A 72,089-nucleotide genomic window follows, 5' to 3' on the forward strand; every position below is an offset into this window, starting at 1 on the left:
CTACGTAGGAAAATATGTTCATCCTTGCTTAGCATTTTGAGATTGTACCATTTAAGCACCAGATCATCGTACTCTCTGACACTAGCATCATACTCATTTCTGGTGGTGATGGAATAGTACTTAGGGTCAGAGAGTTGTCTCAATGCTTCCTGACAGTAGTAGTCTCTTGTCATCAGCACGACATTTCCCCCTTTATCAGAGGGTTTTATGACGATTTTCTGGTTATTCATAAGATCTTTTAGTGCTCTTTCCTGTGCTTCCGTAATATTGTAAGATTTCATTTTGGTGTCCTTTCTCTGCTTAACCAACTCCATGGTTATGGCTTCCGAGAAGGCATCAATAGCGTCCCCAGGTGATTGAGGAACGAACATGGAAGGAGATTTAAAATGGCTCTCATCTCGTTCTTGCTGTATTCCTAGTAGCTCTGCCCTTTGTGCCATATTCATTCCCAAAAGTGCTGCATTATCGGTCTCAGTCCTTAATGATTCCATAGCTTCCATACAGGGCATATCATTCCCTGTCAGGGCATCTGTGGCTGTAAGTCTTACACCAGGTCTAGATGTGGTTTTAGTATGTGGTCTCAGTTTAAAGTGTTTATGCAGTTTCAGTCTCCTGGTGAATCGGAAGAGATCAATCTTAGTTTGTGTAAACTCCAGGTTGGTATTGGGACAAAAGGTGAGCCCTAAGCTCAGTAGCTCGTGTTGTTCTGTGGTGAGTGGTTGGTCCGTAAGGTTGACCACAGTTAAGTTGGTCCCCTCAGGCTGCGCATTCCCACTTACTTCTTTTTGGTGTTGCGATAGGCTTGTTTTGGGGGTTTCGCTCGTCCCCTTCCTCTTCCTTTTGCCGCCGCCCCCTGCTCTCCGAGTTCTCCTCCTTCTACTTGAGGTTCTGGGGGTTTGTTCTTCCCTCCCCTTAGCCAGTTCTGTCTTATCAGCTGGAACTCTACGTGAAAAGGAGCTGCGACTCTTCTTCGCTCGCTCCCACGATCTCGTTGTTCATCACCCGATTCCTCGGCTGTAGCATCTGATTCGGAGGTTGCCACACTTGAGGTGGGGGTAGTCAGGGTCCCCTGATTCATAGCTTTTCTGGGTGCGTTTATATATATTTATATATATATATATATATTTATATTCAGAAGAGGATTACAATATAAATATAATCCTTTGGTCCAATCAAAAAATTCCAACAAGATTTTATCTTTCATATTAACAATATTAACAATGTTTGAAAAGTATTATTTTGATCATTGTTTAAATTGGAAAGAATTGTTTTGGACGTTCTTTTGCACATACCGCATTAAGCACTTTATATGTTTGACTTAGTCTGTTTTCCCTCTCTATGTATAAGATGGGAGGGTCTCAATTGCTTCATGGTATTTATGGGTGTAACTTTTCCTAAACACCTCATGTGAACAAGACTGAGGAAACTCGGTTGAAACGCGTCATGTTGTGCGAAGGCTGAAATAAAAAGCACTCAGAAAACTTCAAACCTTGTGGTGGTCCGTTCCTGGTACAGCAATTGCCGAGAGGGAGTTTGCTTTCTTTCCAGGATTCTGGTTTCATTCGATTTCAACACGCAGGTGGCTGTCAGCGTGTTTTACGGACCCTCTTCGCGTTTGTGGCTTGTTTTTGGCGGCTACTATCGGTATCCCGATATTCGTATTTGACCCGGAAGTGGTATAGCAACAAGCCCCCCACCAGGCGGAAACGAGGAAGCTCGAAGCGCATTGAGGGTGAAGTGGAAGCCTGTTGTGTGCGAGCGGCTGGACTACGGTGTCGGAGGACTCCCCGGTCCGGTTTTGTTTGCTAAACAGGTGAGATGCTTGCCCTTATGCGCTGAAGGAGCCCGTATGCCGGATTGAAGTGGGTGTGAAGATTAAAAAGGATATTGCGAATTGTTTGTTTCCCTGCAACATCCATCGAACAACTCTTGTGATATTAGGTGTTAGTGAGATTGGGATTCACGATTCAGTTACAATTCGCATAAATTTGAACTGTGCATATCTTTATTGCCAAATAGAACGCTATGGCATCCACAACTGACGTGCTTAGGACCCGAGATGAACGGGCGGATGCAATGTTTGCCGGCATGCCGGTAACTACCGGAGCCAAGCAACAGACGAATGTGCAAGCAACGGAAGCAAAAGATGCAAAAAGTTTATTGAAGAAATTAGAGAAACTTCAAAAGAACGAGTTAACAAAGTGGTGGGAGCGAAAATCCCTAGAAAAATACAAGGAGGCTGACAGGGTGCCTAGAGGACTGCGTGTTTTGATTGCCCCCTCGTTTGACAAGCCTAATCCACTAATGCTAAAAGAGTGGGCTACAAATAATCTGGAATGCTCAATGAATATGGTCATAATGCTGGTTAAATACGCCGAGATCGACAGATTGGAAATAGCGGCGGAAATTGAAAAATTATTTGTTGAACTTGATGCCCTTGATCAGAAAGATGTTGTTAAAAAAGGAAGGGAAGAAATACAAAAACGCCTTGATAAACACGAAAATGTGATTATGAATCGTAAAATCACTAAATTTGCGCGTGATAAACGTGATTACGAGACTGGACGCATTTTTACATTTGCCAAACGTTTTGACAATGTGAAAAAATTGGCAACTAACAAAGTTCAACCTCCACTGTTATCTATAAATCAAGGTACTATTTCTGATATTGCATCAAGCTCAGGAACCAGTATACCATCCAGCAGCAATGATGAGTCAATCCCAAGTGAAAATGAGGCACATTTAAACATGTCGGAACCCCAAAGCTTCACTCCCTCGGAAGAGTTGGGGTTCATGATCGAGGATCGCCGTCAAACGCTCAGATCATGGGCGCCCCAAAACCAGCAACCAAATGCAGTGAACGTAACAGGAAACGCAAAGAGAGGAGGAAAGCGCGGAGGTTACAGAAAGAGAAATTGAATGTTCAGGAGAGCCAACCCATAGATGTACTTCAATCATCTGTCAATACTGTGATTAATATGACGGAGCTTGAATTAAACACTGCTGAATTGCAGCTCTTGTCGTTGGGACTTTCTTTTTGTCCTAAAAGCAATTTTAAATATGTACAATCACGCATTGATATCTTTAAGTTTATTAGAAAGTTGAAGCTTATTAAGTTCCATAAACTTAAAAAGGTGAATGCTAAAGCAACATCAATTATTGCTAGTAATCAGCCTAGTGCTCGCTTTCAAGTAGCTGATGTAGTAGCGCTGCGTACAATCAGTGGATTGGCTGATGATAATGATGAAAATGTATTAAATACACAAGATGATCTTTTGGGTATGGGTATCTCCACCTCTACTGCTGCCCTCCCTCCTTTTCGTCCTTCCTCGACATTTATGCCAGTTATGGCAAGAGATGCCATTGATATTTTTGGAGATTGTGTGATCAATGACCTTAAGGCTTTACACAAGAAATGCATTTCTATAACTAAAAAAGGTCATTATAGAGAGCAACAATATTCCCGCCTGATTGATAAATTAAGTAAAGAAAAAAACATAGTAATTAACAAAGCAGATAAAGGAGGAAATATTGTTCTCTGGCCTCGAGATGCCTATTTGGAAGAAGCCAATAAACAATTAGGTGATGTTAATTGTTACAAAAAAGTAGCTTTTCCAATTTTGTTAAAAGTCAAAGACCAGATCTTTAAAGAGCTATTTAAGTGGAAGAGGGAGAGTTTAATTGACAAAGACGAGTACAATTTTCTAAAAACAGAACATCCCATTACTCCTGTTTTATATTTACTTCCCAAAGTTCACAAATTGATTACTCCAGTGCCAGGCCGTCCTATTATTTCGGCTCACGGTAGCCTACTAGAATCCATGTCTAAGTATGTGGATTTTTTCCTTCATTACTATGTAGCTGACTTACCTTCTTTCATTCGTGACACGGGTGATTTTTTGGAAAAACTAAGAGATGTGAGTTGGAAAGATGGGTATAATTTTTTAGTGATGGACATCTGTTCCCTTTACACAAGTATCGACCATCTAGATGGTTTAAATGCGATCAAATTCTTTCTGTCAAAAAGGAATATTTGTTATAACGAACATAACAAAATGCTACTCCATATGACGGAATTGTGTCTGACCAACAATTTCTTTATTTTCAATAAGGAATTGTTTCAACAACTTAGAGGTGTGGCAATGGGGGCGTGCTTCTCTCCCAGCTACGCGTGCTTGCACGTGGGTTGGTGGGAGGAGCACGTCCTCAGACGATCCCATACAAATGAATTTTCTAAACATGTCATCAAATGGTGGCGATTTATTGATGACGTGTTTGTCATTTGGAATGGCACGAAAGAATCGGCTCTGGAGTTTGTCAGTAAGATCAATGACAACTCTCTAAACTTGGAGTTTACCGCACAAGTCAGTGATCAGATGGTAGAGTTTTTAGATGTGGAGGTTTATGTTGATTGTATGAATATTTGCACCAAGCTACACCGCAAAGTAACTGCTGGAAATTCCATTCTTCATGCCAGTAGTGCTCACCCTAGGCACCTCATAAAAAGTATTCCCTATGGTGAGTTTTTACGCATTCAGAGGATTTGCAATAGGAAAGAGGATTTAGACACCTGTTTGAATGAATCTAGGGAAAGATTTTTAAACCGAGGTTATAAGGCTAAAGATTTGCAATGGGCACTTGATAAACTGAATATAGGTGCTCCATTAGAGACTAATGAAGTAACTGAGGTGAATCCTGTTGAACTAACCGCTCCATCTCCGGTAAGGTTGATTACTACCTTTTGTAGTCAAGAACAGGCTATCAGAAAAATTGTTAGTAAACATTGGTCTATCTTACATACTGACATTACTTTATCTCCTGAACTTCTTGATCATCCTACTATCACTTTCAGACGAGCACCATCGATGCGTGATGTATTAGTGAAGACTAATCCTGAAGTGACTGATAAAAGTAATTGGTTGACAGATAAGAGAGGTTTTGTTAAATGCTACTCTTGTCGTGCATGTAAGTTCGGCTTAAACAAAAAGTCTTTTTTGGATCCTTTTTCAGGGTCTATAAATAGGATTAATGGACATTTTACTTGCAAAACTGATTGCGCGGTATATGTTCTAGAATGTACATGTCATCTTTTATATATTGGTAGTACCAAACTCCCTGTATTCAACAGGATCCTCCAGCACTTGCGGGCAATCGTGAATTCTGATCCATCCTATCTGGTTGCTCGCCATTTTAAATTGGTGCATCAGAATAAATTGGATGACCTTAAGTATTATGTAATTGACTTTGTACCGAAATCAATAAGGGGTGGTGATAGAGAGAAGAAACTCCGCCAACTAGAGAGTCATTACATAGTCAGATTAAATACGAAGATGCCAAATGGGCTGAATACAGGGGAGGATTTGGTCCATTTTCTATAAATATGCCTGCAATATGTGATTTTTGATTGTCCATATATCTGATATTGGGCTCAATATCAGACCTTTATCCTTTGTGTCTTAAACCAACCTTCAGTTGTTGATTATCCATAATGAAATCATGGTCTTCTATTGCAATTCGAATGTATATGTATATGTATATATATGAATTTAGGTTTTATATTTGGGTATTATATTTATTGATAAGAATGAATTTTAACATGAGTTTCATTTTTATGAAATTTAGGTCATTAATTTTGGCCAAATGACGATCTGGCAGAGGAATTTTAGTTTCTAATTTTCTATTTTTCCTTGTGAATAACAGTTAAATTCATTTATCCAAAAATATCCCCACACAGATAGCCGTATTCTATAATGTATTCATGTGTTTATGCATTTGGATTAATATTATGAATTGATCCTTCATAGGATTTATGATATGAATTTTTGTATCTTTTGTTCTTCGCGTTTATGAGTCTTGCTTAAATAATGGCATCATCATCTGTTTTTAATTAATTACAATGTATGGCTGAACATAGTCACATTTTATGATTTGCACATTGGGTATTACCATGATCAATTGTTTGTTGTCATTTTTGTGCAATAGTGGTTTGAAGATTGGGCACTTGCCCCGGATTTTTTTCAGAAGAGGATTACAATATAAATGGACGTTCTTTTGCACATACCGCATTAAGCACTTTATATGTTTGACTTAGTCTGTTTTCCCTCTCTATGTATAAGATGGGAGGGTCTCAATTGCTTCATGGTATTTATGGGTGTAACTTTTCCTAAACACGTCATGTGAACAAGACTGAGGAAACTCGGTTGAAACGCGTCATGTTGTGCGAAGGCTGAAATAAAAAGCACTAAGAAAACTTCAAACCTTGTGGTGGTCCGTTCCTGGTACAGCAATTGCCGAGAGGGAGTTTGCTTTCTTTCCAGGATTCTGGATATATATATATATATATATATATATATATATATATATATATATATTCACTGCAAAAACCATAGGTTATAGACCATATATAGTTAGGAATTTGCATTTACAAAACCAATGAAATTCCATATATAGTTAGTTGCACTAACTATATATCGCGCACCCGCAATCCACTGCTGATGATGTCACATATTACATCATTCATGACATGGTCAGTGACATCACTGATGACATCACTGATGACATCTCAAATGACATCACTGATGACATCACTGATGACCTCTCAAATGACATCACTGATGACATCATCTAGTGTCTGTGTGTTTTTGTAAAGTTTAAATATGTTTTACATATTGAAGAATGAGTGTATGTATGGAAGACTGAGTGTGTGTGTGGCTGGCTGGGAGGTGTGTGACTCTGTGCATATCAATGTGTACTTGTATCAGTGATTGTATAAGAGAGTAAGTATGTGTTAGTATATGTGTGAAAAGTATGGTGTTCTGTGTTTAACTGTATAGATGAGGAAATCGAAGTGTGATTCTTCACAGGACTGACTAGGTGTATGAGTGCATATGATAGTGTTGTAATAATGAGTGACTGTATGTATGAGTGATTGTATGGGTGAATGAGTGAATGTGTGTGTAGACGTAGGAATCAGTGAGTGCGTATGTAGTAACTGGTATTGGTGTGTCATGATGTCATCAGTGATGTCATTTGAGATGTCATCAGTGATGTCATTTGAGATGTCATCAGTGATGTCACTGAAGTATGGTGTTCTGTGTTTAACTGTATAGATGAGGAAATGGAAGTGTGATTGATTCTTTACAGGACTGACTAGGTGTGTGAGTAACTCCATGGATGAGTGGCAGTGTGTGAGTGTCTGCATAGGTGTATGAGTGCATATGATAGTGTTGTAATAATGAGTGACTGTATGTATGAGTGATTGTATGGGTGAATGAGTGAATGTGTGTGTAGACGTAGGAATCAGTGAGTGTGTGTGTAGTAACTGGTATTGGTGTGTCATGATGTCATCAGTGATGTCATTTGAGATGTCATTTGAGATGTCATCAGTGATGTCATCAGTGATGTCACTGACCATGTCATGAATGATGTAATATGTGACATCATCAGCAGTGGATTGCGGGTGCGCGATATATAGTTAGTGCAACTAACTATATATGGAATTTCATTGGTTTTGTAAATGCAAATTCCTAACTATATATGGTCTATAACCTATGGTTTTTGCAGTGAATTTCATTGGTTTTTTAAAAGTTAATATCTATAGCTGTAAAATATATTCTTTATTACGTGACGTATCACGTAGCCACGTGAGACGCCTCATGACGCGTCGCATAACCGTGACGTATCGGCTCTGCAGCGCAAACAAAACCCGTAACGTAAGCGTGCCGGAGCACGCTTACAGATATATATATTTTTTTAACCTTAATGAGACAAAATCCACACGTGCACATATCTTGAGGCCTTGGAAAGGCACATCAAACAAACAGTCCCTACAATTTTGCCAAGTTTGCTGGAAATCTATTCCCTTAATTTTTTTTTTACTGTTTCTCTTGGTTTTCCCCTTGTTACGCTTACCGGGACGCTACCCGGTACGCGAACCGGACGCTCCAAAAACACAAGATGGCGGACTCCCGCTACGCTGCCGGTTAGCTGCCCGGTTCGCGTACCGGGAAGCGCCTCTACCGCGAAAAATCGCGGGGGACTTTAATATCCCCCTCATCAATCCTAGGGGGTCAGGGGGTCAGGAGGGGTTTACCTTGCCCCCTTTCCTTCATTTCCCCCTTCTTTTTTCACCACATCTTGTCTCTCGAACCTACCGAGAGACAAGATGGCGGCTGCTCCGGACTGTTTACAATGTTGACAGCTACGTGCCGGTTAGCTGCCCGGTTAGCTGCCCGGTGAGCTGCCCGGTTCGCGTACCGGGACGCACCTCTACGGCGTAAAATCGCAAAAAAAAAAAAATATATATTTTTTGCCCCGCGGGGCACTTTAATATCCCCCTCATCAATCCTAGGGGGTCAGGAGTGGTCTACCTTGCCCCCTTTCCTTCATTTCCCCCTTCGTTTTTCACCACATCTTGTCTCTCGATCGTACCGAGAGACAAGATGGCGGCCGCTCCGGACTGTTTAGAATGTTGACAGACACCGGAGAGCCAATCAGCTTCGCTTCGCGAAGTTCCGTTACGCGTCAGGTACGCGAACCGGGGCGCTAACCGGAGCGCTGTCACCGATATAAATATTTTTTTAAACGTTAATTTATCAAAATCCACTGGAGCACATATATTGAGACATAGCAAAGGCACGTCGGGGAAACCATATCTACAATTTTGCCAAGTTTCATGTAAATATTTTCAGCCGTTCGAGCTAAAAGTGAGTCCAACCGCCCTATGGAAAAATGAATGGGAAAAACGCGTTTTGGGATCCCCCTTTTTTCTCGGCCCCCCCTTAACGAAACCCCCCCACATTTTCAGGGGCTGCTCAGAAACAAAATGTGCCATTTTCCTGAAAATTTCAGCCAATTCCGTCCACAAACGCCAAAGTTATTAGACATAGAATTTTCAGAAATCCCATAGAGAAAAAATCCTAACTATATATACCCACTGGCTATCGCCAGTAGGTAATATACATATATAAACATATATAATCTGCATATCTATATAAATATAAATGCATGCATACATATACATATATTCATACATATGCATGTTATTTACATGAAAGTTTTAAAAACACTAATAAAAGCAAAGCTAAAAAGCCACCTCATTACAAACAGAATGGCTTTAACTTAAACGAGGGCGAGATCTATTGCATTTTCAATGCTGGTTTACTTTGGTTCTATCAAGAAGGCATTCAGATGTGTCACACATTTGCCATAAATTCTGAATGTTAGCACTCTAGTTGCTCATTAGATCACTGTAGTAAAGCTAGTGCTCACCAGGGAAGTCTGCTGCTAATCATGGTTTGCAGCCATTTTCCCGCATTTTTTATCCCGCAGACTTTCAGTCCGCATACCATTATCCCGCAAGGTCATTGACCTCGCATACCATTATCCCGCATTTTTTCAAAACGCATGTGCATTTATCGCGCATGCCTTTACAAAGAATTACGTTTTAAAGGCATGTATGGTAAATGCATTTGCGTTGTGAAAACCACGATGACGAGAGAGGTAAGTGGGTTTGTGTTAATTTTTTCGTGGGTTAGTGATTGTGTAGTGTAGTGTAGTGTTGTGTAGTGTAGTGTTGTGTTAGTGTAGTGTAGAGTTGTGGTGGTTGTTTAGTGTAGGGTCATGCTGGGGGTAGTGTTTTAGGTTTAGGGTTGTGTTGTAGTGTTTGCGTAGTGTAGGGTCATGCTGGGGGTAGTGTTTTAGGGTTTAGGGTAGTGTTGTAGTGTTTGCGTAGTGTAGGGTCATGCTGGGGGTAGTGTTTTAGGGTTTAGGGTTGTGTTGTAGTGTTTGCGTAGTGTAGGGTCATGCTGGGGCTAGTGTTTTAGGGTTTAGGGTAGTGTTGTAGTGTTTGCGTAGTGTAGGGTCATGCTGGGCGTAGTGTTTTAGGGTTTAGGATAGTGTTGTAGTGTTTGCGTAGTGTAGGGTCATGCTGGGGGTAGTGTTTTAGGGTTTTGGGTAGTGTTGTAGTGTTTGCGTAGTGTAGGGTCATGCTGGGGTATAGTGTTTTAGGGTTTAGGGTAGTGTTGTAGTGTTTGCGTAGTGTAGGGTCATGCTGGGGGTAGTGTTTTAGGGTTTTGGGTAGTGTTGTAGTGTTTGCGTAGTGTAGGGTCATGCTGGGGGTAGTGTTTTAGGGTTTTGGGTAGTGTTGTAGTGTTTGCGTAGTGTAGGGTCATGCTGGGGTGTAGTGTTTTAGGGTTTTGGGTAGTGTTGTAGTGTTTGCGTAGTGTAGGGTCATGCTGGGGTGTAGTGTTTTAGGGTTTTGGGTAGTGTTGTAGTGTTTGCGTAGTGTAGGGTCATGCTGGGGGTAGTGTTTTAGGGTTTTGGGTAGTGTTGTAGTGTTTGCGTAGTGTAGGGTCATGCTGGGGGTAGTGTTTTAGGGTTTTGGGTAGTGTTGTAGTGTTGTAGTGTTTGCGTAGTGTAGGGTCATGCTGGGGGGTAGTGTTTTAGGGTTTTGGGTAGTGTTGTAGTGTTTGCGTAGTGTAGGGTCATGCTGGGGGTAGTGTTTTAGGGTTTTGGGTAGTGTTGTAGTGTTTGCGTAGTGTAGGGTCATGCTGGGGGTAGTGTTTTAGGGTTTAGGGTAGTGTTGTAGTGTTTGCGTAGTGTAGGGTCATGCTGGGGGTAGTGTTTTAGGGTTTAGGGTAGTGTTGTAGTGTTTGCGTAGTGTAGGGTCATGCTGGGGGTAGTGGTTTAGGGTAGTGTTGTAGTGTTTGCGTAGTGTAGGGTCATGCTGGGGGTAGTGTTTTAGGGTTTAGGGTAGTGTTGTAGTGTTTGCGTAGTGTAGGGTCATGCTGGGGTGTAGTGTTTTAGGGTTTTGGGTAGTGTTGTAGTGTTTGCGTAGTGTAGGGTCATGCTGGGGGTAGTGTTTTAGGGTTTAGGGTAGTGTTGTAGTGTTTGCGTAGTGTAGGGTCATGCTGGGGGTAGTGTTTTAGGGTTTAGGGTAGTGTTGTAGTGTTTGTGTAGTGTAGGGTCATGCTGGGGGTAGAGTTTTAGGGTTTAGGGTAGTGTTGTACTGTTTGTGTAGTGTAGGGTCATGCTGGGGGTAGTGTTTTAGGGTTTAGGGTAGTTTAGTTGTTTAGTGTATGCTAAAGGCATATTCGTTCTAAAAGTTTTCGTTATTTTAATTTGCGGCCTAATAGTACATGCGGGATTTTTTTTGCGGACTGATGGTATGCGGGATTTCGTCATATATTCGCTAATCATACTTTCTATGGCAAAATGAACCCCCTCATTTTGTTCATTTTTAAATTAAATGTTTTAAGAGTTACCACTTTATTCCAATCAAGATGGCTTCAGGTGTGCCATACCTTTGTAATAAGTAGGACTGTTAGCACTCTAGTTGTTCTTTAGAACACTCTGGGACATTCTGTCATTGGGCTATAGCTGGGCTACATCTGGCTGATATTTGGGCTACATTTGTTTTTTTTGTCTCTGGTGGCCATCTTTGGGCTACATTGGGCTACATTGGGCTACATTGGGCTACATTGGGCTACATTTGGGCTCCAACATATATATAGCCCAATGTAGCCCAATATATATTTTTCAAAGTTAATTTTCGTAAAAACCACTGGAGCCTATATCTTGAGACATAGCAAAGGCACATCGGGCTACCAGTCCCTACAATTTTGCCAAGTTTGGTGTAAATCCATTCAGCCGTTCAGGCTAAAAGTGAGGCCAACCGCCCTATGGAAAATTGCATGGGAAAAACACATTTTGGGACCCCCCTTTTTTCTCGGCCCCCCCTTGACGAAACCCCCCCAAATTTTCAGGGGCTGCTCAGAAACAAAATGTTCCATTTTCCTGAACATTTCAGCCAATTCTGTCCTCAAACGCCAAAGTTATTCGACATAGAATTTTCAAAAATCCCATAGGAAAAAAATCCTAACTATATATACCTACTGGCTATCGCCAGTAGGTTATATATATATATATATATATATATATATATATATATATATATATATATATATATATATATATATATATATATATATATATATATATATATATATATATATATATATATATTCACTGAAAAAACCATAGGTTATAGACCATATATAGTTAGGAATTAGCATTTAAAAAACCTTATTTTACTCACACAAAACCATTGAAATTCCATATATAGTTAGTTGCACTAACTATATATCGCGCACCCGCAATCCACTGCTGATGATGTCACATATTACATCATTCATGACATGGTCAGTGACATCGCAAATGACATCACTGATGACATCACTGATGACAACATCCAGTGAGTGTATGTTTCTGTAAAGTTAAAATGTGTCTTACATATTGAAGAATGAGTGGAAGTATAAGTGTCTGGACAAAGGATTTAGTAGGTGCATGACTGAATGTATGAGTGAGTGATTAAATGTGTCTCACTGAGTGCATGGGTTAGTGACTAAAGTGTCTTAATTTGTGCATCATTATGTCTGTTGTTCTGTAAACTGCTGCATGTGTTGATCAGTAGCTATATGATTAACTATATGGGTTACTGATTGATTGTCCAAGTATTTGTATGGGAAACTGAGTGTGTGTGTGGCTGGCTGGGAGGTGTGTGACTCTGTGCAGATCAATGTGTACTTATATCAATGATTGTATAACAAGGTAAGTATGTGTTAGTATATGTTTGAAAATGTAAGGTGCTCTATGTTTAACTGTATATAGACAAGAAAATGGAAGTGTGATTGATTCTTTACAGGACTGACTAGGTGTGTGAGTAACTCCATGGATGAGTGGCAGAGTGTGAGTGTCTGTATAGGTGTATGAGTGCATATGATAGTGTTGTAAAGATGAGTGATTGTATGTATGAATGATTGTATGGGTGAATGAGTGAATGTGTGTGTAGACATAGGAATCAGTGAGTACATATGTAGTAACTAGTATTGGTGTGTCAATGGTTTCAAAAATTATACTCTGTATTTAACACTGGGTGAAACAGAGGTTATATTAAAATGTGAGGAGATGCATTGTATGGTCACATGAATGATATCATCAGTGATGTGGTCATTGATGTCAAATGAGATGTCATCAGTGATGTCATCAGTGATGTCATTTGAGATGTCATCAGTGATGTCATCAGTGATGTCACTGACCATGTCATGAATGATGTAATATGTGACATCATCAGCAGTGGATTGTGGGTGCGCGATATATAGTTAGTGCAACTAACTATATATGGAATTTCAATGGTTTTGTGTGAGTAAAATAAGGTTTTTTAAATGCTAATTCCTAACTATATATGGTCTATAACCTATGGTTTTTTCAGTGAATTTTCAAGGTTTTGTAAATGCTAATTCCTAACTATATATGGTCTATAACCTATGGTTTTTTCAGTGAATTTCAATGGTTTTTTAATAGCAAATATCATAAGCTGTCGAATGTCAAGTACGTGGTAAGTGAAAACATTTTCGTGTTTATGCACACTGATCTGCTTTGAATGGTGCCCCCCCCCCCTCATTTCTATTAGGAGTACTCTCTCTTTGCACATAGTGAAGGGTAGTTAACGCAGGCCTTTGCCCCCGTTGTAATACGTCGTGCCTGCTTCTCTCTCCATTTGATTGATTGTTATCCAAGTATTTACCGTTTTAGAATTGGTTCTCTTTGGTTCATTCTCTATTTACAAACAAACACAGAGTCGCAATACTCTGTTTAGTCTTTGCAGATAACGAAAAATCGTTTAAAAAAAAAAAAGAAAAGGAATCGAGCAAAATCAGTAGGCCACTAATGGGATCTCTTTTTGACCTCGCTAAAATAGAAACATTAGGAACAACCCCTCATGACAAATACAAAACTAGTGAAATGAACTGAACTCCACACAATGATGGCTGCAAAACAGCTCGGCTCCGCCACCCACCCCACCCAAAATAACGATAAAGAGCGGCTGCCATGATTGGTTGCGGAATGGCCACGACGGAGCTACGAAATGGTGCTGCTCTCATGCTAACCCCAGCTTCAGTCTGAAACATCCAGAAACACTGTAGACTACCAATTCGATCAGTTCCGGTAGCGCCCCAATGTAACCCGGTAGAGAAGAACTAGCCCTCCCCTCTTTGACTAATGGTTCTTGTTGCCTGTCCCTTCTGTTGTCATTTAACAGAACTATTTAGCCTGCTGAAAGGGGTTGTGTTCCGACCGCTGGTTGGTGGAGACATTTTGACTATATTCTGGACCTGCGTTGTCGCGTAATGCGTCATATGACGCGCCGCGTTACCGCATCCGGAAGTCATCCGGGGCGCGCAGCGCGTAACGTAAGCATAACAAGTCATGTGACTTGTTAATAAAACTTTTCATTGGTTCATTTTACTTTTCTTATTCTAATGATGAAAGGCTTGGTCATATGACCTAAAAATTACGCTTTTTATTACTTCCGAACATTATTTTTTCTTAAATATATGTTATAATATTCCATGCTAATGTACTTTCCCGGAAAATTTACAACTGTCCTGCAAGTAAAATATATTCTTTTTTCGAGAAAAAGAGCGTTTCTTCGTCCCATGACGGAGCCGTTGAGCAAAAGAGGGTCGACCTGCTGTCTTAGTCGCCGATACGCCTGAATATGAGATTCTTATCGATCACTTTATGTTGCAGGATTAGAAAACACAACAGCCCTTGACCATTTATCTTTACTGCGTTCCTTCGTATTATACCTTTTACCCTTCATGTAATTGGTCTGCTTTATTTCACTTGCCTTTTAATGATTCTAAAACAGTGACTATTATTAAAAACTTTACCAATGTATATACTACTAACATGTTTTCTTTTAAAAACCTTTATTGTGAAAATTTCATTATACAAATACGAGCCTATAACCACGTGGGCCGGCCACGGAGCAAACTGTAATCGTATATGATGAGTAGACATTTACACTGTAGAGGAACGTAACGGGCGGGCCATTAGGTTGCAAGAACTAAGGTGTCTAACAGTTACGGAATCGGTGGACGTACATTTTATAATTAAAATACGACAGGGCCAGTTACAATAAAATTATCTAGATATACATTTGCGGGCAAGTACCATGGGTGACGTTAATTCGAACTTTCAATAGTACAGTAATCAATAACACATCAGAACTTAATATCAATAGGGATGTCGAAATATTCAATCAATTCTCGTCCCCGCCCGCCATGTGCTTCAAAACTGCATACGTATCTCGTGATTTCAAGGTTCTGCAACCAGTACACAACAAGGAGTTACGAGTACCATTTATTCCGGCGCCATTTTGGGCGAGGACGGGCAGGTCCAGGATATAGTCAAAATGTCTCTACCAACCATCGACTATGATGATGTTCATATGCTGTATTTATTAGAGTAACACTCATCTGTCCACATGAAATTAATTTGCCACAATCTAAACATGTCATTTTAATCTTTCCAAAGTTCTTCTAAATATTTAGGACCGTTTCCCTTGCCTCTGATGCTATCAGTGCCACTTCTTTGATGAATGTACTAGCAGGTCAGGGGTTCTCCTCCAAATCTCTTTTATGCAGCACTATAATTAATTGGTGCCACCTCTCCATATGACGATGCATGGTATAGTTACCATAACTATATTTTTTTTCGGTTCCTCTGGAGAGTTCATCGTGGCAGATGAAGCGTGTAACGTACCGGGCATTTACCTTTTTTTGCATGTACAGGAAAGGAAAAAAAAATCGAGCGTCCGAGTTCTAAGGTGTCCCAGGGCAATTTTAGTGGACCAGGCCCAAATCCAAAGAACAGGCCGCCATTTTGAGAGTCCTGTTGCAGCCGCCTGTCGCTGTAGCATCAAGAGCAGCCGAAACTCAGCTGAATGGCAACTGAAACGGTAAAGGGGCGCCCCACTACAGCAGACGAGCCTCCACCTAGGAAGGCCCGTTCACGCCGCCTCCCCCCCCGCCCCCCCTTCGGGCACCCCACGCCGTTATTCGGAGCAGTATTGTAGGATGGCCACACCAGTGCGGCAACTTGCTAGACATCCCCTCGGTGGTAACCGAATCTCAGCGCCTTGTGGTGTCTCCTCTTCAGAAAATATTCTTGCGCTACCTTTGCCCCATTCACACATCGGTCCGCTACTGACGCCATCTCACAGGCTAATGGGGCGCCCCACGCCGAGTTTCAGCATTGTAGGATGACCACACCAGTACAGCAACTTGCTAGACATCACCTCGGTGCCATCCGGATCTCGGCGCCCCACTGCAGATGAAGTGCCTCTCAACTATGAAACCACCACGGTGACATCCGGATCTTGGCGCCTTGTGCTGGTTCCGGCCTATTCACACATCGGTCCGCTACTGACGCCATCTCACAGGCTAATGGGGCGCCCCACGCCGAGTTTCAGCATTGTAGGATGACCACACCAGTACAGCAACTTGCTAGACATCACCTCGTTGCCATCCGGATCTTGGCATCTCAGCGCCTTGTGGTGTCAGTCAGAAACTATTGTTGCGCTGCCTTTGGCCCCATTCGCACATCGGTCCGCTACTGACGCCATCTCACAGGCCAACGGGGCGCCCCACGCCGACTTTCAACATTGTAGGATGGCCACACCAGTACAGCAACTTGCTAGACACCACCTCGGTGCCATCCGGATCTTGGCATCTCAGCGCCTAGTGGTGTCTTCTATTCAGGAAATATTGTTGCGCTGCCTTTGGCCCCATTCGCACATCGGTCCGCAACTGACACCATCTCACAGGCCAACAGGGCGCCCCACGCCGACTTTTACCATTGTAGGATGGCCACACCAGTGCCACAACTTGCTAGACACCACCTCGGTGCCATCCGGATCTTGGCATCTCAGTGCCTTGTGGTGTCTTCTAGTCAGAAAATATTGTTGCGCTGCCTTTGGCCCCATTCGCACATCGGTCCGCTACTGACACCATCTCACAGGCCAACAGGGCGCCCCACGCCGACTTTTACCATTGTAGGATGGCCACACCAGTGCCACAACTTGCTAGACACCACCTCGGTGCCATCCGGATCTTGGCATCTCAGCGCCTTGTGGTGTCTTCTAGTCAGAAAACATTGTTGCGCTGCCTTTGGCCCCATTCGCACATCGGTCCGCTACTGACGCCATCTCACAGGCCAACGTGGCGCCCCACGCCGACTTTCAGCATTGTAGGATGGCCACACCAGTGCGGCAACTTACTAGACACCACCTCGGTGCCATCCGGATCTTGGCGCGTTGTGCTGCCTTCGGCCTATTCGCACATCGGTCCGCTACTGACGCAAACTCACAGGCCAACGGGGCGCCCCACGCAGACTTTCAGCATTGCAGGATGGCCACACCAGTGCTGCAACTTGCTGGACACCACCTCGGTGCCATCCGGATCTTGGCGCGTTGTGTTGCCTTCGGCCTATTCGCACATCGGTCCGCTACTGACGCCGCCTCACGTGCCAACGTATTTTCTCCGCATTTTATACCCTATGCCGCATAACAGGTCATGTGACTTGTTTATAAAACTTTTCATTGGTTCATTTTACTTTTGGTTTCTTAATGATGGAAGGCTTGATCATAAGACCTAAAAACAACACTTTTCATTGGATGAAAACTTTTTTTTTTCCCCCAACGATGAAAGCCCCACCTTGTTTCTGGATGTTTCAGACTGAAGCTGGCGTCACCATGAGAGCACCACCATCTCGTAGCTCGGTCGTGGTCATTCCGCGAGCAATCATGGCAGCCGCTCCCCACCAGAAGCCTACAGGAGTCGGGGGCCCCCAAAACTTTTGATGAATCCTCAAGGCGGAGGGGACGCTTTCGAGAATGGGGTCCAAGACCTAGCAGACAAGCGTCCGATTTCCAAGGTGTCCCAGGGCCATTTCAGTGGACCAGGCCCAAAAAGGAAACAGCCTGCCGCCATTTTGAGAGTCCTGTGACAGCCGCCTATCGCTGCACCGCAAGAGTGGGCGCAGCCGCCTATCGCTGCACCGCAAGAGTGGGCGCAGCCGCCTATCGCTGCACCGCAAGAGTGGGCGCAACTCAGCTGAATTGCGGCTTTTGACACAGTGGACCAAAAACGGACGGAATGGCAACTGAAACGGTAAAGGGGCGCCCCACTACAACAGATGAGACTCCACCTGGAGAGGCCCGTTCACGCCGCCTCCCCCGGGGCGCCCCACGCCGTTATTCGGAGCAGCATTGTAGGATACCAAAACCAGTGCGGACACTTACTGGACATCACCTTGGTGCCATCGTTCTGCTGCCTTGGAACTATTCGCACAACAGTTTGCTACTGATGACCCACCCCCCGCGACGCCCCACGCCAGAAATCTGGACGTTGTGCTGCGTTGGGACTATTCGCACAGCCGACCGCTACTTCGTTGTTTTTCCCTAAAAATGTTTATATGTTATTACTGTTTTTGTTTTCTTGTATATATTTATAAGTTATTAAAGTTTTATAATCTTACTACTTTGTCGGAGTGCTATATATTTTTAATGTGACACATAATTGTAAAAACTTTGATGTACAAAGAGTCATCCCTGGAATCTTCCGCTTCAGGCTCGGTCCCCTCCCCAATCACAATACAGGAAGGTTTTCAGATAATAGGAACGCGTCTGCTGTGACGGATCTCATCGAGTGTGGGCCTTGATCTACTATAACTCCTTTGAAGAGGGGTGATTCTTTACAGCTGGGGCCATAAACTACATCTGCAGGGCTAGCTGATACCCTAGGACCGGCCTGGACAATCGGACACAGAGGAAAAGGAGTGTCAGAGGGTGCGGTAGTGAATAGGGCGAAAGGGAGGTGTCGGGCGGGCACAGGGTGTGATTCTCAGGGAAGAGCAGCGCAGATGGGGGGAGGTTTATTACCCATGCATAAGACAGAGAGCGGGGGTGACCACTGCCTGGGGGAGATGCTTGCGAGGGTGGGGAGCCATGCTAAGGATCGACAGCGTGCACAGAGTGGGTCTGGTCAAGGCATCTAAAATGACTGCCGTGCACGACAAAAGTGTGGCATTTGAAAAAAGACAAGATGGCGCAGACAATGTTTTTCAACACTTCCTGATTTCCTTCGAATCGAACGTTAACAGACGTTGGGGCATATTACCAAAGTTAAGCGATATTTATCCCTAACGATGCTTAGCAACGATTTTTTTACCGCTAAGCATCGTCAGAAATTATCGCAGATAAACCTTGCTATTATCAAGGTTTATCGCAAATACGATAAAAAACGACCGCAATGCATTAATATCGCTGAAAACTCAGCGATATTCATGCATTACCGAGCTAATGCTCTTAGCCAGGTTATCCACCTCCCATTGGATAACATGGCTAAGAACTGCTCAGGGCAGGTGCTAGCTTTTGGAGATATTCGCGCTTATCGCGAATATTTCCAAAAGTTGATAATAGGAGATAGCGATGTTAGCGACTGTTTCCAGTCGCTAACATCTTGGCATGCCCACTTTGCATGTCATTAGTGATAAATATCACTCACATGCAAAGTGGGGCCCAAGATGGTCGCTATCTCCTACTAGCCGTCGCTAACTAGTGTTAGCAACAGCTAGGTAATACAGATATAATTTTATCTCCGCGAAGCGGAGCGCTGTTACAGATATATATCTTGTTTTTGAACGTTAATTTCTCAAAATCCACTGAAGCACATATATTGAGACCTAGCAAAGGCACATCGAGCTACCAGTCCCTACAATTTTGCCAAGTTTCGTGCAAATCCATTCAGCCGTTCGATTATTATTATTTTTTTTTTTGCACCGCGGGGCCCTTTTAAAACCTCCACATCAAACCTAAGAGGTCAAGGAGGATCTACTATGCCCCCTTATGGTCATTTGCCCCTTCGCTTTGGCCTCCTCTTGTCTCTCGATCCTACCGAGAGACAAGATGGCGGCCGCTACGGACTGTTTGCAATGTTTACAGACGCCGGAGAACCAATCAGCTTCGCAAACCTCCGTTACGCGAAGCGGAGCGCTGTTACAGATATATATCTTTTTTTGAACGTTAATTTCTCAAAATCCACTGGAGCACATATATTGAGACCTAGCAAAGGCACATCGGGCTACCAGTCCCTAATATTTTACCAAGTTTCGTGCAAATCCATTCAGCCGTTCGATTATTATTATTATTTTTTTTTGTTGCCCCGCGGGGCCCTTTTAAAACCTCCACATCAAACCTAGGGGGTCAGCGAGGATCTACTATGCCCCCTTATGGTCATTTGCCCCTTCGCTTTGGCCTCCTCTTCTCTCTCGATCCTACCGAGAGACAAGATGGCGGCCGCTACGGACTGTTTGGAATGTTTACAGACGCCGGAGAACCAATCAGCTTCGCTTCACAAAGCTCCGTTGCGCGAAAGGTACGCGAACTGGAGCGCTGCCCGGTCCGCTGTTACAGATATATATCTTTTTTTAAACGTTAATTTCTCAAAATCCACTGTAGCACATATATTGAGACCTACAAAAGGCACATCGGGCTACCAGTCCCTACAATTTTGCCAAGTTTCGTGCAAATCCATTCAGCCGTTCGGGCTAAAAGTGAGGCCAACCGCCCTATGGAAAACTCAATGTTAAAAACACGTTTTGGGACCCCCCTTTTTTCTCGACCCCCCCTGGACGAACCCCCCCCCTCAATTTTCAGGGGCTGCTCAGAAACAAAATGTGCCATTTTTCTGAAAATTTCAGCCAATTCCGTCCACAAACGCCAAAGTTATTAGACATAGAATTTTCATAAAACCCATAGAGAAAAAATCCTAACTATATATACCTACTGGCGACCGCCAGTAGGTAATATATATATATATACGTTGGGTGAGCTGAATTGCCAGTCCCACCCCTGCCTAAGAAACTGCCGGGACTTTGTGGTTTGTGCAGTACGGGGAGCAGAGGAGATGACAGCCACGAATTTCACAGGTGAAAACGGCCCGCTTAATTTCATCCACCCCATTGTATTGTGAGACCAGCCCACAGCATTCTGGATATTGTAGTATTGACGCACTGAGGCGTCCTACAGGGAGAACTAACCAGCAATTAACAGCACATGCTGCTTGGGGGGCGGAGCTACCTTTTCACCTGACAGGAGGGGGAGAGGTATTTAAACCGATCAGATTGCCTGCCTCCTGAAAAACCATCTGGCGCTGACGAAGGCAAATCCATGCCGAAATGCATTCGCCCTGAGAATTGGTTTTAATTTTGGCATTAAAAGAACTCCCTCCCTAGACTCCCCTGTGTGGTCTCTCCCTTTTTGGCTCAGAAAGGACTTTGTTCACATATTTGGCGCAAGCTCCAGTAACGCGCTTTGAGGGACCCCTGCACTACAAGTGGACCGGACCCAGCTAGCTTTCCGCTTCCGTGGAAACATTTCGTTCCCAGGGTACTGGGATGGTCTGGCCCCACCCATGGATCCGGCAACAGAAACGGCAGTGCTGAGAGCCACTGTGCCCCACGTTGGGTGAGCTGAATTGCCAGTCCCACCCCTGCCTAAGAAACTGCCGGGACTTTGTGGTTGGTGCAGTACGGGGAGCAGAGGAGATGACAGCCACGAATTTCACAGGTGAAAACGGCCCGCTTAATTTCATCCACCCCATTGTATTGTGACACCAGCCCACAGCATTCTGGATATTGTAGTATTGACGCACTGAGGCGTCCTACAGGGAGAACTAACCAGCAATTAACAGCACATGCTGCTTGGGGGGCGGAGCTACCTTTTCACCTGACAGGAGGGGGAGAGGTATTTAAACCGATCAGAATGCCTGCCTCCTGAAAAACCATCTGGCGCTGACGAAGGCAAATCCATGCCGAAATGCATTCGCCCTGAGAATTGGTTTTAATTTTGGCATTAAAAGAACTCCCTCCACAGACTCCCCTGTGTGGTCTCTCCCTTTTTGGCTCAGAAAGGACTTTGTTCACATATTTGGCGCGAGCTCCAGTAACGCGCTTTGAGGGACCCCTGCACTACAAGTGGACCGGACCCAGCTGGCTTTCCGCTTCCGTGGAAACATTTCGTTCCCAGGGTACTGGGATGGTCTGGCCCCACCCATGGATCCGGCAACAGAAACGGCAGTGCTGAGAGCCACTGTGCCCCACGTTGGGTGAGCTGAATTGCCAGTCCCACCTCTGCCTAAGAAACTGCTGGGACTTTGTGGTTTGTGCAGTACGGGGAGCAGAGGAGATGACAGCCACGAATTTCACAGGTGAAAACGGCCCGCTTAATTTCATCCACCCCATTGTATTATGAGACCAGCCCACAGCATTCTGGATATTGTAGTATTGACGCACTGAGGCGTCCTACAGGGAGAACTAACCAGCAATTAACAGCACATGCTGCTTGGGGGGCGGAGCTACCTTTTCACCTGACAGGAGGGGGAGAGGTATTTAAACCGATCAGATTGCCTGCCTCCTGAAAAACCATCTGGCGCTGACGAAGGCAAATCCATGCCGAAATGCATTCGCCCTGAGAATTGGTTTTAATTTTGGCATTAAAAGAACTCCCTCCACAGACTCCCCTGTGTGGTCTCTCCCTTTTTGGCTCAGAAAGGACTTTGTTCATATATATATATATATATATATATATATATATATATATATATATATATATATATATATATATATATATGTATATATATATATATATATATCCAGTAGGTAGTTATAGTTAGGACCTAGTTTCCATAGGAAAAGCGTTTTTTCTCAATATCTTTGGCGCCAGTTGACGAATCGTCGCAATATTTTCAAAACTAGTGGCCCATTAATAAAAACACATTTGAAATTAAAAGTAGTGGCTCGCTCCGGTCAGCTCCTGTTTTTATTTCCGGGTGATTCGACAGGCTGGGGCTGAGAAAAAAGGGGGTGTATAGGTTTCCACAAATATTTCCGCAGGAATGTCAGGAACATGAAGCAAAGTCCACAACTTCCCTAACCCACTTATTGCACCAAACGAAGTCAAAGTGACAATGGTAACCCTGGGGAAGAAGGAGAAACAAAACAAGGAAAAGCAGAAGGTATTCCACGTCGAACACAAATGGCAACAGGACCCGTCAGGACAAGGTAAAGGCTGTTGGCAAGAAAGAAGTACAGAGAACAAGTTAACAGAAAATAAAGTTCCTCTCTATTCCTTAATTCTCTCTAATATACTGTTCCCTACATTAAAGATTCCCTTCTTCCATATACTGTAGGTAGGTGGAGTGTAGAGCTTGCGGCTGGTGTGTATTTTGGTGCAGGGAAAAGAACGGGGTACAGCTAAGCTAAGGGCCCACTTAAACAAGGGGGTTAATTAAAATTATCTGACCTCTGTAAATACCAGAACACACCTTTAAACCACTCTTTAGCGTAAGGTAATATCCCAAAACCGTCTTCAAACAAAATAAGACCCTTTTTGTCCGGTAAATATCGGTTCTATTCCTTTCTCCAATGATAGGTGCATAAACAAGGACGGAGCCCCACAGTGCTGAGAACACAGGATCAGGTCAGTGTTAATAAACAAAGAATATAAAAATAAATGTCAGCGCAAGAGCGTTGTCACCGTCAAAACCGGTAATGCAGCTTGCTTTGTGCTTTTCTCTTTCTTCTTTTCTGTAGGTAGCAGGATATATCAGACCGGACGAGGAACGCCGAGACAACGACCCGGACCGGAGAAACGCTGTGACGCGGACGAGGACGAGTAACACTGCGCCCCGGAAGTGGAGGGTTAGTAAGACGGAGGTGCAATACTTTCTCGAAAAGCAGGATGCAAAGCGTCACTGCTCGAGGGAAGCTGGAATTTCACTCGGCTGTCTGGCCTCCGCGCATGTGCGCTCCCTAGTGGCAGCCATAATTGTATTTCCCAGGTCCCAGGGGAACCTGCAATCCTGACAGGGGGTCCCAAAACGTGTTTTCCCCATGTATTTTCCATAGGAAACTTTAGACACAGCTACCGCCCGAACGGCTAAACAGAATTACACCAAATTTGGCAAAAAGGTAGGTCCTTCAAACAGAAACATGTTATTTAATGGTATAACGTTTCCATGTTACTTAATGGTCTAACCTGAAATAAATGTCTATTTAATGGTAGCCGTGCGCTCACTGTCTCTTGTTCTCATTAATTTCCAACTTCTGGGGCATTTGTTTTCTGGATGGTTGTTAGGATAGCTGCCCTTTGTGGCCTGGTGAATGGCCTAATTTCGAAACGCAGTTGCTGTGCTGTGCTTGAAACAAAGGAAGTACTAGCAAAATGGAGTCAATGTAGTGTTTCATTAGGAAAGGCCAGGCAGAAGACACCACGGAGCGCTGGTAACACCGCCATTGCTTTTACTATTGGAATGTAGTATTTTTACATCTCGGTGAGAAGTTGCATTTAAGTTGGCAGTTGTAGGGTTAACAAGCCATATTTCAAGGAAGGTCTTTGGTAGTCACCTACATCACGAGTCAGACCTTTAAATTATGAATTTTCACCGAATGTTGATGTTGGGAGGAGCTGGCTCACACCCAATTACTGCTCCAGAGGAATGCCTCCAGAGTGTGCCTGGCTCTGTACATGAGAATGGCTTCACATCTCTATTTGTGGCACACAGCTGGGCCTAAGGACTAATGAACGAAGGGGAAACTGGTATGTACATAACGTGCATTAAAAGAGGTTCGGACTTTGACAGGGAAGCATGTGTGTACTATTAGAAAGTTTATGAATGAGTAAAGTTGTCTGACAATTTATCCTACAGGGATGGCAACCCCTTCTTGATTTAGCCTTGATTAGTGCCTAATAAAGAAACTTTTTCTCGCACCTAGGACGTCCTCTCATGGTACATGCCTCAGATATATTTGACTTAACACTGATGAATAGGTGGGAACATAGCCCTTGTCTTTCCACAGAATGGTAAGGATGCTCAACCTATCGCCGTATATATTATGCAAAGCAAGAGACCTGCAGATGATTGTGTGTTGCATAAAACAAACTTTTAGGGCACAATATTAGGTATTATTTACTAACCCTACTAGGTGTAGTAATGACGCACAACTCAGACTCCATATTTATTCCTAATTCTGACATTGGCGCTGCACAAAGATCTATTCAGTATTTTACAGGAGGAAGTTTGGCGCAGAAATTGCTTCGTCCGACTCAGAATTGTGTCCTTAATATGATTAATAAGAATAATTATTCATAGGTAATTAAAAAGTTTTAAATCTTTAAAACACGTACAGTTTATAAATCTAAAACACACAGGGGCATATGTACAAGCCCCGTGGTGATAGAGGCTGCACCTTATGTACAAGGCAGCGTTAAGCCACCTAATGTGGCTTGACGCTGCCTTGTACATAAGGCACCCTTTCACGCTATGTTTAGCGTGAAAGAGGCGTGCTGTGGGTGTTGTGGTGGGCGTTCCTCTGCAACACCCATTCTATCTGACCCTGTCCCCTAAGTACAAGGATGGCGTACATAGTAGGCAGCATCAAAATTAAGACTAGGAAAAGTCTGGTCTTAAGATGGCGAAAAGAGGAGAAATGCATTATGTCTCCTCTTTTTAGGTCTCGCCTGACCCAGCGCATGCGGTGCTCTGGCAAGACATTTAGTGAGGGCTCAAAAAATGCTACCATGGCCAGCCTGGCCAGCCAAGAGCTACAGTGCGTGCGCACGGGTGCGCGCTTAGGAACTGAGGCGCCAAATGGCAAACCTCGCCATACTCATTAAGCGCCCGAGATCACTTTTGCCCACAATCACTTTAGCAGCGCCCATTTGATGTTCTCGTTCAAAGAACATCAAACTGATCTCTACTGATGAAGGATACTATCCAGAAACACGAGCCATGTCTCGTGTCTAGAGATACCTTATACCAAGCACCTACTTGCACCAACCTTGGTGAAATACTTACGAACTTTGTCCTGAATCATACGAACTGCATGTACCAGAATGCGAAGGGGCGACCCAGCTGAGAGGTCAGGAGTGTGCTCCCTCCCTGTTTCCTGTTTTAGGGCTCCCGTGAGCCTCCATAGCTGACGAGCTATAGGTGAAGCACCTCTGCGCCCGAGAGGCAACAAAGCCTGGATTGTTTGGCAGCCTCTTAGCCATCCCAAACTGATCTCTACTGATGAAGGATACTATCCAGAAACACGAGCCATGTCTCGTGTCTAGAGATACCTTATACCAAGCACCTACTTGCTCCAACCTTGGTGAAATACTTACAAACTTTGTCCTGAATCATACGAACTGCATGTACCAGAATGCGAAGGGGCGACCCGGCTGAGAGGTCAGTAGTGTGCTCCCTCCCTGTTTCCCATCAAAGAACATGTTGTTGTGTTAATGCTTTGCTGCGCCCGTTTGACTTACAATGTGCTTTCTCTTTCCACAAACTCGATGTCTGTGTTCCTTTAATTTGAGTTGCTTTTAGTATTACTGTCACATCCACAACCACACACGCACAATCACACGCACAACCACACACACACAACCACACACACACAAATAATCACACACACACATAACCACACACACACATAACCACAACCACACACACACATAACCACAACCACACACACACATACCCACACATACAACCACATATACAACCACACACACACACTGCCACAGCCACACAACCCCACACACAACCACACACACCCATAACCATACACACAACCACACACAAAACCACACATACAACCACACAAACACCCAACCACACCCAACCGCACACACACAACCGCACACACACAGCCACACAACCCCACACACAACTACACACACACACAACCACAACCACAACCACATGCACAACCACACAACTACACACACACACACAACCACACACACAAACATACACACACAACCACACCCAGCCACACACACAAAAACACAACCACACACACACAACCACACACAAAACCACAACCACACACACAACCACACACCCATAAACACACACAACCACACACACACAACCAGACCCAACCACAAACACAACTACAAGCACCCACACAAACACACACACACACAACCACAACCACATATACACAACAACAGTGTGGCTCACTGGTTAGAGGAGGCAGACCCTGAAGCAGAGGTCAGACCCGGGACCAGGGTTCAATTCCAGACACGGCAGGGTCTTGAGCACAAATGTCCACGGACTCGATAATTCTCGCTTCGGTGCCTACTCGAATCACGGGTTCACACTCTGCAACTCTGTGCAATAGCTTGCTTAATCTCCACTACGGCTCCCCGCGGCGGGATGCCTGGCTTTCACCTTGGGGATGCCAAGTAGGGGTTATTTCACAGGGAAAAAGCCAGGACGGGTTCCCAAAGCAAGCGCCTTGAGACCTTGCGGTGATAAGGCGCTATATAAGAACCTTTGACATTGACATTGACATTGACATTGACACACACAACCACACACCACACACACAACCACAACCATACACACCACACACACACACAACCACACACACAACCAGACACACACAACCACACATAAACACACAGGCACAACCACACACAACCACCCCCACAAACACACACAAACCACACCACCACACCCAACCTCACAACCACACCCAACCAACCACAACCACAACTATAACCACACACACAACTATAACCACACACACAACTATAACCACACACACACACACAACTATAACCACACACACACACACAACTATAACCACACACACACACACACACAACTATAACCACACACACACACAACTATAACCACACACACAACTATAACCACACACACAACTGTTGGACCCGGCCTCGTGGCGTGGTTCGCCTCTGTCCCTCCACCCCCTGCGAGCATAGGCCTGCACCCTGAGTCCCCTGCGCAGCCTCCCCGTTAGTGTCCCTGCAACCCGAAGCCTGGTCGCCCTACTCCCGATAAGCCCAGACCCCCATAACCAACGACCAGGCCTGCCTATCCCGTTCCACTCCCAGCTCCGAGCCCCTAACCTTGCATGCCCCACAAGGCCCGGCAGCCATTTTCCCTCCCCGAGATCCCTGTCTCCCTGGGCCTAGCGTGACCCCGGCCCCAGCGAAACCCAGATTCCAAAGGCGCGCCAGTCCTGGCTGGGGGGTAAAGGGCTCCCCGAGTGAGATAAGCCAGGGAGTTTCGATGGCACCTCCGGCCTCCCCTGAGAGACCGATATCTGTCACACCTTTGGCCTCCCCCTGGGGGCCAGTTTCAATCGCACCTCTGGCTTCCCCGAGTGCTGGCTCCAGACCCACTGGGCGTCTGGGAATTCCCGGACCCATCTTTTCAAAGGATCAAAGAGCCAACCGCCGGACCTCGCCAACGACCAGCCCCCAGGGCTTGAGACCTCCGCCTGCGAGGGTACGGACATCAAAGGGGCCCTGGACTATATCTGGGCCCGCCCGACAACTAGCGGGCAGTTGTATCTTGGACCTGAAGCCTGCTGATCTGATCGCGGCTGACCCTGAGACGAACTCAACCTCGCATCGCTGAGCCCTGCTGACGCTGTCGCGGCTCCCTCTTCGCAACAAGGAACTGAACCACCTGAGCCCTGCTGACGCTGTCGCAGCTCGTCCTCCCTAACCATCGGAGCCCTGCTGACGCTGTCGCGGCTCGAAGCTGAACTTGTAACCATCAGAGCCCTGCTGACGCTGTCGCGGCTCGAAACTGAACTTGTAACCATCGGAGCCCTGATGAAGCTGTCGCGGCTCGAGCTGAATTCGCAACCATCGGAGCCCTGCTGACGCTGTCGCGGCTCGTCCTCTCTAAGACCTCGGAGCCCTGCTGACGCTGTCGCGGCTCGAGCTTGAACTTGTGCCCATCTGAGCCCTGCTGACGCTGTCGCGGCTCGAGCTTGAACTTGTGCCCATCTGAGCCATGCTGACGCTGTCGCGGCTCCTCACGAACTTCTCCGGATCGAGCCCTGCTGACCTCGTCGCGGCTCGAGGAGTATTCTGGTATGGCTAGACCATCGAGACCACTATCACGACCGAGCCAACTCGACGTGGGTGAAGCAGCCAGTACGCCATCATCTCCCCTGAGAGACCGATATCTGTCACACCTTTGGCCTCCCCCTGGGGGCCAGTTTCAATCGCACCTCTGGCTTCCCCGAGTGCTGGCTCCAGACCCGCTGGGCGTCTGGGAATTCCCGGACCCATCTTTTCAAAGGATCAAAGAGCCAACCGCCGGACCTCGCCAACGACCAGCCCCCAGGGCTTGAGACCTCCGCCTGCGAGGGTCCGGACATCAAAGGGGCCCTGGACTATATCTGGACCCGCCCGACAACTAGCGGGCAGTTGTATCTTGGACCTGAAGCCTGCTGATCTGATCGCGGCTGACCCTGAGACGAACTCAACCTCGCATCGCTGAGCCCTGCTGACGCTGTCGCGGCTCCCTCTTCGCAACAAGGAACTGAACCACCTGAGCCCTGCTGATGCTATCGCGGCTCGTCCTCCCTAACCATCGGAGCCCTGCTGACGCTGTCGCGGCTCGAAGCTGAACTTGTAACCATCAGAGCCCTGCTGACGCTGTCGCGGCTCGAAGCTGAACTTGTAACCATCGGAGCCCTGCTGAAGCTGTCGCGGCTCGAGCTGAATTCGCAACCATCGGAGCCCTGCTGACGCTGTCGCGGCTTGTCCTCTCTAAGACCTCGGAGCCCTGCTGACGCTGTTGCGGCTCGAGCTTGAACTTGTGCCCATCTGAGCCCTGCTGATGCTGTCGCGGCTCGAGCTTGAACTTGTGCCCATCTGAGCCCTGCTGACGCTGTCGCGGCTCCTCACGAACTTCTCCGGATCGAGCCCTGCTGACCTCGTCGCGGCTCGAGGAGTACTCTGGTCCGGCTAGACCATCGAGACCACTATCACGACCGAGCCGACTCGACGTGGGTGAAGCAGCCAGTACGCCATCATCTCCCGTATACCCCGGCTCGAGGATTGAGAGCTGTGCGTAGGGTACGCCTCGTACTGGCCCAAAGGCTAAAGACTGTCCCGCTTCCCTTCTCCTGAATCCTCAAAGACTTTTATGATCCCTTGATCATTCTGTACATAAGAGTGCTACTTTCCTTTACTGCTTATAAAGAACTTGTTACTGAGATCCATCGGTGTGGTGTCCGTTCGTAAGTGTGGTGTGAGCTCAGTGTGTACGATCCTAGACTCGAAGTCCTCCCCGGTGAGGACCTCACGATAAGACTCGGCAAGATCTGTAGGTGAGGTGGGTCTTGGGGTGGTCGGGTGAGCACAACCTGGCCCTCTGAGAACGCCCCGTCTAACATTGGTGGCAGCGTCGCAATAAGAACCTACGTCTAGGGATCGTACAGTATTGACACACTACCCGAACTAAGAACAACCATGAGCCTCACGAGCGGCAAGACCACCTTCCAGATGGAGCTTCTGGGAGATTATACGCACCGTGAGCTCAAGCAATTCTGCAAAGATCTCCATATCCCGTCAACGGGATTAAGTACCAAAGAAGACTTTCAACAAGCCCTAACAGCCTGGGTGGAGGCCGGAGCACAACCTCCAGCACCGACAGAAGTCGATGGAGAGGGAGCACCCCCGACCGAAACCCATGCCCCGGAGCGAGAAAGAACAGAGTCCCGGACACGGACTCCCAGCACAGAGAGAGGTCTGTCTCGAGAAGAGATGACCGACCGAGAATGCAACCGAAACCACGAGCTAGAACTTGCACGTCTGAAGATGGAAGGAGAACTCCAGCTGACTGAGAAGAAGCTAGCCATCGAGCAGCTGCGGCTGCAAGGAGAACTGGAGGAGAAGAAACTCCAGAGAGAACACGAAGGGAAGAGACTCCAGCTGGAGCACGAGCGCGGCCTGAAGGAGATCGAACTGAAGGCCCGGAACGAAGACAACAGAACCACGGGGACCCGAGAGTCCGTTCCCCCGGTGGAACCCAAAGTCCACATCCCCAAGGATGTGGTCAAAGAATATTATAAAAACGATGATATCCAGCAATGGTTCAAGGCCTACGAAGTCGCCATGGGCTCCATCCGAGTTCCGCAGAAAGATTGGGGGGCCGGGCTGTGGGGGCGATTCTTGAGTGAAGGGAGCGACACCCTGCTCGACCTACCGTCCGCCGAACAGACCTCCTACAGCCACATGAAGGAGGCCCTTCTCACAAGGTACGGGCTCACCCCAGAAATGTACCGCCAACGCTTTAGAGAATGCAAGAAGATCACCGGCACCACGTGGGTGGAATATGTGAACTTCTACAGCAGGGCCCTGGAAGGGTGGATCAAGGGCAGCAAAGTATCCACCTTCGAAGGGCTCATCGACCTCATTGCCTATGAACATTTGTCCCTAAACTGCTTTGTGGAACTCCGACAGCACCTCCTGGACAGCAAGTTGGCTGACCCCCGGAAGCTGGCCGTCGAGGCCGATCGCTGGGTGAGCACCAGGGTCCCCCGGGGGCCCGGGGAAGACTCTGGACGAAACGAACAAGGACCTTCCCGGCCGTGGGGAGGAGGGGGTCAGAATAGACAGAGGGGGTCCCAGGTAGGGTCCCCACGCAGTCCCCCCAGAAACCAGCCCGGCACCTCGCCCCCCACAGCGCGCGCAGGATTCCCCCCAGCCAGGTCAGGGCCCCGAGTCAACCAAGCCTGCTTCCATTGCCAGCAACCAGGGCACTATGCCAATGACCCCCGATGCCCTTTGTTCAAGAAGCCCGCCGCTGCGGCACCCCCAGCGCGCCACATCACCTCAGTAGCCCTAGAAGAGGAGGGGGAAGAGGAATTCGAGTTGGCTGACCCCGCAGCAATGATGTTAGTCTCCCTGGGTGATAGGGAAATGGTCCCCGGAGCTCCCCTACCCGACAACACAGAAAAGTACCGATAGCAGGTGACTGTCAATGGCCACCACATAGGGGCGCTCCGAGACACCGGGGCCAGTATCACCGCAGTCAAAAGTCACCTAGTCTCCGAAGCCCAGATTGTTCCCCACATCTCGTGCAGGATGATTGCCGCGGACAACTCCGTCCGCACCTGCCGGATCGCTCAAGTCCCGTTCGAATGGGGGGGCGTCTCCGGAGAGTTACAAGTGGCAGTCCGGTCCGACATGCCTGTGGACTGCCTGCTCGGCAACGATCTAGAGAGCTCCCCATGGAAGCGGGTTGAGTAGAGGACCCACCTGGAGATGGTGGGCCTGCCCGAATGGGCCTGTGTAAGCACCCGGTCGATGACCGCCCGGGTGGCTACCCCCGAGGGGGTGAATCTTGAGACCGCACCGCCAAACCCCGAGGTCCCCGAGTCCCTTGAGACCACCGAGCTGTCCCCCGGAGAGAGCTCCCCCTCCGACGCAGGTCCCCTCAGCCCTGACGTCGAACAGACCCAGAGCTTGGACGACCTTCCTGAGCTGGCCCAGTGGCGCCAGGAAGGAGGACCGTCCCGAGAAGAATTCTGCCTAGAACAGACCTCCTGTCCGTCCTTGGTCGGGCCGTGGCAGCAGGCCGCCGCCCAGGCCGCCGGTGACCAGTCCGGCTCCCACCTTGTCTATTGGGAAAACGGCCTCTTGTACAGCGAACAAAAGTCCGCCGAGCTACGGTCAGCCCGAGTGCTTGTGGTACCCCTAGGCTTTCTCCTGAACCTGGCCCATGATGTTCCCCTGGCGGGACACTTGGGACAAGACAAAACGTATCACCGCCTGGTCACACATTTCTACTGGCCCGGCATGCGCTCCGATGTGGAGGCCCACTGCAAGTCCTGCCCCACGTGTCAGTCCAGCGGAAAGAGCGGAGGGAAGCGCAAGGCCCCCCTCCAACCCTTCCCTGTGGTCAGTAGCCCCTTTGAGAGGGTGGGAATCGACATCGTGGGCCCTCTCGACCCCCGGACCTCCTTAGGTCACCGCTTTATCCTTGTCTTGGTGGACCATGCCACCCGCTACCCCGAAGCCATTCCCCTCCAAACGGTGACGGCCCCCGTAGTGGGGCGGGCCCTCATGGGGATTTTCTCTCGGATGGGATTCCCCTGAGAAGTCGTCAGCGACCGAGGGACCAACTTCATCTCGAAATACATGAAGTCCCTCTGGCAACAATGTGGGGTGACCTACAAGTTCACCACCCCATACCACCCCCAGGGTAACGGTCTGGTAGAGCGATTCAACCGGACCCTCAAGGGAATGATTATGGGTCTCGAAGAGCCCCTGAGGCGTAAGTGGGACGTCCTCCTTCCCTGTCTCCTCTTCGCGTACCGCGAAGTCCCTCAGAAGTCCCTGGGGTTCAGCCCCTTCGAGCTGCTCTACGGGCACCCCGTCCGAGGACCCCTCAGCCTGGTCAAGGAAGGTTGGGAGACGGCGGCTCCCGAGCCTCCTCCGGATGTGTTTCGCTACATCCTGACCCTCCGGAACCAGACTAGGAAGTTCCGAGAACTGGCCGAGGCAAACCTCGAGGCCAGTCAAGAAGAAATGAAACGGTGGTATGACCAGAATGCCACTCTGGTCGAGTTTCAGCCCGGACAGCAGGTCTGGGTGATGGCCCCCGTGGAGCCCTGTGCCCTGCAAGACAAGTGGACAGGGCCCTTCAAGGTAGTGGAGCGCAAGAGTCCGGTGACCTATCTCATCGATGTACAGTCACCCCGGAACCCCTTGAGTGTCCTCCACGTGAACCGCCTCAAGCCACACTTCGCCCGGTCTGAGTTGAGTTTACTCCTCGCCACGGACGATGGAGAAGAAGAAGAAACGGAGCCTCTCCCCGATCTCTTATGCACCAAAAAGATGGCTCCGTAGAGGGAGTAAGTCTTTCCTCCTCCCTCTCTCCCGAGCAGCGCGAGGACTGTCGCCAGCTACTGGGACAGTTCTCGGACCTCTTCTCTCTCACCCCCGGCGTCACCAGCTGCTGCGTCCACAACGTGGACACCGGGGACAGCCCACCGGTACGGCACAGAGCCTACCGCGTCCCTGACCGAGTCCGGGCCTGCATCAAGGCCGAGGTAACAAAGATGCTAGCTCTCGGGGTGGTCGAAGTCTCTGACAGCCCATGGGCTAGCCCCGTGGTCCTGGTTCCGAAGGCAGCCGCCCCCGGTGCTGTTCCCGAGCTGAGGTTCTGCGTTGACTACTGTGGGCTCAACGCAGTCACCAGAACCGATGCACATCCCATCCCCCGAGCAGACGAGCTTATTGATCGCCTAGGGGCTGCTCGCTTCCTCAGTACTTTCGACCTGACCAGCAGATACTGGCAGATCGCCCTCACCGAAGGGGCCAGAGAAAGATCCGCTTTTTCCACCCCGGATGGTCACTACCATTTCCGGGTGATGCCCTTCGGGATGAAAAACGCCCCCGCCACCTTCCAGAGGCTGGTGAACCAGGTACTGGCTGGGTTGGAGGAGTTCAGCGCGGCGTATCTGGACGATATCGCCGTTTACAGTTCCCACTGGCCCGAGCACCTCCAGCACCTCTGGGCAGTGCTGACAGCCCTAAGGAGGGCTGGTCTCACCATTAAGGCAAGCAAGTGCCAGATCAGACAAGGGTCCGTAGTCTACCTCGGGCACCAGGTCGGAAGCGGCCTCGTAGCCCCCCTCCAGCCCAAGATCGATGCAATCGTGGCCTGGGAGGCCCCCACGACCCAGACGGAAGTGCGGGCGTTCCTAGGGCTCACGGGGTACTATCGAAGGTTCATCAAAGGGTACGGCAGCATCGTAGCCCCGGTCTCGGAGTTAACCTCCAAAAACCAGCCGAAGAAAGTCAGCTGGACCCCCGCCTGCCAGGAGGCGTTCGAAATCTTAAAAGATGCCATGTGCACTGCTCCTGTACTCCAGGCCCCCGACTACTCCTGAGAGTTTGTAGTCCAGACGGACGCGTCCGAGCATGGCATCGGAGCGGTCCTGTCCCAGGTGAACGAGAGCAGCTTGTGTGGAAAAGTAAATTTTGCCATGTTCTGTGTCCCTACGTGTCATCCATCATATGTTATGTGTGCATGATTAAATATGCATAAGCATTCCCTATGTTCGATTAATGACGCAATTACAGTTGTGTCCACCTCTAGTATGCCAGTTTCCAGTTCTCGTGAATACTACGAATATCAGGCCTATGTAAAGCTACGTTGCCACGTTTCTCAGTGTGCACGTTATTCTATTGAAAAGTCCCCGTTTCTAGGCCTCAAAAGGGCCCGGACACCAGATTCAGCTCCTGTCTCCTGAAGCCTCGCTGAGGAGCGATACAGCCCCCACCTGTATCCTCGACCCTTCACTTACTTCCTGCCTCGCAGTGCCCGGCTCACCCTGGCTCTGCCTCTGAGTCTGCCAAGAATATGTTATGATTCCAGTTATCAGTTCAGTCCTCCTTCTCTGCATTCCTAAAGCTACTGAATCGCATCGATAGTTTCCGTCATTGTCTAGCCTTCACGTCTCCACGTTAGAGAAATACTGCATTTAATGGTCATTTAATATTCTTCATCACGCACTACATGTAGAATAATGCATGGTCCAGTCTTAGAATCAAGTTAGCCTTTCCCCTCCTGACTTCTAGTTTATATCAACATGTTCTCTAAACATCAGATACTAGATGCTGTTTAGGTACATGTCGCCCTGACTCTCCAGACTTCAGTCTCTGCTCCTAGCACAGAGTTCATAGCCCCCAGCTTCTCCTAGTAACACGTCATTGCTAGTTTGCGCGCACCATCAGGTTAGAGGTCCCGGCTCCTCAGGTAGCCCCCTCCATGGTTTCCGCCCCATTCATGACATATTCTGTTACGTTTGCATCACATGTCTATGTATACGCCCTGTTACACCTCTTTTCACCCTTATCTTTCGCGACTGCTACGCGTCACGCCTTTTGCTCCACCCACTGCTACGCCTATTGCAATGTAATGCTATGTGTTTGCGTTATGTATATATGCTCATGCACTGTTATTAAAAAGTTATTCCCCTTGTCCCGATCCTGACCCCGGCAGCGCTGCTGGGCCTTGCCATCCTATTCCTGTATTTGCTGTATTAAACCTGCAAAACTCCTACTACCTCGAATCTTGACTCTTATTTATTGAGCTATCTGTTATTCATTTATTCATTCAAAAATAGGGTATTATTTATTTATTTACCACATAATGGCGCCCGAATAGGGACTTGCCCTTTCCCCACGCGTCGGTGAAGCCACGCCGACCCCCTGACCCTCTGCAGTCGTGACGGAACTCTTCTGCGCACCGGCAGATATTTCTGCTTCAAGTATCCCTCAGGCCCACGGAGGAGACGGAGGAGGCGGTCCAGCATCCAGACGAGACGGTGGAGGAACGCGGCGAGTCCCGACCAGAGCCCAAGCCGAGAGTCCAAGGTCCGAGGTATCCGGAGGCCCACCTGTAACAGAAGTCCGAAGTTCGTCCGTCCGGCGTCCAAGCAGTCCCGTCCAGTCTGAGGCCTTCCGTTCTTGCTGCCCGGTGAGTACCGTTACTGGGGTAGTATCTAGACAGGGTCAATTTAATTGACTCTGGTCCGTGGCTTGGTGGTACACAGACCCACAAACGAAGTGTCCACTTCGGTGGATGCGGGTCCTGACGTGTCTCTTTATGAGACCGGTAAGTTTCGTACTGTTTCAGCAGTGCACCTAGTTTCTGTTCCAGTCAGTTCTGTTCTCGAGGAAATTCATGTATTCTGTGTTCCGTATTCCAGGTAGTATTCTGTTCGAACTGTTATTTTTAAATGTTCTTCATGTATTTTAATGTCGTGGTATGAATGGGGAATAAGTATCGTGTTCATTGTGTATTGTATTGTGTCTAGATTACAGTCCAGTCATGCCCTTGTTTTCTAAGTTACGTCAGTTAAAAACTAGAAAGGGTCTGCTGGAAGCAGCAGTTCCAGTTCCGCCTAGGGACAGTCCAGGTCATTTTATGTATCAGAAGCATGGCATAAGCGCCATTTTGTATCTAGACTTATGGGTAGATTATACCAAACAGTTAGAAGAAAAGTATAGATGGCCCGTATCGGGTACATGGGATGCCGAGTGCATCATGCGAGTAGAAGAGGCATTATGGAAAAAGAAAGCCAGACAGTCACAGAAAGATGCCATCGAGTTATGGCGCAAAGAAGCTCATAAAAGAACTGAAAAAGAAATCAGAAAGTCAGAATTAAGTAGAGAATCCTTAGAACGAGCACAAGAAAAAGAACTAATCGAGATAGGTGAACAAGTCAAAGCCGAACAGTCAGACAGACAGAGGCATGCCCTTATTAGGGGTATGTATCCTCTCCTTGCCGAGGGCTTGCCAAAAGCGACCCCAGAGGCATCCAGTAATTTCCCGCCACCATTAGTTCCGACCAAGCTACGTCACAAACAGACCGCAGCTGATATTTTTATTTCGTCCTATTTGGACGACACAGTCCCAGAATATGCAAATCCTGTTCGCGCTCCGCCAGTCCCTGTAAATCAGGCACTTCCCGCTCCTCCAGACACCGGAGTACCTGTTACGGTACCCCCGTCCAGCCCGCCATACAAGTCCAGCCTACATTTCCATTTCCCACTCTGCCAGGACGAAGAGCCTCAGTAGACGACTCTAGTTTAGGGGCCGCAGGGGGAGGTACTCCTCAAACCCCGCCGCCACACAAGCGTTTAACGACAGCCGAATTACATATGCAAGCATCACAGCGTACGCCCAGACATCAGACTGTAGCAGAAATAAGAAAATCCCTTGCCGAATGCGGCTATGATCCAGTCCCAGGCGAGGATAATATGGTTTTATATTCATTCCGCGTAAGAAAGGTGACCGAGTATCTAGTCACCTTACCGAATATGAAAGAAGATCTAGACAGAATATATCGTTTCATCCGTACAGGGGATGATCCAGAAAGCATTGGCGAGGCCATGTCTCAAAGGAAAGCTGAGACCCAGCTCATGATATTAAAGTTTCTGATCAATTGTCTAATAAGAGAACAAGATTACCCGTCTAAAGATCCGGCTGAAATGAAAACCCTGACAAGGTGGAGTGATAATATAGCCGAGGGTAAGCACAAGACCGTCGGTGCTATGGAGAGTATGTACAAGAAAATCCGTAAAGAAATAATAAAGTTACACGAACAGCGTAAAGCAGCACAAGTAAGCGAGAAAGAAAGTAACTCTGATCCTGAAGAGTTAGACGACGAGAATCCCGACAGAATAGCGTATGTAGGAAAATCTAGATTTCCAGATCGCCATTTACGCCTAGAACACAAGTCTATTTTTCATCATCCAGCACCAGAACAAGGTTCTCTAGAACAAGTGTTTCAAGCTACCGATCACATTCTGAAATCACGAATCGGTTACAGTGAGTTGAGTACCATGCATGAACAAGAACTAGCCCGATCAGCAGTCCGATGGATTACTGATTCTACCACTTTTCCAGACGAAATAGTGGCACAAATGTTTCTGAAAATGCCCCCAGCCGAACAACGACTGGCGGGTATGTATATGATTCAGCACCTCATTACATTGTATGAGGGTCAGCACTCTGATCCAGGCCCGTTACATGATATCCTGAACGAGTTACTCCAGTATAGATGGAAAGGTTTAGGTACCAACTTAATTAGTGTCATTCTAGAACAGCGTCACAAATATAGAACGTTTCTGAACCCGCATTTTGTTCATGTCTCACCCCCAGAAAGTAAACCATTTTACATAGAGAGACAGAATCCGTTACGAGAAGTCCACCCAGTTAGAGGAACGGGTGGCGAACTAGAACGAGTGTTTGTTTACACTCCGATTACAAAGATGGAACTCCTAGAGATGAAGAAATTAATTCCCTGTCATGATAAAGATCCAGCAGGGTTCCATAGAGAATTAAAAGACATGCTCCGTATGGGAGAATACACGTATCCAGATATAATTAAAATGTTAAAGGTTCTGCTGCCCGCAGGGGTGTATGAAAAGCTCAAGGAAAAAGAATGGGAGGTGGGAGAGAAAAAGATCGATTGGGCAGTTCTAGAAGCTGAAGACAAGGCACGAGTACCAGGTACCGGTCTTGGAGCGAAATGTAAAGAATTACCAGAATTATTAATACAAGTTTTACCTAGATTATTGACAACTAGAAAAGAAGACTGGGATGCAATCTCAGCCTGTAAACAGAAACAAGACGAAGATATTAGTGATTTTTATTCCAGATTTGAGAAATGTTTTAGCATCAACAGTGGCCTCAAGACAAGTAGTGAGTCATACCCTCACCTTTTTGTTACTAAATTAGTCGAGAATTCAAGTCCACAAATTAAAAATCGAGTTTTGAAAGTCGAAAGTACCTGGCAAGCTAATACCCCGTCCCAGATGTTGCAGATGCTCCAATACCACCAGAATAGGATCAGGGAAGAACAAGAACACAAGAGAAAACGTATGAAAGACACAAAAATGAAAGTACTAGTTGCACAATCTGTTCCTCAAGACAGTCAGAAGAGGGGTCCGAATCAAGCCAGTCATCCTGCAGCTCCCGTTAAAGGGAACTGCAATTATTGTAAACAGCCAGGTCATTTTATAAACGAGTGTGCAGTTCTGAAACACAACATAGCTACTGGTAAGACTAAAGAAAGACCACGTCCGCCTAGACAAGAACAAGTTTCACAGACTCCTCAGCCACAGAATGCACCACAGACAGTTACCGCACCGCAGCCTATTGCTGCAACACAGCACGTTACACAGCAGATGTACCAGTATGCACAGTCTGAGTATCCAGAGTACCAGCAGTATTCATGAAACAGCCTAGAGAGGGAGGTAGGCTTGCCTCTCATCGAGATACCTGTAGATCAAGAAGGTCCCTATGTTCACAGTCAAGTATTAGGGAAAGACAGAAAGTTTTTGATTGATACAGGGGCAAGTAGGACCACAATTAGTCACGCCGAAGTTCCAGGGGCTCCGCTCTCAGGCTCAAGAAATGTTTCCCTTGGATTTTCAGGAAAACCCATTGTAAATGAAATATCAAAGCCAGTTACTCTAGAAGTAGGTCCATTGTCCCGCACTACTGATCTGTTACTTACTAAGTCATGTCCAGAAAACCTATTAGGCATTAAAACACTGAAAGAGTTAGGTGCAGTTATATGCTGTTCCCCAGAGGGAATACGATTGTTCCTACGTGACTTTAAGGGTCACTATGTATTACGAGATTTTGATCCCAGATTGTCTAATGTTCCGCAGCATCTATGGGCGCACGGTCCAACTGATGTTGGTTATATGCAAATCACACCCTATCGTGTGACTCTCAAGCCAGGTGTGGTGTTACCACGAATCAGACAGTACAGATTGCCACCTGAGGCTGTAGCAGCCTTATCCAAAATTATTGACGAGCTCATGGCTCAAGGAGTGGTTGTAGAAACTGACTCCAATGTATGCAATTCCCCGATCATTCCAGTCATGAAACGTACTGATCCAAATGCACCCCCAGTATATCGATTAGTGATTGACCTACGAGAACTTAATAAATGTATTATTCCTCAGTACCCAGTCGTTCCAGATATCTCTTCCCTATTGACAGCCATTGATTCCGAAGCCACGTTCTTTACTGTAATCGACCTCAAGAACGCGTTTTTCAGTGTCCCTATTCATCCAGACAGCCAGTTCCTTTTCGGATTTTGTTTAAATGGAAGGAGCTATATGTTCACACGCGCTCCTCAAGGTTTCACAGAAAGCCCTAGCATTTACAGTCAAGCACTTAAAAGACAACTAGACAACATTCACATGCCAACTGACACTGCCCTGCTCCAGTATGTCGATGATCTCCTGATCACAGCCCGTTCTGAACGTGCTTGCGAGCGAGCATCCCTTACAGTCTTGTATTTCCTAGCCGAGATGGGGCACAAGGTGTCCCCTTCTAAGCTTCAATTCTGTGTCCAGCAAGTGGTCTACTTAGGACACTTACTGTCCAAGAGGGGTAGGCAGTTGACACCAGACCGTATCCAGTTAATAGCGAGTCTTCCTCAGCCCAAGACCCAGAAGGAGGTACGTGCTTTTATCGGCCTTACTTCTTACTGCAGACAATGGATTCCTCAGTATGCATTTCTAGCCAAGCCACTGATACAGTTAACGACACAGGAGGCAGCCGTATCGACTGTCCTCCCTTGGACATCTGAACATACACTTAGTTTCAATGAGTTAAAGAAAGCCCTATGCCAAGCTCCAGTTCTAGCGACACCGAACTACAGTAAGCCTTTTACACTTTTCGTCACTGAACGCGAAGGTACAGCATTATCTGTTCTCACACAAGATCAAGCAGGACAATACAAGCCCTGTGCTTATTTTTCGAGCACATTAGATCCTGTAGCCCAGGCTCTGCCTGCGTGCCTCAAGTCAGTTGCAGCCACAGCCCTAGCTATCAGACAAAGTGATTCCATAGTCTTAGGACACTCCTTGACAGTACAAGTTCCACATTCCGTGGAAGTTCTTTTAAACCGAACACAAACTCAGCACTTGACAATTGCACGTTTAACAGGTTATGAATTGACACTGTTCCAGCCACACATAGAAATCAGACGCTGCAACATCCTGAACCCTGCTACACTGTTACCATCAGTTACTCCGAATTCTGCCACACATGACTGCGTGGAAGTAGTTAACATTACGACAAAGCCAAGACAAGATCTGACAGATGTTCCGTTACCAGACCCCGACCTGACACTTTATGTGGATGGTTCATGTATGAGAACAAGTACAGGAGAACTAGTCGCCGCGTATGCAGTGACTACTGACACTGAAGTTATTGAAACACACCGTATTGACACCCTGTCCGCTCAAGCAGCAGAGCTAGTTGCTCTGACACAAGCCTGCATACACGCCAAGAACTTGAAAGTTAATGTTTACACAGATTCACGCTACGCATTTGGAGTTGTACACGACTTCGGAGTGCTCTGGCAGGAGAGAGGTTTCATGACTTCTCATGGAACCAAGATTCAGCATGGTCTCCTTATTCAAGCTCTGTTAGATGCCATACATTTACCGACATCTATCGCTATCATGAAGTGCAAAGCACATACGAAAGTTACTGACACCATTTCTCAAGGTAACGATCTAGCAGATCGCACAGCCAAGCTTACAGCACAGACTCTAGACATTCCAGTTAACATGACACACACTCCAGATCCGATTACATGTATGACAGTTAAAGACCCTACACAAGATGTCATAGACATACAGTTACATGCTACTCCCGAAGAAATCAAGAAATGGTCCGAACAAGGAGGGGTCCAGACAGATCAAGGATGGTTAACGAAGGGTAGAGCCACATGGTTTCTCCCCGACTCTATGGTTCAAGTCATTATTAATACCGCACATAGTCCAGCACATTTAGGAGAAAAAGCTATGTTAGACAGTATCCAGAACATCTGGTTCAACAAGCATTTACGAGCTGCAGCCAAACAGAAAGTCCGTACCTGTATGATATGTTGCCAGTTTAATCCAGGTAAAAGTGTCCCGGTGGAACAAGGTGGATTCCAGCCCCCTGACCACCCTTTTGAAGTCCTCCAGATGGATTATATTCAGATGGAACGATGTCGAGGTTTCAAGTATGTCCTTGTAGTTGTATGCGCTTTGTCCAGGTGGACAGAAGCATATCCAGTCCCAGATTACACAGCCGCGACCACTGCCAAGCAGTTGGTTCGTGAGTTCTTCCCCCGTTATGGACTCCCTAGAGTCGTATATTCTGACAACGGCCAGCCATTCTCATCTGAGTTAATGAAGCATGTTTCCCTTTTGTTGGGGTACCAGTGGAAGTTTCATTGTGTACGCCATCCTGAAGCAGCCGGTCTCGTAGAGAGACATAACCAGACTCTGAAAATCCGTATTGCAAAAGTATGTAAAGAGAAAGGTGTGGACTGGCTAGTAGCTCTGCCAGTCGCTTTATTTTATATGCGCATGGTCGCACATTCCAGATCAGGTCTGTCCCCGTATGAGGTCGTTTTCGGCCGCCCCCCTAACATGTGGGGTACTCCTAGACCCCGAAGTATTACCGATGTTTCAAGTAATATGCTGACAGATTACCTAGCTTCCTTGATGTCTGCCGTCAACTCTTGTCGTTCACAGGTTGCCGCCGCATTTCCAGACAATACCGAGGTGGCACCGCATGAAATCGTTCCAGGATCCATGGTCTTGGTCCGCAATTTTGACCGCTCAAGTCCGCTGGAGCCACGCTGGAAGGAGCCCCGACAGGTCCTCCTCGCCACCCGTACAGCCGTGAAGTTGGAGGGTCGCAAAGGCTGGGTGCACCTTTCACATATAAACACTGTTCCAGCCACACATAGAAATCAGACGCTGCAACATCCTGAACCCTGCTACACTGTTACCATCAGTTACTCCGAATTCTGCCACACATGACTGCGTGGAAGTAGTTAACATTACGACAAAGCCAAGACAAGATCTGACAGATGTTCCGTTACCAGACCCCGACCTGACACTTTATGTGGATGGTTCATGTATGAGAACAAGTACAGGAGAACTAGTCGCCGCGTATGCAGTGACTACTGACACTGAAGTTATTGAAACACACCGTATTGACACCCTGTCCGCTCAAGCAGCAGAGCTAGTTGCTCTGACACAAGCCTGCATACACGCCAAGAACTTGAAAGTTAATGTTTACACAGATTCACGCTACGCATTTGGAGTTGTACACGACTTCGGAGTGCTCTGGCAGGAGAGAGGTTTCATGACTTCTCATGGAACCAAGATTCAGCATGGTCTCCTTATTCAAGCTCTGTTAGATGCCATACATTTACCGACATCTATCGCTATCATGAAGTGCAAAGCACATACGAAAGTTACTGACACCATTTCTCAAGGTAACGATCTAGCAGATCGCACAGCCAAGCTTACAGCACAGACTCTAGACATTCCAGTTAACATGACACACACTCCAGATCCGATTACATGTATGACAGTTAAAGACCCTACACAAGATGTCATAGACATACAGTTACATGCTACTCCCGAAGAAATCAAGAAATGGTCCGAACAAGGAGGGGTCCAGACAGATCAAGGATGGTTAACGAAGGGTAGAGCCACATGGTTTCTCCCCGACTCTATGGTTCAAGTCATTATTAATACCGCACATAGTCCAGCACATTTAGGAGAAAAAGCTATGTTAGACAGTATCCAGAACATCTGGTTCAACAAGCATTTACGAGCTGCAGCCAAACAGAAAGTCCGTACCTGTATGATATGTTGCCAGTTTAATCCAGGTAAAAGTGTCCCGGTGGAACAAGGTGGATTCCAGCCCCCTGACCACCCTTTTGAAGTCCTCCAGATGGATTATATTCAGATGGAACGATGTCGAGGTTTCAAGTATGTCCTTGTAGTTGTATGCGCTTTGTCCAGGTGGACAGAAGCATATCCAGTCCCAGATTACACAGCCGCGACCACTGCCAAGCAGTTGGTTCGTGAGTTCTTCCCCCGTTATGGACTCCCTAGAGTCGTATATTCTGACAACGGCCAGCCATTCTCATCTGAGTTAATGAAGCATGTTTCCCTTTTGTTGGGGTACCAGTGGAAGTTTCATTGTGTACGCCATCCTGAAGCAGCCGGTCTCGTAGAGAGACATAACCAGACTCTGAAAATCCGTATTGCAAAAGTATGTAAAGAGAAAGGTGTGGACTGGCTAGTAGCTCTGCCAGTCGCTTTATTTTATATGCGCATGGTCGCACATTCCAGATCAGGTCTGTCCCCGTATGAGGTCGTTTTCGGCCGCCCCCCTAACATGTGGGGTACTCCTAGACCCCGAAGTATTACCGATGTTTCAAGTAATATGCTGACAGATTACCTAGCTTCCTTGATGTCTGCCCTCAACTCTTGTCGTTCACAGGTTGCCGCCGCATTTCCAGACAATACCGAGGTGGCACCGCATGAAATCGTTCCAGGATCCATGGTCTTGGTCCGCAATTTTGACCGCTCAAGTCCGCTGGAGCCACGCTGGAAGGAGCCCCGACAGGTCCTCCTCGCTACCCGTACAGCCGTGAAGTTGGAGGGTCGCAAAGGCTGGGTGCACCTTTCACATATAAAGAAGTTTTATGGACTGAAACCCGTCTCAAAGAACATTTCCCAGGATTTGAAGGATTGCCAAAATATTGTTCTCAAGGACTGTCCCGCAAAAGACATTGCTACAAACCCTCCCCTGTTAGAGAAAACTCCGCAACAGGAGTATAAGTTGAAACTCCGGTCTAGTAAAATAAGTCAGCCAGTTTGATTGTCTAAGTCCTCCCCTAGGTGAAACGGTTAGACTGTTTCTGACATGTATAAAATAGACCCCCATAGTGAGAGAGTTAGTCAAAACTCAATTCGATGTATCGTTTTTCTATGTTTCATATTGTTTCTCAGCATTATGATTTCCTGCACCAGTTATGCATTTTTCTTGTATTTCCCAGTTCTTCATGTAAATAAGTCTGCTAATGCTACAGTAGAGCACACGTTTAGTGATCTGCCTCCTCATGAACTCTCTTACCGCCTCGCTATGAAAAATAATTCTTTCATCCGCATGTTACATTACTCACATCAGACCAGCAATGCCACTAATTGTTGGGTGTGTGGTCGACTCCCCCCTTTCCAGATACCGAAGGGAGTTCTGCCACTTTTTCCTTATCCATTTTCACATAATGGTTCGTGTGGAGCATGGTCCACGTTAACGTCATCCTCAACAGATATGTCTTTTCTTAACAGTACATGTTTTCCAGACAAGCAAGGTCTCCCCCACAGAACCGGGTTAGATCTAGAAAATGAAGTGTATAATTTAGGTAACTATTCTTCGAATTTCATGGTCCTGAATGTTCAGTCTGATACTACTCCAGACTTACCTGCTATTTCAGTACTACCAGTTAAAGGCGAATTATGTGTCCGAAATAATGGTTCCGTACATGTAGGACATAGTGATTGTACTACTATTGTCAAGTATAGTGACAGTGGGAAATCCATTTTCAAAGCTTCACGTCATTCTTATTTTATTTGTGGTCAAACTGCATATGTTCGTCTGCCCCTCGATTGGGAGGGAACCTGTTACATTGCCTTCCTACTGCCACGAGTTTTCCTAGCCCCACCTGATTATCATAGAAACACACATCTAGTACACATTAGACATAGAAGGGAGTCCCCAATTGTCGATTATACTGAAACTGCTCTAGAACAGTATACAGATTTCAACAGAGGTTTCTTTTTCTTTATAGGACCTATCCAGAATAGTAAGCTAATCCGTAGGTTAACCAGAACCCTCGAAGCTGTAGTAAATGAGACTGCCTCTGCTCTAGGTAACTTAACTGAAGAGCAATCTGCTATGAGATTTGTCGTTTTACAGAATCGTCTCGTCCTTGACGTCATACTGGCCGATAGGGGCGGGGCCTGTAGAGTCATCGGATCTAGTTGCTGCATTTTCATTCCAAATAACGCGCCGTCTGTTTATTCAGCTATAACCAGACTCCATAAAATTGCCCATCTGTTACACCAAGATCCAGGCACCTGGACATGGTCCGGTTGGTTCTGGAATATAATTTCCGCCTGGGGATGGAAAGTCTTGTCCTTTCTAGGTATTGCAGTAGCGATCATATTCAGCTGCTGCCTCTGTATACAATGTGGCCCTGCGATTTGCGGCATCTGTGCTACCTCTTGTATTCCTAGTCCCAAGCCCCGTTCTAAATCCCGTTCCAGGATAATTCGAGACGAGCAAATGATACTGTATGAAATGATAGATGGTATCATGAATATTGATGTTTCCTGATGGAAACGTAGTGACAAGGAGGGAATGTGGAAAAGTAAATTTTGCCATGTTCTGTGTCCCTACGTGTCATCCATCATATGTTATGTGTGCATGATTAAATATGCATATGCATTCCCTATGTTCGATTAATGACGCAATTACAGTTGTGTCCACCTCTAGTATGCCAGTTTCCAGTTCTCGTGAATACTACGAATATCAGGCCTATGTAAAGCTACGTTGCCACGTTTCTCAGTGTGCACGTTATTCTATTGAAAAGTCCCCGTTTCTAGGCCTCAAAAGGGCCCGGACACCAGATTCAGCTCCTGTCTCCTGAAGCCTCGCTGAGGAGCGATACAGCCCCCACCTGTATCCTCGACCCTTCACTTACTTCCTGCCTCGCAGTGCCCGGCTCACCCTGGCTCTGCCTCTGAGTCTGCCAAGAATATGTTATGATTCCAGTTATCAGTTCAGTCCTCCTTCTCTGCATTCCTAAAGCTACTGAATCGCATCGATAGTTTCCGTCATTGTCTAGCCTTCACGTCTCCACGTTAGAGAAATACTGCATTTAATGGTCATTTAATATTCTTCATCACGCACTACATGTAGAATAATGCATGGTCCAGTCTTAGAATCAAGTTAGCCTTTCCCCTCCTGACTTCTAGTTTATATCAACATGTTCTCTAAACATCAGATACTAGATGCTGTTTAGGTACATGTCGCCCTGACTCTCCAGACTTCAGTCTCTGCTCCTAGCACAGAGTTCATAGCCCCCAGCTTCTCCTAGTAACACGTCATTGCTAGTTTGCGCGCACCATCAGGTTAGAGGTCCCGGCTCCTCAGGTAGCCCCCTCCATGGTTTCCGCCCCATACATGACATATTCTGTTACGTTTGCATCACATGTCTATGTATACGCCCTGTTACACCTCTTTTCACCCTTATCTTTCGCGACTGCTACGCGTCACGCCTTTTGCTCCACCCACTGCTACGCCTATTGCAATGTAATGCTATGTGTTTGCGTTATGTATATATGCTCATGCACTGTTATTAAAAAGTTATTCCCCTTGTCCCGATCCTGACCCCGGCAGCGCTGCTGGGCCTTGCCATCCTATTCCTGTATTTGCTGTATTAAACCTGCAAAACTCCTACTACCTCGAATCTTGACTCTTATTTATTGAGCTATCTGTTATTCATTTATTCATTCAAAAATAGGGTATTATTTATTTATTTACCACACTTGGACCAACCAGTAGCATTCATTAGCCGGAGGCTACTCCCTCGAGGACAAAGGTGGAGCACCATCGAGCGGGAAGCCTTCGCGGTGGTTTTGGGCCCTGAAAAAGTTGAGGCCCTACCTGTTCGGTACTCACTTCCGGGTCCAGACCGACCACCGACCCCTCCGGCGGCTAATGCAGATGCGGGGGGAGAACCCCAAACTGTTGCGCTGGTCCATCTCCCTCCAGGGGATGGATTTCACTGTTGAGCACCGGCCTGGTGTTGACCACGCCAACGCAGACGGCCTGTCCCGATTCTTCCGCCTCAGCGAAGAGAACCCCCAAGAGGATGGGTAGTTCTCCCCGCCTTCAGCTGGGGGGGACGCGTGTTGGACCCGGCCTCGTGGCGTGGTTCGCCTCTGTCCCTCCACCCCCTGCGAGCGTAGGCCTGCACCCTGAGTCCCCTACGCAGCCTCCCCGTTAGTGTCCCTGCAACCCGAGTTTCGATGGCACCTCCAGCCTCCCCTGAGAGACCGATATCTGTCACACCATTGGCCTCCCCCTGGGGGCCAGTTTCGATTGCACCTCTGGCCTCCCCGAGTGCTGGCTCCAGACCCGCTGGGCGTCTGGGAATTCCCGGACCCATCTTTTCAAAGGATCAAAGAGCCAACCGCCGGACCTCGCCAACGACCAGCCCCCAGGGCTTGAGACCTCCGCCTGCGAGGGTCCGGACATCAAAGGGGCCCTGGACTATATCTGGGCCCGCCCGACAACTAGCGGGCAGTTGTATCTTGGACCTGAAGCCTGCTGATCTGATCGCGGCTGACCCTGAGACGAACTCAACCTCGCATCGCTGAGCCCTGCTGACGCTGTCGCGGCTCCCTCTTCGCAACAAGGAACTGAACCACCTGAGCCCTGCTGACGCTGTCGCGGCTCGTCCTCCCTAACCATCGGAGCCCTGCTGACGCTGTCGCGGCTCGAAGCTGAACTTGTAACCATTGGAGCCCTGCTGACGCCGTCGCGGCTCGAAGCTGAACTTGTAACCATCGGAGCCCTGCTGACGCTGTCGCGGCTCGAGCTGAATTCGCAACCATCGGAGCCCTGCTGACGCTGTCGCGGCACGTCCTCTCTAAGACCTCGGAGCCCTGCTGATGCTGTTGCGGCTCGAGCTTGAACTTGTGCCCATCTGAGCCCTGCTGACGCTGTCGCGGCTCCTCGCGAACTTCTCCGGATCGAGCCCTGCTGACCTCGTCGCGGCTCGAGGAGTACTCTGGTCCGGCTGGACCATCGAAACCACTATCACGACCGAGCCGACTCGACGTGGGTGAAGCAGCCAGTACGCCATCATCTCCCGTATCCCCCGGCTCGAGGATTGAGAGCTGTGCGTAGGGTACGCCTCGTACTGGCCCAAAGGCTAAAGACTGTCCCGCTTCCCTCCTCCTGAATCCTCAAAGACTTTTATGATCCCTTGATGATTCTGTACATAAGAGTGCTACTTTCCTTTACTGCTTATAAAGAACTTGTTACTGAGATACATCGGTGTGGTGTCCGTTTGTAAGTGTGGTGTGAGCTCAGTGTGTACGATCCTAGACTCGAAGTCCTCCCCGGTGAGGACCTCACGATAAGACTCGGCAAGATCTGTAGGTGAGGTGGGTCCTGGGGTGGTCGGGTGAGCACAACCTGGCCCTCTGAGAATGCCCTGTCTAACAACAACTATAACCACACACACACAACCACACACACAACCACACACACACACACAACTATAACCACACACACAACCACACACACACACACACACACAACTATAACCACACACACAACCACACACACACACACACAACTATAACCACACACACAACCACATAACCACACACACACCTATAACCACACACACAACCACACACACAACTATAACCACACACACAATCACACACACAACTATAACCGCACACACAACCACACACACAACTATAACCACATACACAACCACACACACACACAACTATAACCACACACACAACCACATAACCACACACACACAACTATAACCACACCCACAACCACACACAGCCACACAACCACACACAACCACACACCACAACCATACACACCACACACACACACAACCACACACACAACCACACATAAACACACAGCCACAACCACCCCCACAAACACACACAACCACACCCACCCAACCTCACAACCACACCCAACCTCACAACCACACCCAACCAACCACAACCACACACACAACTATAACCACACAGCACCACACACAGCACCACACAGCACCACACACTATAACCACACACACAACCACATAACCACACACACAACTATAACCACACACACAACCACACACACAACTATAACCACACACACAACCACACACACAACTATAACCACACACACACACACAACCACATAACCACACACACACAACTATAACCACACACACAACCACACACACACAACCACACACCACAACCATACACACCACACACATACACACAACCACACACACAACCACACATAAGCACACAGCCACAACCACACACACAACCACACACAACCACACACAACCACTCCCACAAACACACACAACCACACACACCCAACCTCACAACCACACCCAAACTCACATCACACCCAACCAACCACAACCACACACACAACTATAACCACACACACAACTATAACCACACACAACTATAACCACACACACAACTATAACCACACACACAACTATAACCACACAGCACCACACACAGCACCACACAAAGCACCCCACACAGCACCACACACAGCACCACACACAGCACCACACACGGCACCACACACAGCACCACACACACACAACCACACACACAACCACACACACACAACCACACACACAACCACACACACACAACCACACACACAACCAATGTTCCCTCTACTTTTTTTCCTCTGTGTGCGGCAGTGTAGGGTCTATGTGTGCTGCAGTCATGGCTATGGGCGGGAAACATCCTTTACAACACGATGTTTACACCGCGCGACCTTTACGACGCAGCCATTACAACGCAAGTCATTACTACGACTTGCGCTGGATGGCGCTCTTGGTTAAGGAACAGTTTGATTTTCTATTCCAACACCTTCCCTACTGTTACGTGGGCTGGAGTTGGAATAGAAAATTAAATTAATCCTCAATCCAGCGCCCTCCAACGCAAGTCGTTGTAACGCCTTGCATTTTGAAAACCGCGTTGTTAAGTACCGCAATCAAAATGATCGTGTTGTACTGACGTACATCCCTATGGGCTCCAGGAACCAGACAGCGCGTGTGTGCATCGCCAGGTTGGGCTGTGGGGTGAGTGTGTGCATTTGTTAAGGTTTTCGAGTTCATTGCAGCTCATGATGAGAGCTGCGATTACCATGAAAACTTTAACAAATGCACAGAGACATCCTAAGGATTTTGAGTGCCTGGGCCAAACTTATTTGTGGGACCCCTGATTAGAACAGCTTTGGATTTATGATCAAATTTCAGCTTTTTCATGTCTTATTTGGCCAGGTCACCGACACTGCAGAGGCACTTTTTTCCAAATTCAAAATGTGCTTCCATCTAATACTCAGGGATAGTGGTATGTGTTTTCAAAATTGTAACATAGTCTGAAGGAAAAGGACAGAGGAACAAAGTAGAAAAAAAGTCAGGGCGCAAAGACAATTCATGGGGATGGGGTAATGGAGAAATTGGTAAGAGAGGGACGGAAAGAGAAAGGCAGCCAGAGGCTTTGGAGAACTGGGATGGAGAACGGAGAATGGAAAATCGGTAAGAGAGAAAGCAAAGAACAGGCAGTGAGAGGGAAATGGAGACAAGAATGGGATGGGGAGAAGGGGAAGTGGGTAAACGTGGAGCGGTACAGATATGAGGAAGAGGAAAAGGAAGAGAAGGAGACGGCAAGAGCAGCTGGGAGTGGAAGTAAAAAGGACAAAACATATGTCAGAGAAGACAGTGAGTGTGGCTCAGAAGTAGCGTCTCTGCATATCGACGTTGGGATTCTATATGGAGCCTTTTTCGCCATCTTGTCATTTCTAAACGCTCGCTCTATGTAACTGTGCTCACTTGAACGAACTAAGAAGGGTGGAAGGCTGGTTAGGCCTTGCCATCATTTTGAATCGTGCCAAGATGCAGGTCTGAGCAGGTGGCAGCTGCAAGGGTGTAAATGACTGATCCATCTGTCGGGAGTATTCTCTTCACTAACACTTGCTTCCCTTCTCTCTTTTGAAACTCAGGGGAAGCAACATAGTTGTGGTGTCAACGGGGCTTTAAGTGGAAGCTTTCAATATTATATGAAAGCCATAGTTGCTGCTTATTTATCTCATACAATTAACAACCACTGACAAAGCCAATAGTCTGACTTGTTGTAGGTATGATGTTACTTGTATAATATATATGGATGCAATCACATCCTATTCCTGGGTAACAGTGGTCTTTATAAATTTAAATCAATCAAGTATACATTATAATATAAGAGTTATCTTTACCATTTGGTCCATAATTGATGCACGTTTTGAATAGCAGCAGACTGTTAAAAAAATATGGAGCTACTTATAGTCTGGTTTATGGTGTGCTATATTGCATTCTGATATATAGGGCATTTAAAAATAATTTGTGATTCTAGATAATACTGTCAGTGTACTTGTCTATGTAAATGGGATAATGTGAAAGACAAAAAGAAAGAAGGAAAGAGAGAGAAAAAGAGAAAGAAAGAAAGAGAAAGAAAGAGAAAGAAAGAAAGAAGGAAAAGAAGAAAGAAAGAAAGGAAGAAAGGAAGAAAAGCTTTATTTTAATAGCTCTTTCTTTTCAGGTGTGACAGCCCCGTTTGGTCAACTCAAATGAACCTAGGAAGTATTGGTTGTGTCCTACAAACAGATTTGAGACAGCAATGTTTCAATTTGTCACCCACGGGGTTGACGTCAAGCACTGTACGAAATACAGCCTGTCTTTAGAGCCAACAAATCAGTTCTCACATCTCCAACAGCACAAATCTGAGACTGGTTCGGTGGCGTAGAGAAGAGGTTTTCAGTCACCTTGTGGTGCATACGTGTGAGTTTCATGGTAAAACTAGGGCTGCTTCCAGACAGTACTGTCTCTAGAAGTGAGTTATGTGCGTTCAGGATTGCTTCTGCAAAGTAGTCGTGCTTTTAAGATGAACATGCACCTTTAATGTGCGTGCTTTTATTCCCGATTTCTGTGCTACAGAAATATTTTACAATCGGAGAGGGAAGGAGGGTAAAGGAAGAAAGGAAGCAGAAAATAAGTAACAAACACAAAGGAAACACTACTTTAGAGTCAGAGCGAAAGTAATAAAAAAGGAAGTAAAATAAAGTGTCATACAATGAATAAAGGGACGATGGGAAAGAAGAAAATTAGACTGCCAGGCTGAAAAAGACAAAAAATAAACAACAAAAAAACCTAAACGGGTAAACAAACTTACGGACTATTTAACCCCTTCCATGCTGGCCGACGGCAGCACTACCTCGCTGGTGCTGCCGTCGGCCAATGGCTGACGCGGCCCCGCCGTTTTGCAGAAGTGCTGCACTTCCGAAAAATCGCAGCCGCATGGAAGGTGTTAAAGATGCATTATAGGCAAATTGAAAAAAGAACTATGTAAATAAACACAACAATACACATATATGATGATCTATGCTCAAACATAATTATAATCAAGATATCACAAATCATGTTGGAATGCCATGCCGCCCTCGCCATTTGACTCAAAAAGACTCCAATCACAAGAATATTGGGACAATTCAGGTTTAGAAATCCCGCACTTATTTTGAAGTTTCGAGTTTGTGGTGATTCAACCCTGTATCGGCCTTCTGAAAATATTTTTCATGTGTTTAAGAGGACAAACTTATTCTGTTTACTCATGGTCCTACCACGGGGAAACGTACATTTGCCATTCTGTGGTGAGATATAGCCCAGCTCTGTTAAGAGTGACAGTCCTGCCAAGCGTCACGCAACTGGTGTGACACTCACGCATTTCAGCACGGTGATCCGCATCACCGCACTGAAATGGATTGTCACGCATACCAGCAGCGCCTGTCACTAACTGTGCCCGGGGCTCTCTCTGCAGTGCTGCTCCCTCCGAGTAGTGCGCGCGCCGGCCTGCCCGTCGTGTTAGTTAACCAGACTCACACACCTGCAGCTCTCAGCTCTGATAGCGCTACAACTAGTATCGACTCTACCACCAGGAGCTTCCTCAGCCTGTTGCCCTGGAAACAGAATGCTTCTACCTGAATTTTAATAGTGCGCGGGCGCGGCTCTGACACAGGGGCCGGGCTGCCTGCTGGGCTCTCAGTCCGATCGGCTTCAGCCAATCACTGACGACCGTGTCACCAGGGGGGCCGGGCGGGAATTATTAATCCGGATGTGTGCGGCGGCGGTACTGCCGTCATGTCCGGCCCGGAATTTAAAGTCGGCGGCGGGGGAAATGAGACTGCAGCCTGCCACAGCCTCTCTCGTGCCATGATGGCAAGCCGCCCTCCGCGGGCCACAAATCGATTGCGGCGCGGCCACCTGCGCCCCGCAAACCTGAGGCTGCAGCAGCCGACCAGCTGGCGAAAAGTCAGCTATGGGCTGTTTGACCACTGGAGGACGAGGGAGAACGAGCGCCGTGGCGGGGGCGCTGAGGCGAGGAGTGTCCGACGACGAGTAGAGGCAGCAGCAAGCAGCTCTGCCCGGATGAAGACAGCAGTGCCCTGGCAGTAGTGGCAGCCACTGCTGCACATCAGGGCTGGGCAGCAGCAGGTGTTCTCTAGTCAACAAGTAAGTGTCAGCCCCCACGCAGCGCTGGCTGCGCATACGAGCGACGCCGGTGATGATCTGATGTCCGCACTGACTGTAGTTTATTTTTATTAATGTTCAGCAGTGCGCACATCGTGCATATTTTTAATATGCAAGTGTAATTGCGTGTACTTTGTTGGTTATCGGGTTTACTTATTTCATGTAATGTCATTGGCCACACGCACTATACTAGCAAAGTTCTTCACACGACTTTTAAAATTGAAACAATGCATTGGGCTGACACCTTGTATGCTTTGTGTACAGATCGGTCAAACGTAAATTACAGTGTTTACACAGTGACTGCACAATGCTCTAGCTAAAGTCACATAATATCAGTCATTCTCGCAAGAATTACGCTTATTAGATGCGAAAAATCATAATTTTGTCCACTGAAAACATAATCGCCCTAACACAGGCACGCATGCATAAACTGTACCTTTCTTCTACTGAGGACTTTTGTTAAAAGCGGGAAAGTGAACAGCAAAATAAAGTAACTGTTCGACAAATACGCAGAACTTCCTGCATTTTAAACAGAGCGGTCTGGTGTTTCATATTATTGTTCATAGGAGGCCCAGTCCTGTGCAGTCGGTGTAAGGCGGTAATAGTTGCCTTCTGTATGTGCACATCATGCATTAGTCGGTGACGAAGGAGGAGCCTCAGGCAGATTAAGAGAGCACGTCACAATCATAAACCCTAAATCCCGCCAAGATTAGGCCGGCGGGAGCATCACAGGCGGGAGCAATAGGGTTAGTCTCCCATTTCTGGTGCTCTGCAACAGTTTCAAGAAGTTCTTGGAGTTTCTTGTTGCTCAATTGGCTGTAATTTCTGATATTTATAAGGTTCCATTGTCTTAATTGCATGATTTCTGCTCGCGAGAAAGTGTCACTCATAGTCGTTGAAATGTCACTCATAATTTCACTCAAATTTTTAAAATGTCACACATGGCAATCTGAAACCTTGGCAGCTATGGAGTGATTCAGCAAGTCTTCAAATACGACGTGTGCCTTTCACACCGTGTTTGTAGAGTTGCTGCATTTCTTTTCTTACCAGAGCTGGGCTGCGGGGTGATTGTGGGCCTTTGTTAAAGATTTCCGGTTAATCGCAGCGCCCGTCTGGAGCTGAAATTAACAAGAAAACTTTAACTAAGTCTCACAATCACCCCACAGCCCAGCTCTGGTAAGATGAGAAAATCAGCAAGTCTCCGAACACGACGTGTGCTCTGTTCTTAATAGAGTGCCCAGCTGCAGGGTGATGGGCATATTGTTTGCTTTTCTTTAAAGTATTCATGCTAATTGCAGCTGGTGATGGCGCTACAATTAGCAGGAATACTTAAACAACAGCACACATCATGCACTGCAGCCTGAAAGAAACACCCGTTTTTCGCGCTGCTTGCTTTTTAAAAGCAGCGGCACAAACGTACTTGTTTAATGTTCTGTGTGTGTGGGCGCTCCACACACAGCCCTGCGCGCTTCATGAAACAGAGATGCGCGCGCACACGCCCACCCGCGTACTTTATTGGGAACAGTGCACACAACCACACCCAACAACCCAACCACACACACACAAACACAACCACAAACACACAGCCACAACCCCACACACAACCACACCCAACCACCCCTACAAACACACACAACCAAACACACAACCACACACAATCACACACACAACAACAATCACACACACACAACTATAACCACACACAACCACACATACACACAACTATACCCACACACACATAAACACACACAACAACCACACACACACAACCACACACACACACACACAACCACACACACACAACCACCACACACACACACCACACACACACAACCACACACACACAACCACACGCACACAACCACATGCACACAACCACATACAACTGCACACACACAGCGACACACAATCACACACACACAATCACAACCACACACAATCACAACCACACACAATCACAACCACACAACTATAACCATACACAACCACACATACACACAACTATAACCACACACACATACACACACACAATAACAACCACACACACACAACCACACACACACACAACCACCACACACACACAACCACAAACACACACAACCACACACACAACCACACACACAACCACACGCACAACCACACGCACACAACCACATACAACTGCACACACACAACCACACACAATCACACACACACAACCTCACACAACCACACACAATCACAACCACACACAATCACAACACCACACACACAACCTCACACACACACAACCACACGCACAACCACAATCACACGCACAACCACAATCACACGCACAACCACACACACACACAACCAAACCCACAACCACACACAACCGCACACACACACACAACCACACACACAACACACACGCACACAACCACATGCACACAACCACATGCAACCGCACACACACAACCACAAACACAATCACACAACCACACACATTCACAACCACACAACCACATTGGTTGCTGTGTAATTATGTGGTGTGTAATTATGTGGCACAGTGGTATTGTGTGGAGTGTATGTTGTATTCAGTAGAGTGTAATTGTGTGCAGTGTAATTGTGTGGCACTGAGTGGTATTATTTGGAGTGTATGTTGCATTGAGTGCAGTATAATTATGTAGCATATAATTATGTGGCAATGAGTGGTATTGTGTGGAGTGTATGTTGCATTCAGTAGTGTAATTATGTGGCGTGTAATTATGTGGTACTGAGTGGTATATGGAGTGTATGTTGCATTGAGTGCAGTGTAATTATGTGGCACTGAGTGGTATTTGGAGTGTATGTTCCATTGAGTGCAGTGTAATTATGAGGTGTGTAATTATGTGGCACTGAGTGGTATTTGGAGTGTATGTTCCATTGAGTGCAGTGTAATTATGTGGCGTGTAATTATGTGGCACTGAGTGGCATTTGGAGTGTATGTTTCATTGAGTGCAGTGTAATTATGTGGCGTGTAATGATGTGGCACTGAGTGGTATTTGGAGTGTGTGTTGCATTGAGTGCAGTGTAATTATGTGGCGTGTAATTATGTGGCATTGAGTGGGATTTGGAGTGTATGTTGCATTGAGTGCAGTGTAATTATGTTGCGGGTAATTATGTGGTACTGAGTGGTATTTGGAGTGTATGTTCCATTGAGTGCAGTGTAATTATGTGGCGTGTAATTATGTGGCACTGAGTGGTATTTGGAGTGTATGTTCCATTGAGTGCAATGTAATTATGTGGCACTGAGTGGGATTTGGAGTGTATGTTGCATTGTGTGCAGTGTAATTATGTGGCGTGTAATTATGTGGCACTGAGTGGGATTTGGAGTGTATGTTGCATTGAGCACAGTTTAATTATGTGATGTGTAATTATGTGGGACTGAGTGGTATTTGGAGTGTGTGTTGCATTGAGTGCAGTGTAATTATGTGGCATGAAATTATGTGGCACTGAGTGGTATTTGGAGTGTGTGTTGCATTGAGTGCAGTGTAATTATGTGGCGTGTAATTATGTGGCACTGAGTGGTATTTGGAGTGTGTGTTGCATTGAGTGCAGTGTAATTATGTGGCGTGTAATTATGTGGCACTGAGTGGGATTTGGAGTGTATGTTGCATTGGGTGCAGTGTAATTATGTGGCATGAGACAGAGCTCTTGAGGCAGAAAGCCGAGAGCAGGAAGCAATTTTAAAAGATTACGTTTTAAACTTGTTGTGATACCTTGTGTTCTTAAAATCCTATCTTACAGAGACAGAGCTCTTGAGGCGGAAAGCCGAGAGCAGGAAGCAATTTTAAAAGATTACGTTTTAAACTTGTTGTGATACCTTGTGTTCTTAAAATCCTATCTTACCTCTTGCTCCCCTTGGTGATTGCCTCCCCGCGCAGCCGAGTCAGGTGCTGAAGCGGGTCACAGGACAATCGCCGTGAACCCCCGGGCTACGCCCACTGACACAGGCCACGCCCCCTTTAACTATATCAAGGCGCGCTTTCTGGGCAGCGTTCGTATGAGACAGACCTCTTGAGGCGGAAAGCCGAGAGCAGGAAGCAATTTTAAAAGATTACGTTTTAAACTTGTTGTGATACCTTGTGTTCTTAAAATCCTATCTTACAGAGACAGAGCTCTTGAGGCGGAAAGCCGAGAGCAGGAAGCAATTTTAAAAGATTACGTTTTAAACTTGTTGTGATACCTTGTGTTCTTAAAATCCTATCTTACCTCTTGCTCCCCTTGGTGATTGCCTCCCCGCGCAGCTGAGTCAGGTGCTGAAGCGGGTCACAGGACAATCGCCGTGAACCCCCGCGCTACGCCCACTGACACAGGCCACGCCCCCTTTAACTATATCAAGGCGCGCTTCCTGGGCAGCGTTCGTATGAGACAGAGCTCTTGAGGCGGAAAGCCGAGAGCAGGAAGCAATTTTAAAAGATTACGTTTTAAACTTGTTGTGATACCTTGTGTTCTTAAAATCCTATCTTACAGAGACAGAGCTCTTGAGGCGGAAAGCCGAGAGCAGGAAGCAATTTTAAAAGATTACGTTTTAAACTTGTTGTGATACCTTGTGTTCTTAAAATCCTATCTTACCTCTTGCTCCCCTTGGTAATTGCCTCCCCGCGCAGCCGAGTCAGGTGCTGAAGCGGGTCACAGGACAATCGCCGTGAACCCCCGGGCTACGCCCACTGACACAGGCCACGCCCCCTTTAACTATATCAAGGCGCGCTTTCTGGGCAGCGTTCGTATGAGACAGAGCTCTTGAGGCGGAAAGCCGAGAGCAGGAAGCAATTTTAAAAGATTACGTTTTAAACTTGTTGTGATACCTTGTGTTCTTAAAATCCTATCTTACAGAGACAGAGCTCTTGAGGCGGAAAGCCGAGAGCAGGAAGCAATTTTAAAAGATTACGTTTTAAACTTGTTGTGATACCTTGTGTTCTTAAAATCCTATCTTACCTCTTGCTCCCCTTGGTGATTGCCTCCCCGCGCAGCTGAGTCAGGTGCTGAAGCGGGTCACAGGACAATCGCCGTGAACCCCCGGGCTACGCCCATTGACACAGGCCACGCCTCCCCTTCTTGATATATAAGAATGTGCCATTTCCGGAAGCGCAGCGGACGGGCGCAGCGGGCGCGCCGGCGGTGCGCCGAAGGCGCGCCAAAGGCAAGCCCGTCTGCGCCCGTCTGCGCCCGTCCGCGACCTTACGGGACCAGGGGCCACTACCCCTGGCCCCCACACCATCCAGGTCAGGACGTACAGCTCGGCGGCCATCCACAACATAGGATCTACAGCCGCTACATACTGTACACACATCTATTCACCAGCTGAACTCCCCTCCCGATGCCTTGGATGTGAACACCCTTTTGTAAACACCACGCCGTCAGGCACGACTCAGGAATATTATATGTATGTGCTAAACTGCCGTTCACTACCAAGGCACAGCACACAAATTGCCCTGCTGCTAGAAGAGCGCAAACCTGACGCTATCTTCCTGACCGAGACGTGGCTTACGTCCCAATCAGAGCCAGACATAGTCTCAGCCCTTCCCCCTGGCTTTCAAATCTATAGACTAGACCGGACAAAGGGGAGAGGAGGAGGCCTGGCTATCATTCTTAAAGACCAGTATCACTGTCGCGTTACAACTGAAACTATTCCTGAGTGCGAGAGTCTAGCATTTAGTATAGATTTCACGGCGAACAGCTCCTTCTCCGGCACCCTGATATATCGTCCCCCTGAACCAGTTAAGCTGTTTCATAGATCCCTTCCAGAAATTATAGCCAATCGAATCATGACAGCTGCTAATTACACGGTACTAGGAGACCTTAATTTCCATTTTAACTCCCCCTCAGATCATACTGCCTTGTAACTAACAGATGATCTAGCAGCCCTACAATTAACCCAGCTGGTCACAGCTCCAACCCATGAAAAGGGTAACCTCCTCGATCCGATCTTCAGCAATTGCACCGACTTGGTGGTGGGGCAACCCATTCGCCTCCCCTGGACGGACCATTTTTTAATCCCGCTTACCTGGCTCACTGTCAAGACCCCCCTGGCCACCCCCCAAATTATAACGAAGAGAAACTGGGCAAAACTACCTATGGAGTCTTGGAAACCCAACCTAGATTCCACTCGCCCACCCCCCTGTACAGACCCTAACCTAGCATACACAAATTATGAGGGCTGGATTAGGGACTCACTAGATACGATTCTCCCTTCCCGGAGATCTATGCCAAAGAGGCTGCACAAATCAGCTCCCTGGTTCTCGGACACCTTAAGAGAACAAAAACGCCTCTGTAGGAAACGAGAGAGAGCGTGGCGACTAAACTTCTTACCTGAAAAAAAGTCCCAATACAAAGAGGCAATTAAGGCCTATAGAGACGGGGTTAGGGCAGCCCAGGCTACCTACTTTGCAGATAAAATCATGGAAGCCAAGTCCAAACCCAGGGAAATCTTTCAATTATTAAAAAAATGCACTAAAGTGAACACGGCTCCCCCCCTGACAAAAACACAAGAACAATGTAATGAGCTAGCGGATTTCTTTCACAATAAAGTCACCCAGATCTATTCCTCTTTCCCGACAGTAGCCACCAATTCGGGAACAGTCATTCAAACATCTGCAAGAAACTCCACCCCCCCAGACCAGGCAATTTTAGAATATTTCCCCCCACTTGACCTTGACACCCTCCATCAATTGGCACGCCAAGTCAAACCTGGCTCCCCCCGTGACCCAGCCCCACCTGAGATATTCCTCCAGGCAAGCCAAGCCACCCTGCCCGTGGTTCTAGATCTACTAAACTCCTCCATCTCCTCTTGTAAAGTGCCCAATGCATGGAAGAGAGCTATGGTTCGGGCACTATTAAAAAAAAACAATCTCAACCCAGATGATCACTCCAGCTATCGCCCTATCTCACTACTTCCCTGGGTAAGCAAGGTCCTGGAGAAGTATGTCAACACCCAGTTAGTCCAATTTCTTGAAAACAACTTGTTATTGGACTCGACCCAGACAGGCTTCAGACCCAGACATGGTACTGAGACCGCCTTGCTAGCGGTTACCGAAGAAACACGAAGGATACTAGATCAGGGAGGATCAGTGGCAGTGATCCTCCTTGACCTAAATGCAGCCTTTGACACGGTCAGCTATGCCACCTTGCTGAACCGTCTACGCAATGTCGGAGTAACAGGAGATGCATTGAAGTGGCTTGACTCCTTTTTGACCAACAGATCAATTCAGATCTTCGACGGGGAAACAGTGTCAGCTAGAAAATCACTTAGCTGTGGGGTGCCGCAGGGCTCCTCTTTGAGCCATGCACTGTTCAACATATACATGAAACCACTGGCTGGGGTCGTCGAACCATACGGTATTAAAATCATATCATATGCTGACGATACCCAGCTAGTGGTTTCCCTGGCTCAAGAGGGCAACAGGCAAACATCGGAAGGTCTGATGAAATGTCTAGAGCATGGGTACTCACAAACTTTCTCTCGGGGGCCAAATTTACAGTGTGGTTTGTGGCCGAGGGCCGCACTGGTGGGGGCGGGGTCAGTGGGGGAGGGGGCGGGTCTAGAGCAAAATAAAAACTGTTACCATGAGGTTGAACACAGGCCCCTGCAGCGGACGCCTTCGTCCACTGAGTCACCAGACCCGGCATACACACATTTCTCTCTCTCTCTCTCTCTCTCTCTCTCTCTCTCACCCTCTGTCACCCTCACACTGACTGTCTCTCTCTCTCTCTCTCTCTGTCTCACTCCCTCTCTCTCTCTCACCCTCTGCTACCCTCACTCTGTCTCTCTCTCTCCCTCCCTCCCTGTCTCCGTCTCCCTCCCTCCCTCTGTCTCTGTCTCTCTCTGTCGGTCACCCTATTTCAACCTACCTCTGTCTCTCTCCCAATCTCCCTCTCTCTCCTTCCCCCTCTCTGTCTCCCTCCCTGTCTCCCTCTCCCTCGTCTCAGTCTCCCCCCTCCCTCCCTCTGTCTCCCTCCCTCCTTCTGTCTGACTCACTCCCTCTGTCTGTCTCCCTCCCTCCGTCTGTCTGTCTCCCTCTGTCTCCCTCCCTCTCTTTCTCCCTCCCTCTCTGTCTCCCCCTCCCTCCCTCTCCCCCTCCCATTTACAGACTTCTGGCTAGTAAACCTTTATGTAAAGACAGAACATTCCTAAATCATAGCCCTTCAGGAATTGTTCCAGAATTGAAGGTGATAGGAGAGGGACTTCACGACCACCACTGATTTAAATGATGCATATTTTCACATTGCAGTGCATTCATTTCTCATTTTTATCTTCTTTTTGTGGCAAGCGAACATATCCCCAATTTAGTCTTGCGTTGCGGAATAATGTCAACTACATGGGTGTTTACAAATTGTTCGGTAGTGGGTGTGACACATTTACATTGTGAAAGTGCCCATGTATATCATAAGTCCATAATTAGAAGGCTGGTGCAAGAGAGCACAACTCAAAAATGCCATTTACTAGCTCAAAAACTTTGCTACTCAATCTTGGATTTAATACCACGGTAAAAAAAAGTCACATCTGCATTCCTAGCAAATACCGAATTTTCTGGATGAACTCTCAATTTAACGATGGAAAAGGTTTAAACTTAAACCGAGTGACTATGGTTGTTTCTAATTTACTACATGTCACAATCTCTAACAGTGAGAAAAGTAAAAAACGTAATAGTAATGCTGGTGGCATGCATCGCATTGGCTCTAAATGCTCATTTTCAAATGAATTCCTTGCTGGAATCATTGGCACAGCAGAGGTTAGAAGCAACTGGAATCTAGAAAGACTAGTGTTATAGCACGGAGTAAGGTACAGTCTAAAATTATTAAACAGTAAGAATGTGATGCTGAGCAGAGTTTTGCAGACCCACATTCACTAGTAACTGTCTCCCTTCCTCTGCCTCTCTCTCCTCCCTTACCCTCCATCTCCGTCCCTCTGTCATCTCACCTGGCGTGCGTGTGTGTCAGCCAGGGCTGAGGCAGCTCGCAGGCCGCACCCGAGTACTTCACAGGTCTTTAATAGACCACTTACTTGTTAATGAGGCTTTGTTGTAGTCTGCCTCTTTTTAGCGCCCCTGCATTTCCACTCTGGCCTTCCAACCCCCACAGAGCGCTGCTGCAACCGCAGTGTTTGTGGACACACTTTTTACATTTAAAAAAAAAAAAACACACACACACGGTGAAAGCGTCCGTCAATCCCCGCCCAGCATGAGGGCACAGCTCGGCAGAAAGAGGCCCTGGCACCGGGCGCTTTCAAAGGCTCCACAGAGAGGCCCTCAGCACCCCACGGGCTGCTGCCAGTCGAGGCTCCCAGAAAAACAAACACAGCTTTTGGAGGGCGACGCAAATCATTTAATGTGCACGCATTTCAACCCCTTGTGCGTCTCGCTCGCTTTTGTAACACTCACTGCAAGAACAGCCGTGAAGCTATGAATTACCAGTCGGCTTCAATTAAAGAAATTACTTTGAATTTCATATGGGGTGAAACTTTATAGCGATAAATGGCACAGATCTAGCAGTGCTTGGCGCGCGAACACCACTACAAGTAATAATCGTGCACTCGGCAAGGTGGCCAGGGGTCCCACACACAGTGGGTATTACAGATGTCTGCAAGGTCCGCGGGCCGCAGCGGAAGGCTTGCCGGGCCGCCGCTGGCCCGCGGGCCGTACTATGAGTACCCCTGGTCTAGAGGATGTCAAGGAGTGGATGACATCCTCCTCTCTAAAACTTAATGGAGATAAAACTGAGCTCATGCTCCTGGGCCCAGTACTGCCAGTGTCTTTCACCTCCCTATGGCCTCCTTGTCTGGGCACCCCTCCTATTCCCAAGGAAAGTGTAAAAAGCCTAGGAGTATGGCTCGACAAAAACCTCTCCTTCTCCACTCAGGCCACTAAGCTTTCCGCTACATGCTTTGGCTTGCTCAGAATATTGAGGAAAGTTCTACCTCTTCTGCCAATGGAAGCCAAACAAGTGGCAGTGCAAGGCCTGATTCAGTCCCGGCTAGACTCGAACAACGCCCTATACGTGGGAGCCCCCGAGATGACCTTACGAAAGCTACAAGTGGTACAGAACTGCGCAGCCCGCACCCTGCTACAAATCCCACGTACTCAGTCAGCCAGACCCGCATTAAAAAGCCTACACTGGCTGCCAGTAAGGCAGAGAGTGGCATTCAAAGCATTATGCATTGCCCATCGGGCCTTCTGGAAAACAGGCCCCGCAATCAATATCAACTTAGTCACCCACTACCACCCAAAGAGAATCCTTCGGTCGACGGAGGCCTTCTTGGCCGTGGTACCTAAAGTAAGGAGAGCTAGGACCGGAGGAAGGATGTTTTCCCCAAACGCCTCGAAGTTGTGGAACTCACTGCCTTTACAACTCCGGTCCAATTCGAACTTGCTCTCCTTCCGCAAACAATTGAAGACCCTTCTGTTTGCAAGGTCCACTGAGCTCTAACCAATCCGCACTGCCCAGCCCTGTCTTCATGCTCAGCGCTTGGACGCCCACTGGGCAGCAATCGCGCTATACAAAAATTAATACAATACAATACAATACATGTAATTTTGTGGGACTGAGTGGGATTTCGAGTGTATGTTGCATTGAGTGCAGTTTAATTATGTGGCGTGTAATTATGTGGGACTGAGTGGTATTTGGAGTGTGTGTTCCATTGAGTGCAGTGTAATTATGAGGCGTCTAATTATGTGGCACTGAGTGGTATTTGGAGTGTATGTTTCGTTGAGTGCAGTGTAATTATGTGGCGTGTAATTATGTGGCACTGAGTGGCATTTGGAGTGTATGTTTAATTGAGTGCAGTGTAATTATGTGGCGTGTAATGATGTGGCGCTTAGTGGTATTTGGAGTGTGTGTTGCATTGAGTGCAATGTAATTATGTGGTGTTTAATTATGTGGCACTGAGTGGTATTCGGAGTGTGTGTTGCATTGAGTGCAGTGTAATTATGTGGCGTGTAATTATGTGGCACTGAGTGGGATTTGGAGTGTATGTTGCATTGAGTGCAGTGTAATTATGTGGTGTGTAATTATGTGGTACTGAGTGGTATTTGGAGTGTATGTTCCATTGAGTGCAGTGTAATTATGTGGCGTGTAATTATGTGGCACTGAGTGGTATTTGGAGTGTATGTTCCATTGAGTGCAGTGTAATTATGCGGCACTGAGTGGGATTTGGAGTGTATGTTGCATTGTGTGCAGTGTAATTATGTGGCGTGTAATTATGTGGCACTGAGTGGGATTTGGAGTGTATGTTGCATTGAGTGCTGTTTAATTATGTGGCGTGTAATTATGTGGGACTAAGTGGTATTTGGAGTGTGTGTTGCATTGAGTGCAGTGTAATTATGTAGCATGAAATTATGTGGCACTGAGTGGTATTTGGAGTGTGTGTTGCATTGAGTGCAGTGTAATTATGTGGCACTGAGTGGTATTTGGAGTGTATGTTGCATTGAGTGCAGTGTAATTATGTGGCATGAAATTATGTGGCACTGAGTGGTATTTGGAGTGTGTGTTGCCTTGAGTGCAGTGTAATTATGTGGCGTGTAATTATGTGGCACTGAGTGGTATTTGGAGTGTATGTTGCATTGAGTGCAGTGTAATTATGTGGCATGTAGTCATGTGGCACTGAGTGGTATTTGGAGTGTATGTTGCATTGAGTGCAGTGTAATTCTGTGCGTGTAATTATGTGGCACAGAGTGGTATTTGGAGTGTATGTTGCATTGAGTGCAGTGTAATTATGTAGCATATAATTATGTTGCACTGTGGTATTATGTGGAGTGTATTTATGTTGCATTGAGTAGAGTAATTATGTTGCATGTAATTATGTGGCACTGAGTGGTATTATGAGGAGTGTATGTTGTATTCAGTAGAGTGTAATTATGTGGCACTGAGTGTTGTTGTTTGAAGTGTATGTTGCATTGAGTGCAGTGTAATTATGTGCGTGTAATTATGTGGCACCGAGTGGTATTTGGAATGTATGTTGCGTTGAGCGCAGTGTAATTATGTGGCATGTAGTTATGTGGCACTGAGTGGTATTTGAAGTGTATGTTGCATTGAGTGCAGTGTAAATATGTGCGTGTAATTATGTGGCACCGAGTGGTTTTTGGAATGTATGTTGCGTTGAGCGCAGTGTAATTATGTGGCATGTAGTTATGTGGCACTGAGTGGTATTTGGAGTGTGTGACATGATGAAAAGGAGGGGGATTAGAGGCCACGGGTGAAAACATGGCGAAATCCCAGCTGGCTGCGCGAGGCCCCGTTCATACATCTGCTAAAAGACACATGCATCTCCTGCCAATTAGAATTCTAATGAGTTTGTTTAGGGATGTGGCTTGTAGGTGCTCACCCTCAGCAATATATTGTGGTATAATCCACTGGTAGAAGGCTGCAAATTTAAATGTCCGAATGCAAATGCTGTCCGAGTTGCCCCCTTTCGTCTTTAATAATGCTGTACTATAATTTAGTGGATGTTCGCTCTGTGAAGTCTCTGCTAGAGCGTAAACAACCAGGGAACGTTAATTTTGTGAAAGGGAAAGGATATTAAAGTTCATATTCATTATGGAAGTTTCTCATACTTATGATTCCTCTAGTGTGACTGTAAAGCTCAAATAACTGCAGTTTGAGGAGAGCATCTGTGATGCAAGCCATGTTATTCTGTTTGTTTATCATACAGATAACTCTGCATTTTGTTAGTACGTGCATGTCAAAGTGCTACATGCGCATGTGATATCACGTTATGTTCTATCACGAATTGGAACATAGACCCAAGAGATCCCGTTGTGTGCTGTGGAATTTGCTTATACTCCATCATTAGCCTAACATGCCCTGACTCGCGAATGAGGTTCATTGTCGTCAGCGTATGCAAAACATGCCCTATTCGAGACGTTAACCCCCGGGAGAAATATAGATTAATTTGTAAGAGGTGGAAGAGATGATGAAAAGGAGGGGGATCAGAGGCTGTGGGTAACTGTGACCACAGAGACATTATAGTGTGTTTAAATGTATGTGATACTCAGTGCATCTTAGTGTCTGTGTATACAACTAAAAGCAAAACAGGGCAGAGCAAACAAAACCCAGGGGGCGAGAAAGCAAATCGAAACGAACAACAAAATACGCATTAAGCGCAGTGAAACAGAGGAAGGGGGTGGAAAGAGCCTAAGGGAACAGCAGACGATAGCCAGAAACACCGGGGAGGGGCGACAGGGCAGAGCAGACAAAAGCCAGAAACACCGGGGGCGAGAAAGCAAATTAACTTGAAGCCTTTGAAGGCAAATGCCACGGGTCGCGCGCCTCAAACGCACAACTTTCACACGGATGTAAACCAAAACCGGTGCTCGGGCGCTTCCGCGAATAACAAGCATTGAGAGCCTGGTGGGGGGGAACAGCGAGTGGGAAGGAGCATATGGGCATGGGGTGTGAGTGAGGGGGAGCAGAAGTTTGATGTGGTGTGCGAGGCCAAGCGCGTGCTGGAGAAGCGTCATGCTTCAAGAGTTCACATGCATCGTGAGAAATCCGCTTGGTCAAGAGAGTTTGTTTCAAACACATCACTCTCGTCCTATTTATCCCTTCGGGATAGAACAGGCGAGACCTAAAAAAGCTGGAATGGTGCATTATGGTGGTGTAGAAAAAAAAAAGATAATAATAATAATGATAGAGCGCGCGGGTCACCCGACCAATAATTTCGCCACTTCCGGCTTCGGGCCCATATATTTCAAATCACCATATACATTGATCGGATGACCTCACGGTCTACTACCAATAATTGTGTGAGTCCCTTACGTTATTCTTTAGAGTACCCGACTTACCATCCACCGATGCAGGTACCTATGACCACAATGGATCAGGGAGCTAGCTGTAAAAGGAAAGGCAGCAAAATACAAACCCAACAAATAACATTCAAAACTCTTTGTAAAATGACCACGGACAACTGGAAGTTTTAAAGTCTTTATCTAATTTAGAAATATTCAGAGAGCATCAAATTCACAGTAATTAAGCAATCAATAAACAGGATAACATACAGTACACAGCTAAAGAGCAAATAGGTCAGTACAACCATTTATACTACTAAGGAATCAGGGCACATTCTATAGTTGAAGGGTCAGAAAATAGAACATCTAGGATGAATCACTAGAAATGGGGTAGGCTTTGATTCTGACTAGTATTCTAGATTTATCTCAAAGAAATGAGACAGGATTTCGGGACATATATATCTATAGGAGAGACTATGAAGAGAAACACGCTATGCATCAAGGCAAAAGTTCTTTAGACAGTTTAAGTAGGGATGTTCTAGACCATATCAGGAAATAACAAAATGCAATGCAAAATATAATTTCTAGCAGGTAGGGTAACATAGGAACCCGTTAATGAGATAAATACAAATGACTTTAGGATTCAATGGTTGCGGAAAAGCATGGAAAATTAACATATGCAAAGGTATGTCTTTATTAAAGCAAAAGACAGAAATTCAGAAAGGTGCAAGATTCAGAGTTTTCAGAGTGATATTTACCTAGACTGGTGTGGAAACCAAACCCTGGCCACGGGTCAGTTAAGGACAGGAAACCCTCAAGGCAGGATACCCCTCGATGGACAGCAGGTGCAGAATGGACACCCAGGACAGGACAGGAAGACCATATTAGGATCAGGACAGGAAACCCTCAGGACAGGACCCTCAGGACAGGACCGGCACCCGCAGTTCGGAAGCAACGCCTGCGCTCCACCCTCTCTGCAGCTATCGATCAAGACCCCGATTGGGTCAGCGAACTCCCAGCAAAGTGCTCCGCCAGCACTTTTAAGGTTTAGTAAAACCTTAGTCTATGGTCAAATTTCGGACAGAGTGCTCCGCAGCGCTCTGTATCTTCAGTCACCTATTGAGTGCGTTGGGTCAGTGACAGGTCAGCTAAATCAGACAAGTCGGACAATTTCCCTAGGTGAACCCAGGGTAGATATACTGTTTTGGGACGGTGTACCACCCCCCAATGTTGCAAAGTGTCAGAATCCCTCAATTTGGATTGGTCCTAAGGTAGGATTTGGGTAACACACCAATCAGAACAGACTATTTGGAGGCCTAATTTGCATCTCTGGGTACCGCCTAGCAAGATTGGGGTTCCCATGGGAAGTCGCAGAGAATACAATGGAAAGAATACATTTCGATACAATAGAACATAATCATGATGCTTTTGCTGGGCGAAGGTGCACTTTCCCAGGGTGGCTCTGGCATCAACCTTCTTTGGCCTGAGTTCAATGTCATGGCAGCCTCTAGTGATTCTGCGCAGAAATACCCTCCAAGATGGACTCCCCAGCCCAGCACCCCTCCGAGTCGAGGATACATGAAAAGTAAGCGAAGACAAATTAAAACATAGAAGTGAAGGTATGAAAAACACATCATTGGTTTTGTACTTTAAACTTATCATTATAAAAATATACTATGCAGTTTAAACGTTAGCAACATATACACGAACACAAGAGCATTCACCACGTTATTCACGAAAGCTGTGTATTACGCATGCGCACCCTTTCCCACCAAACTTATAACTACGTCAGGTCACGTGAGTGTGACCGACGCATGCGCAGAAGCAATTTTCCAAGCGGCGGCCATGTTTTAGGGACATGGATTAGTCGTATTAGAAAACACATAAGCAAGCTTCATCTACTTCGTTCGAATATGAAAATAAAAGATTAGTAAGACGTACAAATTTTATTAATTGATTACACACGGGCGAGGTTCATGACTCGAGCAAGTCGCAATGCGAAGCTTGCTCTATCAATCCCTTCTTTGATGATATTTACTATCATCACAAAATAATGGAACCAGATGCCAACTTCTCATACTTTATACAGCTCTATCTCTTCCAGCAAGCGATTCAGTTTCTCTTTCTCATTTTTGGTAGGGTGAGAATTTTTCACCTTTTTGTATATCTGATTATTCATTTCCTCTAATTCAAGCTCATCCACACTTCGTTTCACTCCTCTTGCATTCACTTGATGCTTTCTGGTGTGCTTTCGGCATTTGCAACAGACAAATATGAAAAATAGGATAAGACCTATAATTCCAATTGGCATCAGTACCTTAAACAATAAGCTTTTACCTAAGCTCGCAAGCCAATGACTTACATTTGAGAGACCATCTACCAGTCTCTTCCAGGCACCATCAACCTCGAGTGGTTTGAGTTCTTTTTCCAAATTAGTAATGTTTTTCACGTATCTTTTGAGCTGCACACTTTTGTCCGGAATATAAGTGCAACAATGTTGCGCCTTCAACATCCGGCAGACTCCGCCCTCTTTTGCTAATAAGGTGTCAAGAGCAAGTCTGTTCTGCAAAACCATTGATCTGATCGCAACCATTTCGGTATTGACCAGCAGAAATCCATGAGCTGTGTCCGTAGACAACACATCCACTATGGTGGATAATTTGCAAATTCTGTGAGTGTTCAGAACCACTCCCACTCCAGGTATCAGTGCACTGAAAATACTACCCATTATTTCACCTACGCTTTCTCTTTTACTACGCACTAAGCCATGAGTATTTTCACTGCTTCCAGCAACTTCATTCACATGGTATATTTTCGGGAAGACAATGCCAAAATAGCAGCTTCCATACCAGTGATCCGGCAATTTGAAATAAGCCTTGTCTCCACATATATAATAAATTCCTGGAAACACAGGCTCTGACCCATTTTTGAAACCCCATCCTCCAATTACCTTGTAATTATGTTCACATTCACTGGAACCAATGAAAATGTTATTATAGTAGCTAGTCTTCTCGCGGTGAAGACATAGCTTTCCCTTCCTTTCAAAATCCAGCAACAGAGCAGGTCCCGCCCCACCATTTGAGGTGCCCTCCATGTCCTCAGCCCACTTTGGCGTTTTCTGTCTTTCGTCATCTGCCTTTCTTTGTATTTTTATTCTCCTTTTCTCTGCCATGTTCAGGAACATCTTTTCCTGCTCAAGCAAAGAACAGGTCAAGTTATCTCTGTGTGCGTCACCTATGTCTATATTACCTATAGTCAGAAAGTATTCGCCCATATAGCGCGTAACATCACTTTTTGTATGTACAGGATTCAGGTTCCCACGTATAGGAAGTTCAGAAAAGATCACGTCATTGTTAGAGTAATAGTACTGTAACGGTCCTCTTTTGTAAAATAAGCTTGCTAAAATGCTACAGGATATTCCGTATGTCAGGGGCAGGTGATGGTATGTCACGCCTTCAGCCACAGAGGTAGGTAGCTTCATGCAGACATAGCAATCCTCAATTTCCATAGTCTCTACATAGTGTATTAACAAGTTTGCGAAAACATTTAAATGTGTCTTATTCTTAACTCCCTGATAATGCAGTCCTCCCTCATCTGATGCTTCTAGGTCTCGTTTTGTTTGTTTGAGTGCTTTCTCATGTCTTGCTACACTTTGTGTTGTCAGTTCTTCAATGTCAGTATTTACAATCTCAGTAGGGTCAATATTAGTATTTTTGCTCACCGCAAAAGGAATAAAAACTGTTAGTCCTATCCAAACCAATTTCACTATAATTATACTACATACACATACCTTGCAGCATGTTTTGCAACAACTGCGACTAGGTCTACCACTCACGTTTGAATCAGACATTTTAGCTCAGAAGA

The sequence above is a fragment of the Lissotriton helveticus genome, chromosome 1_1, assembly GCF_964261635.1.
Source record: "Lissotriton helveticus chromosome 1_1, aLisHel1.1, whole genome shotgun sequence".
NCBI lineage: Eukaryota > Metazoa > Chordata > Amphibia > Caudata > Salamandridae > Lissotriton > Lissotriton helveticus.